Consider the following 72,089-nt stretch of genomic DNA (forward strand, 5'->3'; position numbering starts at 1 on the left):
GTGTGCAATCCTTCTGGCAAAGCCTACTCAAGTGTGGGCCCCTCACAGGGTCACTAGTCATATCATGAAACCTACTCCAGTGTGGGCTCTTTTCTGCACAGGTCCCTGTCAGGAACCTATTCCAGCATGGGCTTCCCATGGGTTCACAGCCAAGTCTTGGGCATCCACCTGTTCTGGTGTTGGTCTCTTCCATGGGCTGCAGGTGGATCTCAGCACCCCCGTGGACCTTCGTGGGCTGCAGGAAGACAGCCTGCTTCAGCATGGTTCTCACCATGGGCTGCAGAGGAATCTCAGACTTGGAGCACCTCCTTCCCTTCCTTTTCCACTGACCTTGGTGTTAACAGGGTGTTCCTCTCCCATATACTCACTCTCCTCTTCTCTGGCTATGATTTCCGCTGTAAAATAACCTTTAATTTTTTCTTCTTAAATATTTTATCACAGAGGCGTTGCCAGCATTTCTGATTGGCCCAGCCTTGTCCAGCAGCACCTCCATCTCGGAGCTGCCTTGGACATTGGCTCTGCTGGAGATGGAGGAATCCTCCAGCAGCTTCTCACAGAAGCCACCCCTGTAGTCCCACTGCTACCAAAACCTGGCCATGCAAATCCAATACAAGCACACACAAAAGACAGATGCTATTTCAGGAGCTTCTAGGCTAAGTATTTGTGTTCTCAGAATCCATAATAAAAGACCTGAGGAGTAGCTTCTGCAGAATCAAACCATCCAGCAATTGCTGGAAGAGATCCTCATTAATGCTGAATTGTCATTCCTTGATTTCTTGTTTATACCTTTACAATTCTATATCTTTCAAGGGAGTTATTTTCTCTTAAAATACCTAAAATTGCCTGAACCCTGCAACCTGTGACTGCTTTCTTGTCTTGTGTGACTCAACTCTGCAGCTTTCCTTATGACTTTGTTATGAGTGATGGCCTAACCTTTGGGAGGGGGAAGAAGATGGTAAGTCGTTACCCAGCAGTAGTCAAGCAGACCCCATTATTTGGTGTCCACTCTGCATTTCAAATGTAATGTAATTTCCATTGCTAATCAAGACCTTCCAGGTAATTAGAACTAGTAACTCCAGAAGCTCTTTACCAGGCAGAATAGTGAATGTCTTTCAGCTGGGCATACCAGTTGTCATGCATGACTGTGCTAGTGTTCAGCGTTCTCAGAACCACATAACATCTACCAATACAAAGGCATCCACTATTCTGAATCCTTGGAGGAAAAGTGAAATAAAATGACATACATCTCGCTTGTTTCAAAATACTTATACACATTTCATCACCTTTCCTTTTGCTTTGGAGTCTTGCCAGACCAATAAATGTTTCTTTAGAGGTGAAGTTAGAGTAACAGACGTCCTTTTAAATCTTTGCCTTGTGCAAAGGGTTCTTGAGACTACAATGCTTATTAGGTCACTGCCAGTTAAAACTGTGGTCTCATGCATGAGGTGGTAGAGAAAACAACATACAGACCACACATCACAAAGGCTCCTTGTTATCGTGAAGCTGTTGATAAGAACTTCTGTAATGGAGGGACAGTGCAGCCAATCATCCTGTAGACAGACAAGTGATCCTGTCTACCTCAGGCAAATACTGGGACTGGTAGACCTTTATGAACCAGAGTTCACAAAAGGTCCACTCTCCAGTGGGCAGCAGTGGACAACAGAGCTGACATCTGTCATGTCTAGAAAAATCCTGTAAACAGATCAAGTCCTACAAAAAAAAAAAAAAAGGAAAAAAAAGCCTGCAAAATCAGGAGTTTCCTGTTTCCTCAGGCTGAGGGATAGGACTCTGTGAATCTCCTGATAGAGGGCTAAAAATGCTGAAGATGTCAGTGCGCATCCTTTAGATATGATATTGGCTAAGACATTGATAGTCCCTCATCCAGTGGGGGACACTGAGGCCTTTGTGTCTTCTGTGCTTCTTCCATTTCTAAAAAAGGGATGAATACCATCAAAACTTCCACCTAAAATGTAAAATCCTGATGAAGATTCAAGAGCCCTATATGATGGAGTGCTTTGCAAGCAAAAAAGACTCAATGATACATGATTTCATCATACCAGAATGTTTTCACAGCCAAAAATCTGTAGACAGGAAGATTGAAATATTGAAAAGTATTGAAATATTGAAAAAACAGGTAAATTCCCTGGTCTGTACTATTGCCAAAAGAGGAAGGTTATCTGGCTCTGAAGGACACATTAAGGTTTCCAGTATTAAGCAAACAAGAGAACCCTGAAGAAGACTGGAAAGATTATATATATAGTCTCTTCAGAGATTGTTTGCAGTGCTCAAAATACTTGTATACCATATAACATGTAATTAGCAATGAATAGGCAATACCCTTGTTAACAAAATTTCCATTGCTTTACAGTCATTTAGCATGAGACCAGAGTTTTCCTTTTTTACTAGAGCATTGCACTGAGGGAGTTGTCCATGTTAGTGAAAAGGGAATGTCTTCAGCTATTGACTTTTTCTTCTTCCTTACTCTTTCAAAAAAGAACATAAAAAAATATAGCTGGTTTTTTAATTCTACCACATAAGTTGGAGCAGGGATGAGAGCTCCCATAAAAGGCCAGAGCAGGCAAACTATTGGAAGTATTACAGAGCCACAGAGCACAAATTGTTACTCAGCTCAGAACTAAAGGCTTGCATAGACATGCTATGCTTTATGTTGGCAAAATCAATGAAGAGCATTGCAGAAGCCTCATAGAAAACACTGCAAAGCTAAAGCCTGAGCAGGCACAGGTTGCAGCAGAGGAGGTTTCAATTGGCTATTAGGAAAATTTCTTCACAGCAGGAGTTGTCAAGCATTTATAAGTCATGAGGATGTGGCACTCAGAGACTGGTTGAGTGGTGGACTGGGCACTGTTAGATTAACAGCGGGACTCAATGAAATTAGAAGCTCTTTCCAACCTGAATGAATCTACATGACGCACTCAAGAAATACTCCAAAAAAAGAACTACCTTGTTCTTGTTGGTGATGAGTTTCTGACAACAAAAAATGAAAAAAACAACATATGCCAGAGAAAAGAAGCTACAGACTTCCAGCATGCTTCTACAGCATCAACTGTTATTTTTTATAGCTAAATAATAATAATAAAGCAGATGCAAGAGTGGTCACATAAAGGAAATACTTATGTAATATGAAGATAGCAAAAGGTTGGTTCATGAGATTAATGCTAAAAGGATACTACATGAATCATTGTCAAAGCAGCTTGGCCCTACGCTCCTAAGAATTTTTAAAAAGCCATCTATTTTTAAAAAGGTTAAAGCAATTTTTATTCCTCTGAAATTTACATGAAGATGTTTGCGCATTTTATTTTTCCTCTACACAATGCATGTTCAATAGCAAGGAGAGGCAGGGAATTAGTATCTGCTGCTAAAATGATTATCTAGTTCCTCAAAGAAAGTCAGATGATTGGGATTTTATGTCATATTTCTACACTTACAGTAAGGATCAGTCTTTTATAGAAACAGGCATAAGAAATTTTATTGAGTGTTAGAATACAAAAATTGTCACATTAAACTGTACAAAAGGTACACTAGCACTAAATGAGGCAACTGGATCCATACAAGAGCCAACATTTAAAAATGACTCATACTACTGAAATGTACAGGTGCTGTGGTACTTTCTCATTAAGACTTTATATTCCAATAAAGAAACAAAACCAAAACCAAGAGCAGAAATTATGTTCTAGTACCTACTGCCTAAATTTAGAAGCCCTATTCCAGAACACAAATCAAAACCAACTTGCCTGACTTTCAATATCACAGAGAAAACATGTTGAACGAGGATTAAAAAATTCCCTCAATTTTTAAATTGTGAAGACATAGTACCTAGTAAACATTGCCTGATGTTGATCTGTTGGATTATAACACACAGCCCTACAGTATTTTACAGAAACTTGATCCAAATTTGACGTAGTTCTAAAGACAGTTTAGGTTAACTGACAGACCAATAACAAAAACACATTGTCAATGTTACTAACAATTATTTTTAGAAATTATTTGGACTACTTTAATTTCAGAATATTACGTTGGCCAGTGCATTAAGCAAAGGCATCATGATTTGGATTTTGACCCATGTTCATTAGGGTTAATATAAAGCCCTTGGAAATGCCATTTAATTTGCTCTCATTTAATGAGCTGACTACTGCACATGGCAAGGAACCTACAGATGCTAAAAACACAAGGTCAGTTATAGATGCAGAGATAAACAGGTATGGGGGAGTCAAGAGAGAGCATAGCCCCTAAATAAGCACATGGTTTAAAGGAACGTGGCTCTCATCAAAAGCTCATAGTTTTGCTCCATTAGATTGCTACCTTGCTTTAGATAACAAAAATGTTAAAGAGATCACAAAAGGAAAAAACTTCTAAAGAGAAGGAACTGGGATGTAGCAAAAACTAGTTTGTTACAGAAACAAAAAGTAAGTCTGTAAAGATAAGAGAAAAGAAGACAACAAAAGAAAGCATATAAACTTCCCAGCTATCAGAAGACTTTTCTAGCTGTTAAATTAGAATTCTGGAGTATAAAAAAGGAACAGAAAATCAGAAACTTAAATAATGTCATCATTATCATATCTGAAACAAAATACTCTTACCAGGTCCAGAAGATTCACACATTATGTTAAGAACAACTGAGTTTTAAACTCATTCTGCAAAAATAGCCTAGAATGAGACAATTCAGTCTGTGTTTAGATGGTCTAACTCAAGTTTTGTTATATATCCTAGGGATTCATGTTGCATTCAAATATTGTAGAATTAAGGAGCAGCTTTCTTTATTTATCAGCTGCTAAATGCCTTTAAACAACTGCAAAATTGTTTTTATCTTTGTATATTTGAATGTTTGACCGATAAAAACAACTCAAATACTTCAATGCTTTTAATAGGACATAACATCATAAACTATCCAAGATATGAATGCTGGGTTTTATTTATTTATTTTTTTAACACAAAATTATACACAGAATAGATAAAATCATACTACTTTCACATAGCATTGATCCACTTTCTTTAAAGTATTTGGACCAGAGCTGCCCATACACTAATTTTACTGTTACTTTCCTGACAAAACATCAAAATCTGTCCAACCAGCCTAACAAGAATACAGATATTTTAGACCATTTTGATGTATCTAACATGCACCAAACAAGTGCACAAGTGATTAGATATACAGCCAGAATTCATATGATTTAGAGCTATTTAGAGCTTTCTCTGGTATATATATTCAAGAAATTCAGTGAAGTTTCATCTGGGAGTATGAGCAGCTAAAGACAAAGCTTGGTTTTCAAACTACTGTGTTTCTTTTTCTAGATTATTTACAAGACTACTATCCAAGGACTAATCTTATCAAGAGAGGTTTTGATTTTTTACTCATGTAAGAGGTGTCTCTGTGCAGTTTCATAGGTAACTGAACAAGCAGGAGACAGACATTTACATTTAGTCTTGCTAGTAAAATAAGGCTGGGGGAAGGATGTGAACTGTCTGTGATGCGTGTGCCCTAAACACATAGAAATGCTATTGAAAGTACAAAGTCTGAGCAAAGCATTTAAGAAAATGCAAATATATTGTTTAATTCTTAAATGTATTTGTCTCAACAAAACAAAGAATTATTTTCTTCCACTTAAAATCAGTTTCAGTGCTAAACACAGGTAAGTACCCATCCCTTTAGAAGGCCCCATACGAGAGCTTCAGAAATGCAACATTTTTATCTTCATCTTTCTAGTGATTAGACACTTTCAGCCTTCTTTTTATAACTGTCTAGGATGCTGGTCAAGTTTGACAATAGATCTTCAGGCATGAATTCTTCATCGTCCCTGTATATTCTCGCCTTCTGTTCATCAAGGTATTTCTAGAAAAGAGGTACAGAAAGCTTTATTAGCTCTGTCATGGTCTGTATTTTACTGATTCTGCTAAAGCATTTTAAGCAGTCATTGCACAGGTTAACTGATTTCAGTTAAACACTTTCCTGAAAGACATCTCTCAGAAGCAGGTTTAACCTGACAGGATGTTACTGCTGAAACTTAACAATCAATTCTGATTATTTACACCAAAGGTTTTGTCAGAAAATTTAACTAGAATCTGCAGACTTAGTAGCAGCTAAATAACTGATACTTCCTTAGAAAGAGTAAGCTCTAATTTGCAAGTGTTTAACTGCAAATGTCTCTAGAGAGATTTAATTCTGAATATCAAATTTTAGCTTACCACTATAGATTCTATATGAGTAGCAACTGTTTCTATAAGACGACTCAAGTTAGCATCAATTTTTCGCTTCTCTTCTGTTGTTGTTTGCAAAACAACTTGATATCTAAAAGGTAAAGATACTCAGATGGTCATGTCCATAATTAGAGAATTCCTGACATTTAAAACAATCACTTCAAGTCTGACTTATCATCACATTTAGCCATACTTTTTTTTCCATTAGTATTAATTTGAACCAAGTTACAATATATTAATGCTCAACTTAAAGAAAAACCCTTACGCGGAAAACAGGAGTTCTGATACAGCAGACAAATATTTTAGCAAAATACTGTTGAGGAGAAACATCTTTCAGTTGTTAACTTGTGAAATTAACACACTGAGATGGATACCTGCTGAAACAACTTTGTTACATTCAAGAAAATATTTTTGTCCTTAAAAACCAGGCAGACATGGAAGTTAGGAGCCTTACTGTCTTTGGTGATCATGCAATTCATTTGTAGCTTCACTGAGCCCATCATAGACACCACTCTCAAGTAACTGTTTATGCTTCTTTAATGATTCCAGTTCATTTGCACATTTCTTGTCCTCTTCTTCTATCTCCTGTTGTCATAAGGAAGGAGAAGAAAAAAAAAAGGCCTCTCTCAGGTATAATTTGGATCTTTTTTTCTTTCTACTTACCTGATTATATCCTAATACTGGAATTCAAAATTCACGCAAATAGTTCCAAGTTCAGAACTGAAAAAAACCCCAAGGATATCCCTCCCAAACCTAAAGTTTCAGCTGTTTTCTGTATCATCCCCATCCCAGAATAAGCCTAACCATCTCTTTATTCCTTTAACCACACTTAAAGGCCTGTGTTGCAGCTACATTCCCTTCAGAGTTAAAGCTCAAAAACTGTTGTTTAGGTTGTCTAAATAGCTTAGAAATGGCACATCATGAACAACTGTTTCTAGGTTAAAAAATACAACCACACTTGAGTAAGAAAATGGCTTTTCTTTTTTGTCTGAAAGAGAGTACTATTCCAAAGAATCATCTCTTCTAGGAGAATGACACTGTTGATGCTATACAGTCCACAAAACCAAACAAAATTCTGACGTCAACTCAACATGCAATTTTGGTAGATTACTGAAACATCATCCTTCAAAAATAATTTTAATACTTAAGACTTACAAACAGCATTTTAAAAATTAGGAGAGGAATTACATGACTAAGTGTCTGGTGGCAAGTGTGTATTTTATGAGCTTAACTTTAGGGAAAAGTATATGCAAGAGCACAGATCAAAAGCTAAATGTCATGTGGTTTTGAAAAATATAAACTAAATTAATTGCCTTTATATACCTATATATAGACCTGCCTCAGCAGGTATTAGCAGTGAAATAGCCCTGTTTCATGGCTATAGCACAGGAGTTTGGATTTACAGGAGCATGTATGGTAAACATTGGCGTAGTTCAAAGAACATTTTTCTGCAGGGCACCACGGCCCCACTAAAGCAGTGTTGTCAGAGAAATTGGGAGGTACCAAAATAGCCACTCAGTTGTTAACAGAGAGGGTTATGTTTTGTTGCTGAACTGCAAGTGGGGAAAAGAATAGAGACTGCTCCTGTGCTGGCAAAGGAAGCTAAAGTAAGTAACAGTCTGAGATCATTAAAACAATTTAACATGCTTTTGGTCAATGTTTTCCTTAGTTTTTACACAAGCTGATTAAACATGTTTACTAAAAACTGTAAATGTATTTATTATATACAAATTGATTAGACAAGACAGGTTCTGTTAATCCTAAAATTTCCTTCAAGCATGTGCCCAGAGACATCCTGAGGTCAGATGATTGTTGCTGCTTTTATTACTGGATGCAGGAATTTATTATTTACAGGATCTGCTACAATATGATGCCAGATTCTCTTACAAGAAAGTGAAAATTGATTCAGTTAAGGTGGCAGTCAAATCACTTTTCTGAAAAGAATGAAAAAGTCCTCTAAGAGGGAAGGAAGAAGGCAAAGGCAGAAGCCCAAACAAAAACGCAAACCAAAAATTTATCTATAAATACAAAAATTAAGAATAAGGGTATCATTAAGGGTAAGTTGTCATCAAGGTGTAAGAAGTTCTACCTTAAGCTTCTGCTGGTAAAGATCATCCAGCTTTTCAGCTTCTTCTGTCAGCATTTTTACACTGCGTTTCTTGTCCTCTAGCATTACAGTCACCTAGGATGAAAACATAACCAAGGAAGTATGGTTCAAAAAGAATTGCAATGTATAAATCCATGCCATCACAAACCACACCTGGTTAAACAGGTTAAACAATTAAACTAGGCTAGGCTGGGATGGCATTATCTTTCTTCATAGCAGCCTATGTTATGCTTTGTTTTGGATAAGGGGCTAAAACAGTATTGGTAACACACCAAAGTTTTGGCTACTGCTGAATAGTGCTAGCACAGCATTCCAAGGCTTTCTATGCTTCCCAGGGCCTCTCACTGAGTAGGGCAGGGACAGGCAAAAGGCTGGGAAGGTGCATAGCAAGGCCAGCTGGCCAAGAGGACATTCCATACCACATAACACCATGCTCAGGTAGAAGAACTAGGAAATAAAATTCTCCTTCTTTCAATCTGTCCCAAATCCAATAGTACTAAAAATCTTCCTGATGACAATTTGTCGGTGATGGTAAGCCACACAATCAACTGGAATGGGCAACTTAGAAACAAATACTTCCAATGGTTATGGTCAAATATATGTAAGCTACATAAACTTTAATTCAGGGAATACATGATATTTCAACCAACAAAGACCTCAGTTCTTAGAAAAACTTTTAGGTTCCATTACAATAAAAGCAGTTTTCTCACAGTTTCTCCCCCTCTACTTGTCCTCAGAAAAACCCCAAGTAATTCAAGAAACCAATCCAACACATCACACTTTAACTATGCAAAAAGTTGAATGAAAGAGGCAAATAAGGTTTTAGGGTTGGTATCTTAGTGTTAATCTTCATTAACTAACTCACCTGTTCCAAAGTATCTTCCAGAGTAATTTTCCGTTGAGTGCCTTTACTAATTTCCTCCTCAGTCTCGTTGATGATCTCCATGAGGGGAGCCTGTAATACGTATACAAGAAGATCGAACAAATGCAATTTGCTAATTTGAACCAAGATGCACCCCAGTACACCCTTTTATTCTTTTAGGCTACTGTATTCTCCAATACCAAATCTCTTTAAAATACTACAATGTCATTATGGTGACTCATCACACAAGCTTTTCAATGACATTTCATTGTGAGATTGAGAGACCTTCCCAGCATTCCCAAAGAAACACATTTTTTTTTGTGAGTGGTATCTAAAGCCTTCAGTGTTGATTCTACTTACCTTGATCTGAGTTCTGTATTTGACTAGGCAATTCGGTCCTGAATCAGGATTAAACTGAATCTTAAAGTCGTGGCCTTTGGAATTCTCAGCACTTACTGGAATTAATTTCAGCTTTCGAGCCAGTTTATGATACTCTGCCAGTTGCATTTCAATCTGCTCAGAGGAGAAAAGGGCACAAATCATAGAAGAGATACAAGTGAAAAGCTGTGCAAGAAGTATTCATATAGTATTTTAAACAAGTTCCTGAGTTGCTCTCTATAGCCATAATTCCTTGCTACCCACAGTATTCAAGAGCTGTATGCAGTGCCAGTACAGCAGTTTGCTGCATTAGGTACTGTTTTCTGATTCTTTCAGAGTTTGCACACTGAGGTTTCTTAGTGTCTATGGCTGAGAACACTGAATGGTTTCACCTGTGGTTTTCCATATTCATCTGCCATAATTTTTCCTGCCTCAGGTTTCTGAGAATTAGCTGATAGGGAACTAAAAACGTGCTGGAAAATAATACTAAACAAATGATTAGTCATAAGGTCAATATGCCTTCTCTCATTAGTTTTGACAGGAAATGCTACACAGCCACACATCCTAACAACAAACTAACTTGAGCATGCCTTTAAACAAAGCTTATTAAATGCTTTAATTTCTAATTAATCTAATTAATTAAATGCAAACATTAAAGAACCCAGGGTTTTTTTTTTTTCCAGTTTTATATGCTTCATACTTGCACCTGAGGATTTAAGTTGATAAAAGTGCTTGATAAAGGGTGACCCTACCAAACATATTTGAAATTTTTTCTTTAGTTCTCCAGTTGGCAAAGCAGAAGCTTTTAAATCCCATCACTTACAGGACTATATCTTTTCATTCTGTTTGAAGGGATTGAACTTGGCCCTTGAAAGATGTTACAACTGCTACACAAAGAACTAATCAGGCCCTAAATGCATGCAAAGCTATTGATTCAAATTCACTAGTTTTGCCTTACTTCCTTGCTCTGAAATATTAACATTAGCCTGTAATTTCTTGTGTTATCAAAGCAATGGCATGCTAATGTTATCAAAGCTCTTAATGCTACAGCAGTGACAGCTTACCATGCTTCATATTCTAGACACATCTCTTACGATGCAGGAAAAAAGTACACTTCCATTAAGTGCAAAACAGAAAAAGGGAAAAAAGCGCAACATTTTTCAGGATACTGTAAACAGAGACCATTCTTGTCAGTTTTGCCTGGTTAGATACATGTATGGTGGTGTTAGATTATTTAGGAAAGAAGTTATCAAGACTCCAATTTTAAGCTTGCATGATGAAAACTGGCAGCCACCTCCGAGTGTTGTGGGGTTTTCACATACCGCGTCTCTATTCCTAGCATATTTTATCTCTTCATTCCACATCTGATCTCGTTCTGCTTGCAGCTCCTTATTCAGCTTATTAATGGTTTGCTGCAGCTCATTTCTCTCGTGATTTATTCTCTCAATGTCCGCAGCTGAGTACTTCTGGTTATCTAAGATGTGCTGGAGCCGGGCATTCTCCTGCTTCATGGCTTCTACTTCTACTCCTAAGTACATAAAACATTTGTGAAATGGACATAAAATACCAGCCTATATACATAAGCCTCACCTCTGTATTGTATGAGTAAATGACAGTTATTACATAACATTACCATTTCATTACTCCAGTGTACAGAGAACTATTAGCCAAAAATTTTTTATTAGCAATCCATTCTGGAAAGTTTATTTGTAGCATCATGCTACTCCAAGTACCTTGCTCTGCTCTCAAGCTAAGAACTACAATTATTTGAAGACTATTTCTAGCTTCACTGTCCTGACTGTGATCAAGTCCTCCTTACCTGCTGTCTCAACTTCATCATTAATACTTTCCAGGTTTTGATCAAGGATGGATATATGAGATTTCATATTAGCCAAATAAGCCTGGAATTTCTGTACGTCTGCTTGAAGAGACAATTTCACATTTCGTAGTGTTACTCTACGATCCTAGGAAATGGGTGAAAAGAACAACCACTCTTAGATAAATATAAAATAATGACTTCACTTTCCAGATAAGACAGTAGAGTAATTGATCAATATCAATAGCACAAATATAAAACTAAAGAACTTTAATAATTTTTTATCCCTGTGACAGCTAAGTCCAGTCAAGACACCTTTAAAATAACAGCAACGAAGGCTGAAAAGATTCTTGCATTTCAGCATTATGTCTCTCATTTGCATCAGACAGTGCTTTAGACAATTCTTACTACAGGTAGTCCACAACTTAACTCTAGTAGTACATGGAGGGCAGATGAAACAGGGGCATAGAAAGCCAGGAATAAACTCAGCACATTTTGCACAGTTGGCAGGAATTTCAATTTGCCACCTGCACAGCCACTAACCCATTTTTAAACTCAGGCTGTATTAAAAGCAGAATCCAGCTTTTCAAGCAAAGTATTTTCCATAAAATATATTTGTTACCACTGAATCCCATGCCTCATATTTGAATACCAACACACTTGAAAAAAATAATGTTGAAATTTATATTAAAAAATTTGGTTCAAGTATTTTATTGATATTTCAGTCAATATAAGACCTTATTACCTGTAAATACCTGCACATTATCAAACAGTTACTGAAGATTCCACAGAAAAAAGCCTTGTTCTCTAATAGTATAGAGTCTGTAAAATTCTGGCCTAATTAAAATCTCAAAGCACTGAAATTTTTCCATTTGTTATGTATCATAAGTATCTTCATTCAGAAATGGTCGATATTATAAAATTCAACTCCACCATAAAAACAGACACAATTTACTAACCGGCTCACTTTCCTTTTCTTTTTCTAGTCTTGCAATCTCTTCTTGAAGTCTTTTGTTCTCAGCTTCTAAACTTTCCATCTGGAATGGATCTATATTAAATAAATCCTCTGTGGGAGAGCAGAAGAGACAGTGGAGTTACAAATTTATCTCAATATCACTACCTATTTTGAGTATCTGAACTTGAGCTTCAGCACAGTAAATACCCATTATCCGGATAATTATTTTACACTAAAAAAATAACTAAAAACAACCAAGAAACTTACCAGAAAAACCTTTCATTAAAATGTAACCAGGCAAAAACCCCAGAACAAACAAGAAGAGAAATGGGTTTCTCAGTCCTCATGTCAGAAAGAGTTCTCATGTCAAAGTCACTCCCAAGAGGTAAGGGTTTCCAAACTCTCATACAGCCCACACCACAGCAGAGTATACAAGTCAGGACTACCTTGTGAAGCTAGAACAAATCAAACTTACTTAACAACCCCTTTCTTATCCATATACTTCCTTGCTTCTTGAGGCATCTTTTCCCTAACTTAATTTGGCTTTGCCAAAAAATGGGATGATTATTTTTTCCCAATATCCGGTAACAGTGTGGTATCTTGTTTCCTCTCCAACTGATGGCTCCAGTTTGCAAACAAAGGGCCCTTAGTCTGGCTTCTCATAGGAGAGCAAAGAAAGTAAGAAATGTTTTTCTTCCTTTTCTCACATTGCATTTGTATTTCTGCAGGTGGTGAAATGAGTGAGTCAAAAAAACCTAATAATTTTCTACCTCCCTGAAGATAAACACAGGTGCATGCTGAATCACATACAGAACCCTCACAACAGAGTTTGGAACTCTTGCAGACTGCTTTCAGATCTTTCAAAAGTTGAACTTTCTTGTCAGCTGTGCATCCTCTGAAAATATTTTTCTTTTTTTAAATTATTAACTTTTCCAGACAGAAACAAGAGCCATCTGCATAGATGGAGTTCACATCTGAAGAATCGTATACTGGTTTTCTGTGACAAAGACATTAAAAAAACCAGGTGACACAGCTACAGCTGATAGCAGATCATGACCTATCCATCCATACTGCTAAAAATACACATAAAAAAGAGAGCATTAAGTTGAAGTAACTGAAACATACTTAGGTGTTTCAGACTCCCTTAGATCACTTTCACTCGTAAAATGAACAAACTGATGCTAGGAGAAAAGAAACCAGTAACACAATTGAATACTTAAAATTTGAAAACTTACTTAATTTTGACTGCACTTCAGCATCCAACTCTTCAAAGGTATCTCTCCCTTTCATGAAAAGATCATAGCACTTCACACAGTAGTCCATGAAAAGCTGAAAACAATTTAAAAATCTTTCATTTCAACAATTCCAAGACCTGTAAAATATCTGGATAGTCTAAAGCTACTCAATCAGTGGAATTAAACAGACATCAAAGATATCTTTAAAGCTTCGATTGTACTTTTGTAAAATTAAACTTTTTTCCTCCCTTTGAACATAGAATGTCAACAGATTATATATTCAGGCAGAAGGAGACAACTATAATTCACACAAAGAAAGGTCTGGAAATAATGTATTTTTAACAAAGATATTAAATAAGATTGTAGGTAGAATATTTAAGAATTGTTCATCTTGATGCATATGATTCTCTCAGGCTAGTTTATGGAAACTGCAGGTCTGTTTAACAGACCTTTTCTATAATTATGATCATTAAAATTCAGATCTGCAGATCTCAAAGTACTCTTGTCTAGAATTAAAGAAAGGTTACCCAAAAAGAGTTTGCTAGACACTAAGTCACAGATGCTTCAGAAGCAATTACACCAGTATTGTGAATTTTGTATCTATCTATCTATCTATATATATATGCCTAAGTGCCAATGTAGAAGAATGTATTTAGTTTAAAAGCATTGTTACTTGCCAACCATCATGTTGTAACCTTAGTCCAAAATTATGATTTTTACTTGATTTTTGCAATTTTTAATTAAATGTTTTAGCTTATAATGCAACCCTCTCCAAACACCTGCTGTGATTTAACACTGAGTTAAATCTGAGTAGTACTAATAATCCATGATAAATTAAAAAGAAAGCAAGCTGTTGGATTAAGAGCTCAAATTATACTGCCACCCTATTTTGTGGCTCAGAAATAAAACTTTACAACCAATTTTTACATAGTAAATTGGCACAAGTCACTATATTTAGAATTAAGTCACTTTCTTTACACTGCACTGCAATTAACCTCAGAAGTCTTGAGTGCTAAAGGAAAATATATCAGAAACTCTACTTCAACAATAAACAGCATAATGATGCCCTTTCTCTACAAAGGAGAACAGTATATACTTGTAGAATAAGGTGAATATAAAATAAAGAGAATATTTTGTTTAATACCCAGTCTACACCAATAGACTGATCATCATACCTGCTCAGGAAATAGTTGATCAGGTTTTTAATACAATGCTACTCTACCTCCTAGAAAGCATTGTGAATATAAAAGGGAACAGAATCTATAAATACATGACCCAGCAATCTAAACTGTAATTAAATTGTGTTGTTACAGCAAATGGCAAAATCCAGTTAAGCAATTCTGATACTAATTTCCTTTTTATGGTACCTTATTATGTACAATTCCATCATCTGTCTCTCCTCCCCAGCTCTGTCTGTCATCGAACGATGGTGCATTTTCCCTGATCGCATTGTACAGCTGAAAAACAGAGATGCACACAACAAAGAGCAAATATGACGACATCCATTAGTTTCCATGTTGGTTTTCATGAAAAGAAGCAGAGTAACACTGGATTAGGATTTCAGCAAGCAGATTGGAATGAACCTGTGTTGAGTTGACTAAACACACAGGTAAAGAGGCATGAACTAGACAGTCAACACTGCCAAATTGTCTCGTGTCTTTTGAGCAGAAAAGGACAGGGTTTTCCTGGGTGCTCAATTCAGCAGTGGTCAACTTCTGTCACAGATGCCAAATTTTGCTCAGCCCTGAGTTGGCAGCAACAACTGTTAGGACTACTAAAAAACCCAAACAAACCAAACAAAACCAAAATTAAATAAAAAGCACCCCACTCAAACTGAAAACTTGCCACTCTGTGTCGCTGACCGACACGAAAGAACACAAGCACACCACCGCTTTCAAGTGAAGGGAAAAAAGGGAAGTTTTATTCTCTGACTCCACTATTTATAGTTTTACAAGAGTGACAGTGGATTGGAAGGTGACAGTGACACCTCTGCAATGCCACAGGTCAAACCAACAGTCCATCAACTCTCTCCTCCTCCATAAAGGAATGAAAAACAATGAGTTATTTACAGAAAGTGTGTGGGAAAGTTCACTACAAGAATGTCAACATCAGAAGGCTTAGAAAATCTTAAAAAACCAGGGCGACAACTCTGTATCAGAATCACAGGACATTTGAATAATTTCAATTGAAAATTCCATCCTTAGATTTCAAATTTAGGAGAGAATGGCAGATGTCACAACATTTGCACTGGAGATACACGTTCCATTCAGTGATTATACTCATTAATTTCTCACATTTATTGTATGTACAGATCAGCATTTTGCCACCTTCTCTTATACATTAATTTATCCAGTGCATACATGTAAAGAAAAAACCCTATCATAATATAACATGAAAAGCTCACTTTAAAAGTTACCAAAACATTAGGCCAAGGGTCAGCTCCCAGATGACAGCTAAGAACATATATGTTTACATATATGTTGAACAAAGAGATTTGTAGAAAATATGTACTAAATCTGTATTGAAACTAACATTCCAGCCTGGAAAGTAAAAATATTTATCTTAAGACAAACATTACCTTGACACAATCAATTAACCAACACAAAGCTGCCACAATCTGAGGCCAGGTGTGTGGTGCTCCCACAGTGTACATGGAGCTTTTTGACAGAGCAAAGGGGTACCTGTATGGCCAAAGAGGATACATTTTTAATAGCTGTGGCAGACAGCAATGAAAACAAACCAGCACATTTTGAAAACAAAGCAGCATATTTTTCTATGTAGATGAAAGCACAGAAGGAAGAGCAAACTCAATTCTACTGTACTCCAAATGAAATTAGTTGAGTTCTTATAGTACGATTTTATTCAATTATCATGGGTTTCTCATTTTGCAACTCATAGAATAACATGGCTTGAAAGGGACCTGTAAGGATCTACAAATCCAACTCCCTGCTCCTCATAGGACTGCCTACAACTAAACCATATGATCAAGAGTGTCATCCAGATGCTCCTTGAAATCCCAAAACTTCAAGTGACTTGTCAGAATTAGTCATTTTATCCAGAATTACACCCTTGGTGCAGCAGAGTGTAATCCTTTTCAACATTTTAAGCTATATCAGCAGTTTCAAATGTTATAGATTAAAACAAAGCTTTATTAAAATGCTGAGAAGTGTACAAAAGATTTGCACCTACATTTAAGGAGCCCTGGCACTCTGACACCATCATGGGTATACATTCCCTTTTTTTTTTTAATGAGACTGAAAATTCAAGTTATCAAGAGGCAGAGGATTTTCTTTCCAAGACAGTGTTGGGGCATTAATGATTTCAAACACTGAACAAATTCAGCAATAAACCACTCAGCTGCTTAGTGTTTTTCTCCCCTCAACAGTAATTTTGTTATTTCCACATTCTGCTTTGAAAGCAGAATGAGAAAAATTGCAGGAAAACATATTTTAAACTAAATTAAATTTGTTTAAACTAAAATTAAATTGTCTTGATCCAAAATTCTGGAAATTTTAGTTCCTAGATTCTAACAAAATGAACAGAAAGGTCTGTAAAAGAAAATTGTGCCTTGTCCTCCAAAGTTCTATACAAATAATCAAATTTTACATGACAAAGCAAGATTCCCAGAGCTTATAGTTCTGTAAATTCAAATATAAAATGTATAGCAGATGCTGAAAATCAGAGAGTAAACCTAGAGTTAAACAAAAGTGAAACAAAACAATCACAACATTGCACTTTTAGAGTCTCATCTGAATAAATAAACCTATCCATTCCCCCCAACTATCAATGCAGAATTCTTAGCTTTTAAATTTCTAGCCATAGCATATCTATTCAGTCCAGGAGACTAACAATAATCATCTTACCCAAGGTCTTTAAAAACTTTGGGAATTTCCTCTTCAAATTTTGAGTCAGGCAGTTCATAAGAAGGGCAGAGGAATTTGTAGATAAAGGTGAAGATCTTTAAAAAGTCCTTAACTGATGGAGATTGTAGTGATTTCATGGAAACATTGTGGGCATAAGCATTCTCAACAAGGAACTGTGCAAAAGAAACACGGAATACCAGTCACTAAATAAAATTTATAGTTGAAACCAAGGGAAATAACCATTTTGACTAGCACATTTTACACCTCATAACATACATGCAGAACAAGTTAATATGTTACCTCACAAAGCTTTTTGATACATTGTTGGATGAATGTCTTGTCATGAAGGGGCCTGGGATCCTTTATCTTTTCTGTCCCAAACACACCGAACTGGCTGCTGCGTGACCCTCCAGCCCCACTCGCTCTAGGGACAGACAATAAATACAGGTATTGTCACAATACATAGAAAGAAGAACTCTCTTCATGTTTAAGTCATAACGGCTAGCTTTATGTTTTCTTTGCATTTGTTATACAAAATGATACTTGAAGTTTTCTCTTTCTTTAAGGTCATTGGCAAAACATCATCGTTTTCTCTTTCTTTAAGGTCATTGGCAAAACATCATCAACCTGGAAGTCACAATGCCATAAGTACAACAAAGATTACTGCATCCTAGATGAATACTTTCTTCATTTTATTGAAATAAATAAACTTTTAGAGAGCAGAAAAATACCCCAAAGATGAAAAAAAATAATGTTGGTGACTGTAAATAAACTCTAAAAATATTTAAGGAATATTTAAAAGGAATAACCCCTGCAACAATGGGGTACTATCAAGAAGATACCCATAACACAGGAAGTCATGAGCTAAGTAGAAAGATTATAGAGTTTTGGAAAGTTTGTATCTTAGAGAGAGGAAAGTAATGCAGAGTATGCTTCAGATGTCATTCTTGCTTAAACAAGAAAATGTATTGAGATACTCTTAAGGTCTGCAGTGCGCATCATTCCCAAAAGAAAAAAAAAATAAAGCTCCCAAAGCAATTCCTGCTCCACAGCATTATTGTTTAGTGATCAAGGACTGGAGGAAGGCAGACCTGAAGGTCTGCTTGCCTCAGATCCATTATTCCCTGTAGTGAAAATCTGTCAAGAAAGAAAAATACCAAAATTAGAGGACCATTTTTGTTTTAATGTACAGTGCAGACAACAAAAGCTATCCATACCTGTTCCCAAAACAGCTGACTTTTCTTTCTGAAGCTCCAGATGTAGGTTTGCTCATGCTCAGCTTCCCAAAGGTGCTTCTGTCCTTCCTGAGGAGCAGAAAAAGATTCAAGTGACTACTTCTACCAATTCATACAAGAGCTATAGTAAATAGCTCCTATAGTACTTGTATTATAGTACAAGAAAGACTGTAAATAAAATCTACAATATTTAAGGAATATTTAAAAGGAATAGACCCCAGCATAGACCATACATAGCTCATACTAGAGTGATACAAACACTCATATATTCCTAAGCATCTTCATCCCCCAAACATCTTAGAAAGGTTAACTGATGCATCCAGTTATCTCCTCAGAAACATGTAACAAAGTGTTACTATTTGAAACATGACACAAGTACACAGAAAGGTTAAAGCAAGTATTTTTGAAAAACTGGAGCACATGTGCAAACACCCTTGGTTGTAGGGAGCTTTCTTCTCACTGTCTTATTTTTTTCCCCTCAGTTGCTACTCACACTCAAACACACTATGATAAATCTCTTCAGAATTAGTTTTATATACTTATCTTTAGCAACATGACCAGCCAGACTTACATCTGAGGTGTCTGAAGACCCATCTTGTTGGTGTCCTGCACTCTCAGTGCCATCATAGATTGTCGACTGCTGCTTCCAGCAGTACTTGAGCTTCGCCTCATTGTGACTGCTGTAAACCACAATCCCTCAGTATTCCAGCAATATCAGAAAATCCAGGATCTAAGGGTATTTTCTTTTCTAAATGCCACAATGATTTTCCAAAGACTCAGAATAAACAAGTAGACCTGAACATTGGACCAAAAAAAAAAAAAAAAAAAAAAAAAAAATTGTGTTAGGCTCCACAAATATATAAGAGCAGCCATAGCCCTTTAAATCAACCATTTTATTGATAAAAAGTGTTAGTGTTTCTTCCAAACCTACTGTTTTGCCTTTCTTTATATTTGGTCATTTCAGACCTACAGGTCCCAAAAGCAAAAGAGCTTGAGAAATTTTTAATTTCAGTCCACACTACCATGAGTACACAAGTACTGCTTACAGCACTTTGCTGTACATCAGCTCCTGAGCTTCTAGCTCTGAGCCCACCCATTCCTCTGCAACTGATCTCCCAGTATTATAGCACAATAACTGGAAAACCTATTCTGAGATAATATTATGGCTCTCTTCAGAATATGCATGCAGAATATAAATCAAACTGGAATATTAAGACCATTATCCCCACATTAAGGGGATTAAGGGGAATTTGAAGTAAACAGAACTGACAAAACATTAAGTCACAAAAATTGCCTGCTTCTGCCCTCTACAGAGGTTCTACTTTATTTGTGGGATGGGCTTAAATGACTGAATTATAACTAATAAAAATTCCCTCTCCCTACAGATGTTACCAAAACACATTAATATAAACTGTTGCTTCATTTTGCTTCCAGTTCCACTGCTCACAAACCACAACAGAAGTTTAGCTCAAGCTCAATTCATAGGGCAGCATTTCTCACTGTGTCTGGGGAAGAATCTGCATTATTCCATTACTTTAACTGGGACCAACCACAGAGAGAATGAATATTCACAATCATAGCAAGCAATTAGCTTCTAGAATAACAGAATCAATTAGGTTGGAAAAGACCTGCAAGATCATCAAGTCCAACTTATGACCAAACACCACCTTGTAAGCTAGACCATGGCACTAAGTGCCACATCCAGCCTTTCCTTAAACAGCTCCTGGGACACTGACTCCACCACCATGCTGGGCAGGTGTGGTGGTTGTTTGAGCAAGCTTAACACACTCATTCACGACAGCAGTCTATTCCAGTGTATAATCGCCTTCTCTGTGGAGGAATTCCTCCAATTGTCCCACCAAAGCCTGGTGCAGTTTGACACCGTGTCCTCTCACTTATTGCCCGGGAGAAGAGGCCGACCCCCACCTGGCTACAGCCTGCTTTCTCTGGAACCACTCAGGTAGTTCCAGAGTGATGAGACTCCTTAGAGCCTCCTTTTCTCCAGGCTAAACACCCTCAGCTCCCACAGCCGCTCCTTACGGGACTTGTGCTCCAGACCCTTCCCCAGCTCCGGTGCCCTTCTCTGGACACGCTCCAGGCCCTCAATGAATTGCGGGCCCAGAAGTGGCCGCAGCGCTGGAGGTGCGGCCTCATCAGTGCCGCGTACAGGGCTCTGTCACTGCCCTGGTCCTGCTGGCCACACTGCTGCTGACAAAAGGTAGGACTCTGAAAGAGCAGAGATTTAAGAGCAGATTGCCAGAGCCAACATGCCAGCAAGAAAAAACCAAGAAAGCGTAGAGCGCGGCAAAGCTGGGCGCAGCTCCACCCGCTCGCCGTGAGAGCGCGTCTAAACCGTACCGAAGGCGACCGAGGGGCCTCAGCGGCGAGCCCGCAGCCCGGGAGTCACCGCCGCCGCACGGACACTTGTCCCAGTGGGTGAAGCCGTGAGGGTGTTGGTGTTGGTGCTGCTGCCGCTGTCCCCCGCTCCCCGCCCTGCCGTTACCGCCAGTGCCGTCGCCGCCGCCTCCTCGCAATTTCAAATCCGCCCGCCCGGACGTGGCCCAGGCGTCACACGGAACTGCGTCACGGCGGGGCCGCGGGCCGGGCAGCGCCGCGGGCGGGGACCAGGGGCGGGGGAAACGGAGCGGAGGAGGAGCGGGGGAAACAGAGCGGAGGAGGAGCGGGGGAAACAGAGAGGAGGAGGAGCGGGGGAAACAGAGCGGAGGAGGAGCGGGGGAAACAGAGAGGAGGAGGAGCGGGGGAAACAGTGAGGAGGAGGAGCGGGGGAAACAGAGAGGAGGAGGCTCCACCCCCGGAAAGGCTCGGGGAAGGGCCATGGCCGTACGGCGACGTGGATGTGCCCACGGTTAGTGTCTGACAGGCGCTGCCGGGCCACGGCGAGCCCCGGGTTTTTCTCCGGCCGCCGAGAGTTTTCCTAGGGAAGAGCCCGAGCTCTCGGTCCCTGTGAGCCCGCGGGGATGGGAGTCGGCGCCCGGCCTCAGCAGCGCTGGGGCCGCGGCTGCCCCTGCCCTTGTGCCTGTGTTACTGCTCCCGGGTGCTGTCATAGTGATATATGTGTCTATATGTATATGTATGTATATTTGTGTGTGTGTGTAGATACAGTGTATGCACGTATATATAACTATAGTGTGTATATGTGCATATATGTGTGTGTTTATGTGTATGAAAAATGCATATTTTATGATTGGCTTTTCGCAAATATTAAAATGAATATTATATGTGTTATGTTAGAAAGTGATGCTGTATTAATTTTCTTGAGTAGTGTGTTAAATGTAGTTTTAGGTTATAACAAAATGTTAAAATAGAAACTATGCTGTGTAAGATATTTTTTTAAAGAAAGGACTCGCAGCGAGATAGCAAGCCACAGGACACCTAAATCTTTCAGAGAAAGTTTCTCCTGATAAGAGAGCAATAAATTCTCTAACTTCTTCCCTCCTCACTCAGCCATAAAGATGCCAGTTAGGGTTGAGAGGAAGAAGCTGACACTGACCAGACAGAATCCTGTGTTTGAATGGAATTTATTTGTCATGTATGAGGTGTATGAATATGCAACAGGTTATTGTTTTTAGGGGTTAATCCTTCATTAATGGCTGTCCTTTTTTAGGCTTATGCTGCCCAGAAAAAGGTACCCGGACATCCGTAACTCTTTGTTTCTATTGTCTCATATTGTCCTAATCCAAATTGTCCAAATAATTATTACTCTAATTATATTGCTATTTTTATAACCATTTTTATTACTATTAAACTTTAAAAATTTTAAAAGCAAGTGATTGGCATTTTTCACATGTGTGAATATATATAGCATATGTGTGTATATATAGCATGTGCATATAAATAGTATATATGTAATCTACATAGCGTGTGTGTAACATATATAGTAAAGTCATGTAGTGTAAATGCATGTATAGGTGGTGTATATGCAGTGTGTAGATATACACACATACCACATAGTGTTAGACTTAATTGGTGGGTCATAGGGCTGTTTTCTGACTTGTTAAAAAGAGTAAGTGCATGCTGTATAAAAGTATAAAAAAGTTGTGTAAAATTTAGCTGCTATAAAAATATAGTGGTATAGGGATGAACATAATGGGGAAAGCAGCTGAAGTCAGGAGTTTCAACAGTGTGCCCTGTGTGGGCATGGAAATGTCTGTGAGAAGGCAGGTGCTAATTTATTAAACAGGACATATTATTATTAATATTATTATTAAGATAATTCTGTAAAGAATTCTTATAAAAATTCCCACAGGAGGAGGTTGCTCCAGGAAGGGCAAATGGTTGATGAAGGCCGTGGTTTCAGGGAGCTGATTTTTCGTCCTGAAAAGGGGACTTACGATGTCCATCGTACATCGTCTGGCAGTGGGATGGCTTGTGGATCATCTCTCTTTCATCAACCAGTGTGGCTATGAGATCTGTGACTCCTTTGCACAGCCTGGTGGTGTCACTCCCAATACTTCTGCCACATCTACTGAAGACTGTCACAGTATTTCTGCTTTTGCTACCACCCCTTCATCAAGCAACGGTCCTTCTTACTGTCCTGGAAATGCCATAGAAACAGAAGGTAAAAGAGCAAAAATGAGATATGTGTTTCGGGAGGAGTTCTTTGATGTTTCTAAGCCCCATATAGCTGCAGCTCCTGAGGAGCAGCTGTGTCAGGGATGCCCTGAGGTGAGTCTGACAGAAATAAAGGCCAGCAGCAGCAGAGAGGAACACCAAGAAGGAGCAAAGAGTGACACTGGAGATTCTCTTGCCACTGCTAGGAAGGTATGTTATCTGTAACACAGTAAATTACAGTAATCCCTTGATAAATAATGTGCTGCTAATATGGTTTTGCATACCCAAGTCTTTTTAGGTAGTGTAGAAGAGTGGGAAGTTTTGAGAATATTCCTGTGTCCCTCATGTCAGTAATGTGCATTCTGTGTCTCATAAGCAGTGGATTGCTCCAGAAATCTCCTGACACTGGTTGTGGTCAGGTACACAGTCTGAAGCTGTGGTAGCTGTTGAGATTGTGCAGATTAGCAAGCTGGGAAGGACGGTATGAATTTACTTTCAGTGTTGTTTAGTACTGTTCCATATGGACAAAAGAAAATAAGTCACTTGTCTAAGCCAATAAATGTAATCATGAAGACATAGTTAATTTTTTTCTCTAATTGGTAAACTGCCCTTGGCAGCTGAAATTAGTATGGGCCCAAAGGAGGCATAAGCACAAACTGTGCACTAGGTGCCTTCAGATCCTAGTGCCATGAATAATTTAAAACAGCTTTAAGCCTATGTACCTTGTGAAAGCCTGCAGCAGGTTAGGTATTTTCAGATCTTTTTGCTTATTTGACTTGTACTTGTGATAGAAAAACAGGAAACTTTCTTTTGCTTTTAGAGTTCATTTGTAATTCAGGTATGTTTGGTGTCTTTTTCCCTTTGATTTCATTGTGGAATGATATGGATTTTGTTGTTGGTTTTTGCTAATTCTGCAGAAACGTAAAAGGAAATGTGTGTTCAACCAAGGTGAACTGGATGCTTTGGAATACCATTCTAAGGTAAGTTGGAAAAATGTATATTTTGCAAGTACCTGCTACTTGACTTTGGGCGTGTGCCGAGTGAAGGGCATGGTTGCCAACAAATTCTGGTTTGGTAGCTTGTTCCACTGGTGAAAAGAAGGAAAGGGAAAGGACTGGTCAATCTCTCCAGTCCTCATTTGAATTTGTGTTTACAGCATGGATCTTTTATGTGGATACATGTGAAGTTGCATCTGAGACATTAGAAAGACCTGGAAGCTGCATTCACAAAGTAACTTGGGCTGTTACAGACAACTGAACATTGTGTTGTGATGAGTTGAAGATTAGGAATTGGCTGATTTGAAATTGGCAGTGTAACCTGTTCTGAAGATGAGTTTTCAGTGTTTCAGGACACTGTGCTGGAGTTACTCAACACTTTGTGACCAAATGTGCTTCAAAATATCTTATTCTGCAATTGAAAAAAAAAATCATCTTTCTCTAACATTTTATATTGTCCTACTAAAACATTATGAATGAATTTGAATTCAAGTCTGTATGCTTATGTCAGTTGTGTACTGGTCAAGATACAACTGAATTACACTGAAACATAGTAGTGAATTGTAGAAATGCAATCTGTAGGTAATGTTTGATGTATTCTTACTGCTTTTCCAAATAGTAATGTGAACCTGAACTAGGAGCTACACTTGTTTTCTTTCCTTTCACAAAGGTTTAATCATATTGGGCTTTTTGCTGAAATCTTTTCTGCTTGAACTACATTTAGATGACTACGCTTTTTTCTTTTATATGGCAACAATCTTGTAGTAAATATGTCCGTGTGTAAACTTGCTGATACAGTGTAGAGGTCCTGTGATTATTTTTGTGAATAAGCTGTAAAATCATTCAACAATAGAAATAAGGAAAGAAATTAAAAAAAGAAGTTTGATGCCTTGGAGGTTTGTGTAACTTTGGTGATATTTGGTGAATATGTGGAAAATACAGAGTTTAGAAAAATTAGTGACTCCAGTTAGCCTCTTGTATCATTCACAGATTAGAAAGTATTGGGTTTTTACTAAATTTGTGTTATTAAAGGTTATACCTCTGCAAGTTAAGCCAGATTGTTTTGACACTTATTTATATCTGTAGACTCATCAAAAATAAACCCAAACAACTGCAATTTTTTGTTTTTGCAAGTGAATCTATGAATTTCAGCTGTTGAATCCGTTTATGAATTTCAGCCAGTGTCAACATAGGGAACAGTACAAAATATGCTAAACTCCTTCAGCAGCCATTTGTTAAATCTCCTGCTTTGATTGCTTCATATTCAAGACTTTGTCCATCTGTAAATTAACACATTCATGTAAGAAGGTATAATTTCTGAAGATGTGTTTATTAATTCTGTTGAAGCAATATGAGCTTTTCTTATCACAAACCTAGGTACTAAAAATTTATAACTCTGTACTGTCTGATATCTAGAGGTGGCGCTATTAAATTATAAAAAAAAAAAAATCTTTCTTCCCCTTCCACTAATCTGGGAATTGTAATAAAGTGCATTTTGTAAAGCCCTCTTGTAATCCTGAAGATTCTGTAATCAGAAGCTTTTGAAACCACAGTATAATGGCTTTTTACAGGGGCTTTAATAAAGCCCCTGTAACTGACAGTAGACAAATGGATAAACCCACCTCACTGACAATCAAAACTCATAAAGGCTCCATGATTTGGAATAAAATGGGTCTCTAAATTTTGTGAAGCAGAGGTGCTGACTCCCCAGTAGGTAAATGACAGTGTAAATACATCCAAGACTTGTGTCATCCTGGACTGACTAACAGGCTATTTGAGATGTTTGCCACTTAGAAAAGTTGCAAAAATTGAGTTCTGATACTTTAATTTGATTTACTGATGGTACTTCTGTATGACTGTAAAATGCATAAACTGTTGTTTTATGAAGTGAATTGAAATGTGGAAAATGACTGATTTTTAGATCCCAGTATACATTTTAATTAAAAAGATGTTCATGGGCACAGTAACTTGAAATTAAATTAGAATTTTAAATTAAACTTCAGATAATTACTTTGAAATTTGTGTTTGGTTGAAACAATGATATTCCACATCTGTTGTCTGAGATGTTTTATTCAGTAGTTTCTTGCTCTTTCTTTCTCCAGCATTCTAATTATTGTAACTTTACCAAAACATGAAAACCAACAACAGCGTGGTGTCCTGGTTTTGGTTGGGATAGAGTTAGTTTTCTGTTTGGTAGCTGGACAGCTAATGCAGAGTTGATGGAGTTGGGAGTGCTGCAAATGAAAAATAAACCTAAGACTTCTAAAAAGCCCCAGAGTCAACATATTGAATGCTAAAGCTAGGTCTGTTGCCCAAATGTCTGCACCCAGGTGCAGCTGCTTTGTCCTTTCCAGCCTGGTCAGGATAGATCGGAAAACATCAAATATTCTCATTTTGGGTTTAGCATGAGGGTAATGTTGACAGCAACAATTGAAACATTAGCGTGTTAAGCTGTGCTTACCCTGAGTCAAGGAGTTTTCAGTTTCCTGTGCTCTGCCAATGAGCAGGTGCACAAAGGAAGCTGGGAGGGAACACAGCCAGGACAGGTGCCCTGAACTGGCCAGAGGGATATTCCATAGGATATAGGATATCATGCTCACTAAACAATAGGTGTTGGCCAGGAGCCATGGATTTGCTACTGAGGGATGGGCTGGACATCAGTCAGTAGGTGTTCTTACTGAGCATCACTTGTGTCTTTTGGGCCTTACTTCTGTCTCACTCCCACTTTTCAATAATAAAAATAATGATAATAATTTTTTAATTTCAGTTTTTAAACTGATCTTACAGTAGCCTATGAGGTTTGCTTCTTTTCCTTGGATTCTTCTCCCCACCAGGGACTGGGAGGCATGTGGTGTGAGCGAATGGCTGTGTGGTACTTGGTTGCCAGCTGGGGTTAGACCAAGATGCCTTATTATAATACCTTTGTAGCTTTTGAGCCAATGATCTCAGTTATTGGCAAGGATCCTTTTCCCCACCTGCAGATTGAAAATGTTTTGATTTCAGTTGCATTCCCTGGTCAAACAGACACTTGAAAGATCTTTTCTTTTTTTCTTTTTTTTTTTTTTTGTTTGTTTTTTTTTGTTTGTTTGTTTTTTTTGGTTTTTTTTTTTTTTTTTGTCACCATACAGGTCAGGAAGCTCATTTGGGAAGGGACTTTGGATTTAGTCCAAGAGGGACTCAAAAGTGGTTTTCTTCACTGTATGACTGCAAAACTCAGTTGCAGGAAGAGTAATGTTCCTCAGCACATTGTCTGTGGGTTGGCTGAACTATGTGAAATGGCAAAGCAGTTTCCAGCTGTGAATGAAAGTGACCATCAAGCTGTATGTGTGCTAGAGGAGGAAACCTCCAGTGCAGAGCAGGACCTGCTTTCGTGTATTGTGGAAAACAGCTCAAACTGTGCAAAGAGAATTGTGTTAATGGGGCAGAAATACTTGGTGCCACCAAGAAGCAGTTTCCTCTTATCTGATATTTCATGTTTACAGCCCCTGCTGAACTGTAAGTATCTTTAGGTGTTTTTCTCCTGCCCAAGAAGGGCAGTTAATATCAAGATGACTCAATGAACAGATTTTAGCTACAGCATTTCACTCATAGCAAATGCTGCTGCAGGCTTTCAAGGTGATATTTCTAACTTTGTGCAAATAGATAAGGACTTCCAAAGGAATGTTGAGTGGCTAGGAAATCATGTTATGAGGGGATTATTTGTCTCCAGGAGGCTCCTTTAAAAGTCTCAGCCAAAATACAGGAGTTTGTGAGCGTGTTCTGGGCCTCTGTCAGCGTAGAAGTCACAGAAACACATTGAATTGAGACTAGCTGTGCTGCTGTGTCCCTGTCCCACCACATAAGCCTTTAGCATAGGTAGGTCCATGCTGCTGCTGAAGTGGTGGTCTGCTGTCTTGATTTTTAGCTAGATTAATCCATGGGGGAGGGATGAGATAGTGCACCATAAAGCTAATGTTCACTTACAGACTCATCCTGTTCAGTGGCAGGGTCTTTTTAGATTGGAATAAACAGGTCGTGGAACAAAACCCAGTATCCCCCAGGGAGGGTAACAGTTTGAGAGGCTGTTGCACCCAGCTGGAGGGCAACACCACTTTAGCAAGACCACCAGTAGCAAGCATGACTTGACTTTTCAGCTGCTGTGTTTCACAGCTGAGGGTATTGGCTTATGTAAAAATCAGTGACAGGGAAATGAGGGGATTTTGGAATAATCAAGTTCTCTGTAAAAGTAGATCAAAAGCTATCCAAGGCACTATCCCCAGCCTTAAGCTGACAGCATGCATCAGTCTTCAGTGCCATTCCATTAGTTTTCTAATTGACCTTCATTATTATTACTATTATTTTTATCACTATCAATCATAGCTAGGATTTATCAGAGTCTTACAGGAAAGATGTTGCCTGTGAGCAAGAGCTGGGCATTAGTGCTCTTCCCTCTAATCAGTAATTTTAGGTTTTTTTTTAATTGCACATGAGAAGAGAGGAAGCATATGTAACTTAGATGCTATGATTTTTTAATTTTGCTTTTTATTGAGAAGATATTCAGGAGGTAGAATCTTACTATCTAAATAATAATTTTGCATTTGAAGTCCAAAATCTAGCTAGGAAGCTGTTTTCATCTGTAGGAAAGAAAGAAGATTATTATCATTCTGCTACCACTCTCCACAGTGGAGCATATAAGATTCTCCAAGGAGTTACAGAGCAGTCCAAGAAATCTGAGCAAATGCTTTTGAAATAAACAACAGTGAATGTTAACATAATGCTGTGACTGTAGACTTTTTTCCTGAGTAAATCTGCTGTCCATTTTAATTATTATTTTTCATCTTTCCTTTCACCTGCCAAAAGAGAAGTAATTCTTGCTGGTCAGTCCACTGTGAGGATAACACCTCCAGTGTTAAATGAATAATGTGTAGCAATCACATTTCATGAACATCAGATACTAAGCTGTTGTTCTTGCTGTCAGACTAAATGAAAGAACAAAAATGTTCTCTGGAGTATTAAAATTGGAGAGTTCTGTTTTTTCATGGATGTGTTCTGTATCTTTTATCCTCCAGCTAAAGTAAACTCAACTTCTCCCATTAAAACTCTATTGGTTCTTTTACTCTTCACTGATTCCCATTTCATACACTATGTCTAGCTATCTGTCTCTCTTTACCTCCAGTAGTGCAAAACAGTTTTCTAGAGCTGGCTTGAAGCTCTGCTTGTCTCTGTTGGCCTGATAAAAGATCAAACAGGACAGAAATCTTGCATTCAGGGCTGTAGCTTTTCACTCAGCTGGGTGCCTTATTGCATAGCTTCTGTTGGGAAACTTTGAAAAAATTTTATTTTTGAGACTTGCACTCTGCTATCCTTTCTTTCCCTGAAAGTCCTAAAGATACTTGAAATTTCTTAGAGGGATCTGACACAGACCACATAGAAGTCTTTTCCTTAGGTAATCAGCCAAAAAATATTGAATTTTCTGGATGTGATTATCTGAATTAAAACAAGCATGTCAAAAGTCTTTTAACTTCTTATTTGAAAAGAACAGAAGAAATTTGCAGTTTTGCTATATATCTGTTTTAACTCATAGATATTTTTTAAAGCTACTTTACTCATTTTTCTTTTTTTTTTTAATTTCACTTGCCAGACAAGAAAAAATATGATGTAATTGTGATTGATCCACCATGGGAGAACAAGTCTGTTAAAAGGAGTAACAGGTATGTTTTATAGTAAAATCAAACAAACTTTGTCATTGTAGCTTACGAAGGGTAATTTATATTTTGATATATTGATCCAATCCAGGACCAGTATAACTGTGAGACTGTAGCTCAAACTTGTAAATATTTTCACACATGCTTACCTTCAAATCTATGGACTGCCTTAGGTGTTTCACTGAAATATGTTGGATATTTGGCATACAAGATATTTGCAAGAGTAGATCTTGAATTATCTAGCTGGTGAGAGAATGTTAGCTCTTTACAAAGAAAGTATGGATTCAGCTGTTCTGTACAGCCCAGATCATGCACATATTAGTTTGTAATTAGTAAGGTTACTTCAGTGGACATAAAGCTAGATAAATATGTAAGTATTTCCAGGACTGAAATATTGCTCACAAGTTTGAGTGCATTTTTATTTAATTTGAAGTGTAGCTTAAGCTTCAGTCTGATGTTTAGAAGAACATGATAATGCAGCAGTGAAATCATCTAGTGCAATAGGAGCTCTGAGTACTGTAGTTTATGAACTTACTAACTTAAATTTTTATGGGCTTCCTCCACTGCTGAGTAACATCATGTTTATGCTAGTGGAGTCCTCTTGATTACCGTAGAATTGTATCTCTTTGAAAGAAGGGTAGACAGGAAATATGGTCTTACAACTTTTCTAGAATAAAGTTTGCCATGGCTTTTGATCTTGTTATGAAGACATAAAATTTGAATATGTAGAGACTGATGTGTAGGCTGTCCTTTGAAAGCCCTTCAGAAACCTCTCTAAACTCTCATTCAAATGAGACTTTTCTCATTCAGAAGTGTCTTTCTTGAGTATATAAGGTACTCAGAGAATAATTGTAGTTATGAGCATAAGTTAGTCACCAAGATCCTTTCTCCCTTATGAAATAAAGGCAAAAAGTGGAGGAGCTATCACTGCTCATCATTATCTTGTTGGCAGCTAATAATTGTGAAGCATTTCTCATCTAGGTGAATATTTTCTCCTCTAGACAGTCCAGGAGGTATTTGGATTTTATCCTTGTTCACTGTTTCTCACTGTAGCATTGTGTAGGGTTGTGGCTACCCACATGGTGGCTGCCAATTTTCATTAGGCAGCGTGCCAATATTTTTGGTGCTGCAATGTGTAGGTTCCACAAGCTGCAGTTTATTGATAGCGTAGAATTGCATCATGAAAAAAATTGGTAGAACAGGACAGGATCTGGAAAGCATCCTGGATTCACCAATGTAGCATTCAGTTAGCTCAGAAAAGTGAAGAAGGGTTTTGAATAACCTAGAAAACTTCTACCATGGCTGATAATTAAAAAAAATGAACAACTTGTGAAAATAATTGGAGAAGTTGTTATCTCTAATGACCTCTTCTCTTGCCATTCAAATTAGTGTGACTCACTTGTCATTTTCATTCAGAAGAGAGTTTATTATGAGAAATTACATTGCCTAAGAAGCTGTTCACTAAATAGCTTTGTTCTGGCACAAAGATGAGAATATTGAGTTACATCTGATAGTTCTTAAATGAAAAGAAACATGGGCTCCTAAACTTAAGAGTCACAACTAATAGTGCTTTATTTCAAGGCATAGTGGAAGTACATAGTTCAAGGTTCTGCTCAGCAAAACTTATGTTCATACACTAATGATTTTATATCAAATCTCTCAGAATTGTCCACTGGGTGTCAGTCTTGAACTATTTTTATGACTTAGATTGTCAAGAGATAATTCTTGAAGTGACTGGTCTGTGTAATTTTTTTATCAATTTGTTTTGCTTTGAAAGTTTTATGGTAGGTATATGCTAATTTGCTTTCTCACTTTATTGACATAGGTACAGCTCCTTGTCTTCATGGCAAATCAAGCAGATTCCTGTACCAGCACTAGCTGCTCCAAATTGTCTTGTAGTCACGTGGGTGACTAACAGACAGAAGCACTTACGTTTTGTTAAGGATGAACTTTATCCTCACTGGTCAGTGAAAACACTTGCTGAGTGGCACTGGGTAAAAGTAAGTTCTTAATTTATTTTGTTGCTTTCTTGGAGACTGAGAAGACTTGCACTATGACACTTTGTGTTCTTCTCATTTGTCTATTTACTTCCCATTTACTTTGGTATTTGAAAGCTGTGATATCATCAATATCCTCCTTTTTTTAAAGGAAAAGGTCCTGGGAAAATATGGGATATTAAAATTTTCTACTGTATATTTTTAACTCTCTTGTGTCAGATTACTACAGCTGGAGAATTTGTGTTGCCTTTGGATTCTTTGCACAAAAAACCCTATGAAGTTCTCATATTGGGGAGAGTTCAAGGAAATGTAAAGGAAGCCTTAAGGTATGTCAGGATATTTATGGTAAATGTCTTTTTTTTTTCAGCTGCTAGGATTCCCTTTGTATGTATCAATAACTCATAATGCAATATAATGTCCCAAAATCTCTTGGCTGATTGTGAACCTAAAGATAGCCTTATTAGCTTTGGAGTAAGGGAGTGCCTTAGTGAGACTAAAGAATGGAACCCCCCTCTGTTCCTGCATCTGCTGTCTTGGGAAACTCTTAGACAAAAGCCTTGTGGGCAGGGCTTCCTTTGCTGACAGGTTGTCTTGGACCACGAGTCCTTGGCACAGGCTGATGCCATTTTGGGGATGCTGCTGTTGTTCCATACATTATGACATAAAAGACTGCATTGTTTGTTCTCAGTGGCTTTGCATGGCTGTTGTAAACCATGTTTTGTCCAAAGCCTCAATGATTTCATAATCTGTTGTTTTATGTATTATGTCTGAGCAACATTTAATTTCCCTTGGACTTTGAAGTTTGTGAATGAACATACTGTCTGTTATCTCCCATCTGAAATAACTCTGCAATAGCTGTGGCATCACATTGGGTAACATTCATTCTCATGTTTCTTTTCTTTTCTGATTTGTATGACAGGAAATCTGAAGGTGTTCTTCCAATTCCAGAGCATCAGTTAATTGTCAGTATACCCTGCAGTCTGCATTCACATAAACCTCCTCTTGCTGGTATGTTTTGGTTTTCATGCCTAATGTTTCTGTAGTACAGTGGTCTTGGATGCCTCATTATGGGATGTACCTAGAAATGCCTTAATTTCCCGTTTGTCAAGCAATTTTACTCAACAGAACTTGTGGTTCCTCTAAAAGTATTCTGATGCACCTCAGCCCTAGTCCCAGAAAATTAATGTGAAAACCAGAACTTCAGGTAGTGCTGTGTGAACATTTTGGGTAGACATAGAAAAAATGTTGCCTTTTTCAAAATTTGTCTTTTAAATGCTGCAAAAACAGTTTTACGGGTACTTCAGATATGAAGTCGTGACAAATGACCTAAAGTACCTTGTGTGGGAGAGAACTTTGGGAATACATAAAATAGGAAAGCAGAAATCCCTTTCTTTATTATGTCATCCTGAAATAAATGTTTACATATCCGCATGAATTGACTATATGCCTACAGTGCAATTATGCCTTTAAATCCAAAGACTTAACTATTTTAAGACTGCTAAGAAGAGGCAAAAAATAAGGTATGCCTTGCTTGTTTCTGAGGAGTTATATTTCGCTCACTGAAGTTGTATTTCACTTACTGAAATTGATGCAGTAATTCCAGCCAGCCAGTTAGTGTGGGTATAAATTAAACTTTTTAGAGTTAGTACAAAGAATTGTTCTGGAGCACTTGGACTAATTTAGTCAATAGGAAGTGGTACTTCTTTCATCATTACAGCACCTTAGAACTTTACGAGGCTGCGGTAAGAAATGTATTTAAAATCTCACGCAAAATCAATGTAATCCTCCACCAAAGGGAAGCTTGCAATGAGTCTGCAAATATTCCAGGTGCTTTGTATTCACATCAGAAAGGCAGGTAGAAGAAATGTTTAATGCTCTTGGAGAGGAGAGGTGTCCCACTTTGCTTCACTGATATGCTTTCCTTTTTCTCTTCCCAAGGGGTAGAACTACTTTTGATCTGAGCAATTGTTGTACCTCCAGGGATGTTCTAACATCTGTGTTTGGGGGCTTGCATTTATTAAATTACCACATTTATATATATATACATACACACCTATTAAAAAGCTAGTAGAAAGGACATACTTTGGTTAGCTAAAAATAGAAGAAAAAAGTGTCATCCTGAAGCCACATCTTCAAGAATTAGGGCTACAGCAGGGTGTATATGTGTTGATTTAAGCTAATGAACAGTGGGGTGGTTATTTATGAGGCTGTCACCTAGGGTCTCTTTAGCAAGCCAGTATTTACCAGCAAACTTGGACACAAACAGGAGACTTGTGAGGCATCCAAGCGTGCAAACCAGCAGTTTGGATGTATTATGGAAAATTTTAGTGCAACAATGGTCCTCGGAGCAATTATTTTATAGGGCAGATCTAGAAACCATATTGGAGAATACGTTATAAATTATAACCCTGAGTGGAATTTGAAGGAAACTGTCCTTCCTCATTTCTCGTGTGTATTCCTTGAGTCTTCAGTTGAGTAATGGGATTTGGTAACATTGTGCAGCATTTGTATTTCTCTTTGAAAAAATGAACTTGCTTGGAGCAATATGAATGGTTTAAAAAGTTTTTGTGAAAATCCACATGTACCCTAAAGGTTTTTTGTCAGGTCTATGCACAATATGGTTATGTAATGAAAAGGTAGACAGTAAAGCAAAAGCCGATTGCTGATGCTTTAACTTCTGTGCTGTACAAGGTGTTGCTTTCATGACCAGGCAGTAATCTCAAGCAGCCAGTAGAGAGCAGCTGAGCTACATCCTAGAGGGGTTCAGAAGAAATTTGAACAGAAGCAGAGATTTGGCAAGGGGGGAGAAGGACACTTGATGAGTCACACACATTCTTTATGCTTTGTTTTAGTAGTAACAAAGCCAAAAATATTAGTATTTACTGATGCTGTCTGGCACTTTGTTTCTTATTACAACAATAAAGGTTGTATGTTGGTACATATGTAGCCACTTAATGACTGATTATAAGAGTTTATCTCTCTGAGGGAAAAGAAAGATGTAAATTAAAGTAAGCCATCAAAAAGAGATGTTTGTGTTCCTACAGTGCATTTAACCATGAAATTGCAACTGTAGGGGTTTTTGGTGATGCATGTGCTGTGTTCAATGCTTAGAGCTCTAATATGTCATTGTAAATGTACTTAAGCTGCCTTATGCAAATGTGTTAAAATCAAATTTTATTACTCCAGGTTTTGATTCAAATAACAGCAGGTTTTCTTCCTAATTCAATTCAATGGTGCTCTTAGAGAGCACAAAAGATACTCTGTTACAGATATGTATGAAGTTCTACATAACTTCACATCACCTTTTTTCCTTTTCCTGTATTATAGATTTTTCTTGTTATAGCCATTGCTCTTCCAGTTTTTAAGTATATGCATTTATTGTCAGAAAATAATGCTGTTGTGTTGGAGTTTGCCTAAAAGCAGTGGAATTAATTCTTGGCTATGTTCTAACCAATTTGCATATGTTCAGCAGAACTGTGCAATGAGGAGTCATGGGAGGTCCCTCCTCCTGTAGCAATGATGGTTTATTAGGCCATGTTATAAAGGTTTGGTTGGAACTAAAAAAAGTAAATGCCTTTTGTTTCCTTATAGGCCTTGTGAGCCCTTGCTGTAAGACTAATTGATTGTTGCATCAGCATCTAGGTTTAACTTGAAGTTCAGGAAAGACAGAGTGCTGTAATGCCATCTTTGAGCTGGATTTCAGATCATTTTCTGGTCCAGGGTTTAGACAAATTGGTCAATAAGGACCTCTATGTCGCAAACTCTTTTGAAGGGTTATTTTAAACTGAAATAACTTGTGCTTTGTGCTTTGCACGGCTCACTGATCAGGCAGTGAAAAAGCAGACGCTTATTTTCACTTTATATATCCAATTTATCAATGCAGAACTTGCTTTTTAGGCAGTGGAAGTTCAAAAAATGTTGCTTGTTTCAAAGATAATTCTTTAGCTTATTTAAACATTTTTCTGAGCATGCATCTTCAATATGTGTCTGGGATTAGGAGTGTGCAGGTGTGTCAAGTCTCCTGCCTGGCCACTGGATTGTGCTTTGGAATGAAATGGGTTTTCTGGAGCTGTTGTGTCTGCCAGCTGCCTTTGTGCTCACTTCATGTGTCCTAGGGCATTAGGTGCTCAAGTACCTGAGTTGCTGTCTTGGTGTTTGTGACACCTGCAAATGATAAAGAACAGGCTGTTTATAATCTATTTAACCTGTTTCCTGTCGGTGATATCTGTAAGTGGATAGAAGTAATTGTGTTCTGGGTTTTGTTTTTCATTCTATTCTTGTGGTAGAAAAACTCAATACTTAATTTTTCTACTGATGGAACTCCTCTAAGCTGTTTTCAGAGGAAAAACCCCAAGGGTTTGCTTGAGGGCTGCAGATCTGATCCATGTGTGTTAAGATAGCCTACTGGTGATACAAAGGTCTAACAAAGAAGACATAATTTGGAACTTGAGCACTGATTTTTCCTATTTGACGGAAACCAATGTAATGAGATTTTAAGCCAACAAAATTCAGCTCTTTTGATATGGTAATTTCGTTGCAGTGCAAGTTACTGCCTGATGTGATTATGTAAATGCCTACAACCTAGCAATGAAGAATCATACTATAATGTGATCTCAAATTATATGTAATATGTCTGGTTTTTTAAAAAGCCCTCCAAGTTTAAAAAGATGCTGTCTCTGCCAGAAGGAGAGAGGGAGATTCCTGCGACTTCCTTTTTAAATTCTAGAACCAAATTGATAGAAAGACTGGCACACTTTTCCTGCTTCTGTTGAACTGAGTGGTTTCTTGGCTACCCCTTTTTTGCTTTCTGGTGAACCAGTCTTTGAGATTGGTTGATGTGTGCTTTTCAAATTTGTTCTTTTAGGCATGAAAGTTTTTGGTGACTATTGAAGCTGCTTTGGATTACAGAACCTAATGCTATGATGATTATTTTTAACTTATGAATTTTAAGATCTACCACCTCTCTGGGCAATCTGTTCAGTGTTTCAGCACCCTCATGGTAAACAATTGTTTCTTATATCTAGTCTCAATTGATCCTATTTTAGTTTAAAACCTTTATCCCCTGTCCTATTGCTGCAGGCCCTGTTAAAATAAGCTTGTTGCCTTCTTTCTCATAGATCCTATTTAAGCATTGAAAATCCACAATAAGGTCTCCCTGGAGCCTTCTCATCTTCAAGATGAACACCCCCAACTCTCAGCTTGTCGTCCTAGGGGAGGTGCTTTGGCCCTCTGATCAAATTGTCAGCAAATTATGCCCAAGAAATTCTTATCTTAATGGAGCTGTGAAAAGAACAATACATTTTACCACTTTTTTTATTATGATGTGTTTGCAAAATGATATTAAGCAACTACTCATAAGTGGTGTCTTAATTAGATGAACACCCACGACACCAAACTGTGTGTGAGTTTTCTGTCAGAATGTACATCTTCCTCTAAACTTCCCAGACTCTTCTCTGTAAATGCTAGATTTGTTTAAACATTTAATCTTGCCTCTAAAAGAAGCAGGTTTTTGGAATAAGATTCCTTCTGGTAGCAGTATTTTTTAGATTAAAAGCTGCCTTGATGATAGCCCATCTGAGACATTCTTGTGACATTTGTTAAAGATTGGGAGAAGGCTAATAGATTTTTACACCATGCCAAAATACAAAAAAGCCTGGAAACACCCATTAAAAATATTTACAGAAAAGTTTTTAATACAGTGGAGCTTTGGAAGAGGTGATCATGTAGACAGGAAATGCATCTTGGGTTGGCTAACACTAGAAAGTGAAGCGGGTGTTCATCTTTCTGCAACAGGAGCAATCCATGGCCTTACCAGCTGGAGTCTCACATAGGGCATCTGTGACTGGCAAACTTGATGCAAAAAGTCAGTACTTGGATTGCACCAAAAAAAAGAAGAAAAACCATTTCCTCTCATACTTTGGTGTATGTTGACTGGATGTGTTTTTGCTTTATGCAGTGATCATATCTGAAGAGACTGAGTGAAGCAGCAAAATGTTGGCCTAATGAGCTCTATTTTTAAGTGGCAGATATGCAGAAATCACTAGCAGATCTGATCTAAAAATGACCAAAGTATTCTTTGGAAAGGGTCATGTTTCCATAATTTTTCTTCTTTTATCTTCAGCAGCAAAACACAAAACTTAACATGCAGTTTTTAGTATAGGTAAGTTTTTCAGTCTTTCTGCCTTCTCTGTGTTGGCTGCTCCTTAACCCTTTGCTTTTCTCATGTTTTTGTAGCCATTTCATTAAACGTAGTTAAGGAGTTCCTCGAACCAGCCACAGACTAAATGGTTCTATATGACAAGTAACACATTTAACAACAAACCCTTTACAATAATACTTTTCAAGCAAAATGCAAGATCTTTTTCTATCTCCAGAATACCAGTGATCAGTGACACAGTTGATGTTAATGACAGACGTCTTTTAGGCAGCAAAAATCCCTAACTATAAAAGAAATACGAGATTTATATTACTGAATAGCAGTAACAGTTATAGAAATATCTCTTCAGGTGCCAGGTTGATATTGGGGAAAAAAATAGTTCCTGCATTTTTATAGCCCTTTTAGTGCTGTACTTATTTAACTGGTATTACTTTTAACAGTTGTCATTACAAAAACACTTTTATCCCCTTTAAGGTAGAGAGGAAAAGAGAGTGTGCTCCTAATTAAGGAAAGGGTTTATGTATTTATTTATTTATATATATAAGTATTGCCCCCATGTTATTGGAGCTAAGTGAGGCTTTAGGAGGTGTTTGGTTGATATTAGTAAAAAAATTCAGGACTCATTTATGTAGAGGCTGAAATAAATCCTCCTTCCCTTTATCTAAATGAAAACCAATAAATCAAGGCTATTGAAGGCCTTGACAGTATTTTTCAGAATCTCAAGGGCATTTATTTAAGATTACTTTCTCACTATAAATAGTACAGCTGTTTGATGAAACCTCTGAAATTAATTTGCTGTCTCACCCTTTTTTAATGAAACATTCATTTTTTTCATCTGCCAACATCACAGGGGAGGTTTTACTTTTTTACTATTGTTATTTGTACCATTGTCATTGTTGTTGTCTTTTTTTTTTCTCTTGCACAGCAGTTCTGGCAGAGTTTATCAAGCCAGATGTGGAATGCTTGGAGTTGTTTGCTCGCAATCTACAGCCTGGTTGGACCAGCTGGGGAAATGAGGTCTTGAAGTTTCAGCACATTGATTATTTCACTCTTCTGGAGAATGAAAACTGAACTGGGTCTTAAACATCTATACCTTCTGAAATTCCACATCATCCCAGGGGCCTCTTGAACTTAGTCTTATTACTGATGGTGTGCCTAAAGGTAACAGAAATAAAACTAATTGCATTTTAGTTAGAATTCTTTAAGTGACAATATATCTGTTTAATGCTATCTCCCCTCTGTGCAAGGTGGTCCCTTATTTTGATGATCTGAACATATTTAGATACTTTTGTTACCAAAAACCAGTGAAGATAAAACCCCTTAACAGCAGTGTAGCTTTAAGAAGCAGGCATTCTTTATTTGGTCAGGTGCATGAGGGAGTATCTTCTCTGAAATATTTGTATGCTGATTACAGAGAAAGCTCCTGTTTATATTCTGTATTTTACATACATATTCATTGACATTGATGATATTAATGTCCCCAAAATCATTAACACAGTCTCCCTTCCCTTTGTATACATGTTCTTCTGTACCAGGGGTTTCTTTGGTGGTTCCTGGTGGTCAGCCACCCCAAAATCATATTTGACCATCCAGTGAACTGGTAAAAAGTTGGCATAACTGGGGCTAGTTACTCTGCAGTTTTCCTTCTTGGTCAATGTTTAACATGACCCTAGAGAATAAGTATTTTGTGGTTCTATAGGCTTGTGGTTTTTGAAGAATAATCATATTAACCCATCAGGTTAATATGGTGGGTTAAAACAATAATTTTTCATCTGCCAACAATGTTAGAGTGTAAGTTCATCCCTGTTCTTTTTCAAACCTCAAGCAAAGAAAGATATTTTAAAGTATTTTCACTGCAGCTATCAAATCTGAGCTGATAGCACACTGCTGCTGCTGTACTGTAGCTTGTGCTATTTTTAAAGAATTATAATAAAGAATTGTATTGTTTTTCAAGAGTCAATGGAAGTAAACAATTATGAATGATGCATGTTTTCTTAAAGTTTTTTTTGCAAAACAATAGATTTTGAACTAATATAGTTATGAAGGCAGTGTATCTTCCTACTCTCTCTGCCTTAGAGAAAATAAAAGGAACAGTGCTTATATTTACTGGCATATGAATTCTTGACTGACCATATTCTATATAAAATGTTACTTCTAAAACAATTGATAATTCTGTCTTTGTGTATATGGTGTTAACTTTTTGTCTACATTTTAAATGATCAGCCTCAACATCTTAAAAATTCTGAAGTTTTAACAGATTGTATGTATTTTTTAAAAGACTCTTTCCTTATGTTCTGGAACATTATAAAGCCATGCTTGTGAGCTGTATTTTTCAGCTAACAAAAAAATGATCCCTTTAAAAAATATTAAACAATTGTACACTTTGTGTATCATTTGTTGTTCTTAAATTTACTTTGAAAAATATAAAGAAAATGTAATGAGGCCTCTGCCACTTACTCATTTATAGCAGTTGAGGCGGAGGTGCTGGACAAATTGATTTTCCTGATGGCAGGTTCCTGAGTTCTGACTGTTTGTAATGGAGAACAAAATACATTGCCTAACTTCTTTAACCTTCATTTCCCTTTTGGTAGCCTGGTGAGCTATGAAGATTTATTTAAATTTAACTTCAAAATGTTAGTATTTCTTGATAATTTTATAATAAAGATGAAAATGAAAACTTGTGTCTTATTTCCAGTTTCTATGTTACTGTTCAATTCCATGTTTTGCCTATTGGAGCAGTGGAGTTAATAAAACTAGGAAAATGCTTTTTTTCTCCCTCCCCCCACAGTTAAACATATACTCAAGTATAAGTAACAGTGGAAGTAGTTTCTCAGGGAAATGTTTCTTGCTGCATGTTTTTATTTAGTTTGTCTTTTAAACTGTCAGTATGTGTTGTCATTACACTGCAAGGGTTCCATATTGCTACAGTTTCATAGCTCCTTGATGTTTCTTGTAGGCAGCTCCTCTAGGCACTGACTCCTCCTTGCCCTCACAGTGGCCAACTGACTCCAGTTCCCACCAATGCACTCTTTTATAACACTCTTCTTATTGGCTACAGGTGTGGCCTGTTAACATCAGGCCTGTTCCCAATCTCTAATAATTGGCTCAGCTGCAACTCTTTAGGGGGTAAGATTACTTTCTACACTACCTTTATTTACTTATGTTCTATCCCCCTACAAGTATGTAAGCAATCTTACCTACAGCTACAAGGGATAGACGATTCTTTATTTGCTTTTAGTTTTAGAAGACATTCCCTACCTGGAACTTCTGCTTTCCCAGTCAGAATTCCCCTGCCCTCCCAAGATGCTCTCATCCAGTAGTAAATGATGTATGGGACTTAAGCATGTAATAAATGATAACTGCTGCACTTATCTTGTTTACCCCTTGTACTCTGCAAAACAGCACAAGAAATGACAATGTGGTCTGTTCCACATCCGCTGCTATGAACAATTCCATTATCTTTTTAATTCCAACTAAAAAAGATAGATGAACAATCTTAGGGATCAAGAAACCACCTTTCTCCTTCGAGCTAAGCAGCAGAACCCTTCTAAGGTAATAACCTTCTTTAGGCTGTTTAAGAATTGATTTGTCTTTTCTGTGGAGTCCTTTGCAAACAGTGGCTTTCTAGAATCCTAGAATAATTAGGATTGGAAAAGACCTCTAAGATCAAGCCCAGCTGTTAACCTGCCATCACTGTATTCACCACTAAACAGGTGAACTTCCAGCACCTGGGAATCCAGCCTCCTAAGTATGGCTTGTATGTAGAGGACTTGTGCAGGCAGGTTCTAAGCTTCTCAGATTTAGTCAAAAGTTTAAGATTGGAACTTGTCATATCTGATCCTGTCCTAAATAGTTACAAAATTATGCCTTGGACACCTGTTTGCTGCTTTTCCACTGCTCTGGCCATGAATAAAACCTTGTGAATATGACAGAAGTGATGTTCCACATCTGCAGCCAACCTGAAACCATAGCCTTTTCTCAGGAGGAGAAAACTTGGAGGAGAAAACTTGCTAACTTGGAAACCCCATGGTGGTATTAGCAGTTGATAGTTTGAGGTGATAGGGTCATCTTTTAAACATAATTATTTGCCTGTTATGCTGAATTCATAATTTAAATAGCCCCTTACACTTTTGTAGCTCTCCAAGACCCCAGCTGTTCCTGACCAGCCATCAGATTGTTCAGTGTCTGTCAAAAGATTCTTCTGAGGCAGAATCTGCGTATCAGTGATAAGTGAAACCAGCGAATATAACAGGACAATTTAAGATCTGGTTTCCTTTTATGTTATAAATCTCAATTGCTCAGAGGGTACAATGCTCTGTGTTGTGTCAAGTCCTGTATAAAAAAGCAAACTTGCTCTGAAGAGTTTACAAAGCTGGTAAGAAATGAAAAAAAAAGGGAGAAGATAAGGATGGAGGAATACAAGATGGTAATGAGATATTAAAGGTGTATTTAATAAGTATCAGCTTAGGTATTATGCACATCTTCAGTGTTCCTAAGGAATTGTAAGGTTGTTTCCCCCATTTTAAATGGGATTTTCTTTAGTATTCTTGCATCACACATTCAAATAAAAAATTGGTGGAGTGTGTATTTTACTTACAACATTAACAAATTAAAAGGGTTTTTTAAGCTCTAAATTCTTCTTGTGACAACAAGTGACAACTGTGATTACTGAAGAATTTTCAGAAAGTATGTTGTTTGGTACATCTGTTGTTGTTTTAGCAGGACAATGGTAAAAGCTTCTTTGGCTAGGTATTCTCTACTATTTAAAGCCTTTTAACACTATGTCTTATTGCAAAAAAACTCAGTAGCATTACAAAAAGAAGTAATTTTAAGCTTTTTCTATACGTAGAGTACATCAAGTGTCATAATCAAACTTTTATGAATCTTCAGGTTTGAGTGTGATTTTGAAATGTCAAATTAGCATATGACCTTTACTTGTATTTTTAAACTTCTGTGAAGTAAAAAGAATTACTTCAGTAAGATATGTTTTTGGAATAATGATTGCTAGGCATGTACTCCTGTGGAAACAGCAAAACTTCTTTTGCAAGATTAAACATTAGTAAAGACGTGAGATAAGTGAGGAGGTCGTACCTCTTCATAGCATTCAGCTTGGATAGGTGTCAGCAGCAGCAAAGGGTTGACTTTTAAAAATAGATTTCCAAATTACATAAACAACTATAAATTGCAGGAGATAATGCTACTCTGCCTTGATAATTGCATTCATTAGCCTCAACACACCAATAAAGACTTGCCTACTGCTTATTTTGGATTGGACATAAGAGGAGGAGAATGGAAGGTGGCTGGAGAATAGCCAAGGGACACAAGCTATGTTCCAGTTGCTGAAAGAAGTCATGTGGTGTCCCAGCTGGCAGGTTTTTTCATAGAATAGTTTGATTTGGAAAGGACCTTTACAGGTCATGTAGTTCAACTTCCCTGCAATGAGCAGGGACATCTTTGTCCAGATCAGGTTGCCGAGAGCCCTATACCCAGCCCCTACCTGACCTTCAATATTTCCATGACTGGGTCTGCCAGTTTTTTGTGGAGAGAATTGTGTATGTGCATGTGTGTGTGCAGGCAAAGCTGACCTGTTGGAGTAGTGTGAATCACTAGTACGCAGTGCTTTGAATAACAGTGATATGTGCATTGCTAGAGATTTAATATCACCATATTTTTACTTGTCAGTGTCCTAAGGTTACCAGTTTGTGGGGAAAAGGTACTATTTATTTGATTAGAGATGTCCCAATACCATGCATGGTTTGAAAGCTTGCTTGGGGGCTGTTTAATGGATATATTTTTGCTTTGTAATCTTCTGGAAGCATAACATTGTCACTGATAAGTGAACAGCATAGCAGCTGCCCAGGTGTGTTCCCATGACCCTGGCTACATCTCAGAAGCATGGGAAGCCTGCAGGGGGTTGGGCAGGTGCATGGTTCTGTGGGTTCTTTGGCAGCTTCAATATGCCTTAACATCACTAAAATGACATCAGAGCTGTTCTAATGGGGCTGGGTCACTTTGCTGGGCCTAGCTTTGAGGACTTTCCTTCCTGGCATAAAGGAGTTGAGGTTATCACCTTCTTGTCAGGGTTGTTCTTCAAGTAGACTGAAAATTTTCTAAAGAAAGTTGCTTTTTACTTGCAAACATTTTTTATTCAACCTGCTGAACTCTTGATGTGCTGTAGAGGCTGGGCTTTCAGCTCTGGGTCTGAGCCTGCCACATGGGGTTAGAGAGTTATGGGCCATGCTCTGAGGGCTGACATTCAAAATGCCTCTGGTCTCAAGGCATCCAGGCATTCTTGGAAGTACTCTGACTGCCAAACTGCAGGCAGAGCTCTGTAGTGGTCCTCCCTTCTGGCTTTTTGGCTTTTTAGCTACCTGTCTTATGAAAAGGAGGGCTGGGAGGCACTGTTGACACTGGGTCTTGACACTGCAATCACAATGCTTTCTTAAGAAATGTGTCATCTTTCGTATTTTCCCTGTGATGAGAAAAATCTGAAATTTCCATTACTTGTTTCCGACCATTTTTATATTTCAGTTAGTAGTTTGCATTTACTCACAACAAAGTAAGTCTGACTTTCCATAAGCTCTGTTTTTTGCTGCTTAGTTCTTCCTTCCTCCTTCTCTATTTCTCAACTGGTTTTCTTCAATCTAATATTCATTTACACATTAGTAACTTTATTTTGTTAAATATTTTTTACTGGAGGTGCCTTTAGGTTTCTTTTAACTGTCAGGAAGGCTTGTCTGTAAAATTGCATGGTTTGAATTTATTTTTTTGTTACCTGTTTCCACAAACATCTGTAGATAACAGAGTGTGGCATGGGATTGGAAACATGAACCCCGTGTGGTATGGGATTGGAAACATGAACGCCACATCTGGTGATTAGGGGGGAATGAGGGGCTACTTAGTAAACGTAAGCTGGAGGATGGGAAGTCGTGGCAATAGCAAAATTGGCTGCTGCCACAAGAACATAAAAATGTGCAAGCCACATGAGAGAAAGGTGTGGTTTCTCTGTTGTGTTGCCTAACTTGTAAGTAAAAAAGGACAACAGTACCATAGCAGGAGTACTATCCACAAGGGAATTTTTATTTATCAGTTCTCTGGTGCTACCTATTTGATAACAAAACAAAAAAGTAAGGCCTCATTTGATGACCTTTATGGAAATGATAGCCCTGACAGAATTCAGGAGACTTTTTCAGATCAGCTAGGGAGATAGTATTCATGGTTAAAATACTGTAGTAGCAGCAATCCCCACTGGGGAATGATTAGGATTGACTCCATGGTTGCAGAGGGCTGATCAATCACTTCATTCTTGCTACACTCTCCTGTACTATATGAAAAACCCATTGTCTGTTCCAGACAGTCTGATACAGCTTTGACCTCATTGGTCATCAATCAAAACACCATCACCAGAGTCCAATTAAGAAATCACTCTTTGGTAAACAATCTCCGTAACACATTCCACATGTGCACAACAAGAGGCGCAGCAAGTAGACATAAGAATTGTTTTCTCTGAGCCTTTCCACAGCTTCCCAGGAAAATCCTAGGAGAGAATTATGTCTCTCTCTGTTCACAGGATATGTGATTACTGCAAAATACTACTACTAAAATACTGTGAAGGCAAATATTTGAGTAAGATTTTTCCCTGCTATTGTTCAATATGCAGTGGCATGTCTTCCTTTTTCCCATGTCAGTAAGTAAATTGTGTTAAAGTAAAATAGCAGTATTGCTTATGACTGTTTTGATATCAGGCACCCATATTCAGTTTTCCTTTTCTTGTGTAAAACCCAAACAATAACTTCTGCTGAGGGAGAAGGGGGTCATACATTCTCATTTTGTCTGTAATATTGCTTACATTTGCCTCAGACTGTGGAGCCTACAGTCCTTTAAGCACCTGGGATTGGTGGAATAGTCACTTTGGGGTATCTTAGATCTCTTTTTACCCTTCTGTGTCCTTCCTTAAAGGGTACTTCTGTAACAAACAGTTTTGATATGAGAAAATAAAAGAGGCCTGTAAAGAGGAGAAAACAAAGTGGAAAACTATGCCCAAAAGGCAGTGGAATAATGAAGATTGTACACTTCACAGCTAGTGCCATGGGAGTGCTCATGGTTCTCTAAAGCATCACTGTGGACAAGCTCATACCCATGTTTGAGACTTTATTGTAAAGATCTGTAAAGATCCATTTCTTTGCCTTTTTGGAGATGGAGACATTTTTCAACACAGGAGGGTGGGTGCAGTCCCCTGGCCAGCATTTTTAGCACAGCAGACGTTGCACACTGCTGGTTACAGGTCAGCTGCAGAATTGTACAAAAATCTGAACTTCATTTGTGGCCTTTTTTTCAGCATAAAATATGGCTACGCACTGACTACTATGTAGAAAATGAAATGCATTCAAGGTGTTTTGCGGAGAAAAGAAGAAACCTCACAACTTCGTAAAAGTTGTAAAGCCCGGTATGTTTATTTACGATGCGCGCCGGACGCAAGTCCCCCAACAAGGCATGCGTACCTCTGAAGACCTCGGGTCTTCTTTTATCCCCCTCCCAAATGCATATGCATACAGTTTCACAATAAGTTCATACATATTCATTCCGTGTGACATTTAGCACCAGTTCTTCTTTATCAAAGGAATGTCTAAGTCGGGGGCAAATCGACCTTGTGGTCTTTTCTGTTTTTCTTTCTCTGTCTCCTTGCTGTCTCGGCATGTGAGCTTTTCCTTCAGCTTTGGCCTCACAGACTTTTCACCTTTCTTAGACACTTCACCTAATTCAGAATGGATCTTTACTCTGTCTCGTTCCCCCCTTTCCTAGGAAATAAGTAAATTCTTTTACTTAATGAAAACCTTCACAACAGTAAGTGTCTTTTAGTGCTTCACCATGTACGTTTGACAAAGATGTTAGTACAGCTACTCGTAGCATTCTCCAGTTCCAAATTAACAATATAATAGATAATCCTAAGATTATCCCAACTAATATTAGTAAAACTACAATGGAGTGGCACAACTTATTAAAGATTCCATTTGCAGTTGGTGACCACCCAAAGATCACATCCCACCAGTGATGATCCATATTTTGTTTCATTCTTTGTAGGACTCTGGTTATCTCCTTTGTATCATGTTGGACAGTAATCAAGGTTTTTTCTGCTTCCTTGGATTCCTTTCAAGCCTTCCAATAGGTCTTGGTGCTTAATTAATTGTTTTACCAATGTAAGGTTCATCCCACTAGGGGTAGGTGGTAGTCTGTGATACAGTGTGTAATTGGCTTAAATCAGCTGGTGGGATGTTACTGGTACCAAATATGAAAAACTACACTTAATAATCTTAACAAAATTACAAATACAGAGATTAGAATGGTTTCTACTAGACAGAATAACATCATTGCTATCAATTTGTACAGCAGCACAAGCAGTTCTCAAGCATACCCCCTTTTCCAGTATATACGAGCCCAATTTTCTGGTCAGTGACTGGATGAATTTCGAAGTGACAAATACTCTGCTCAGTGTCCAAACACACATCCTGAGCATTAATAGTATTGCTTTCACAAATGAATCCCATCTGTTCTCTAGCAGTGCAGGATTCTAAGTTTACTGTCTGCCACTTCCCATTCATCTTTCGTGCCCACACTCTATGTTCTGAAGGATAGAGTATTGTTTTTTCATGGTTTGATCCTAGAGCAACGATGGGATGGATAACATAAACAGTGGCATTATGTATGGTAAACACAAAGGCAGTTGCCACATTAGAAACAGGATCATAGGTGAAATTCACCATAGTCCACCAGGATTGAAACTTCCTTTCAAAATCAATTGCATTGTCCCACACAATTTCTTGAATTTCAGCGGGAAAATTACTTTCACCCCTTTCCCATATGATCAGAGCTGCTGTTGCTTGTATCCATAACTGTGCTTGTATACAACTGAAAGCTAAAGACACATTATCTTGAACTATACTAAGTGCTTCTACTATCAACTTGTGGTCTTGGTTCCCGGCCTTTTCATACTTCCTTACTTTGGCAGTACTTTTGAAATCTGTCACTGGCTAGTTCCTAATGCCAATAGAGATTACTATAAAGGCTGCTTCAATTTTATTAGGCTACCTGCTGCAGTGGCCAGTCTATTCATCAGTATTTCTGAATCAATTCCATTTAAAACTCCTAGTCTTGTCCTTAATATGCCAGTTAGATGTTTGTTATGGGGAACAGGAACTGCTTTCTGTCCATGACCATCCCTGCCAGAGGGATGTGCTGGGCTCACACTGCAAATTCAGACACACTTCACAAGTGTATCTGACAGAGGTTTAGGTCATATTTGAGGCAGATGTTTGTTCTGAAATGTAGAGACCTCAGGGAATCTCCTTCCCCCTCCAAAGCACCTGATTTCCCAGATGTGTGGCAAGCAGGAATGTCTCTCCTGGCCTACAAAACCTCACCCACCTTGCCCCTAGCTTCAGGTCCAAGCCTCAAGTAAACAATGAAGGGGAAGTCTGAGAGAAGAGCCTAAATTCATTGCAGTGCCTCAGAAGAAACTGGGATCAGGTTTCTGCTACTTGAAACACTCAGCACAAAAGTGATGCTCAAAATCCTACAGCCTGCTGCTGAGCTCTGAGGCGGGGGGTCTCTCTACCTCTTTTAAGCAGAATCCAACTGCCTCAGACTGGGACAATCGCTGATCCAAATCTCAGTAGGAAAAGGGATAGCTATAAATAAAGAAAATCACCTTCCTTGCTTGGGTTAATTTACCACCTGCAGTTCAGCACCCTTTACCAGCCATTGCCTGGGTGTTCAGCCAACCAGCTTAGAAAATGACTTAAGGAAACTGATTTCTTGGTGTTCCTGGTTTTAGGCACCAGGAGAGCTGGCTCCTTCCTTTCTTGTTCTGCTCCTGAGATATGCCTGTTTTTGTAACCATGTTGTCCAGCCCTCAAAGGAAGTTTTTTAGGAAGGAGGAGCAGGCTGGTTGGATTTTTGAGATGTTAATTTGCATTATCAACTCCACACATTTGAGAGACCATTCTGGATTGAATAATAGCTGTTGTTCAGTCACATTCAAGTTTGGAGTTTGGGTAGAGTCTGAACTAGTATGGGGTGTATAAGGCCCTGCTGTGGTAAAAAGTGCAGTGTCCACTTTGAATTCAAATGAAAGTCTGATAGCAACTCGAGCTCAAAGGCAGGTCACTTCTACAGGCTGTATCAAGGTGAAATTACACCAACAGTCTGATTCACTTAGGTTATCACAGACTTCCTGGTGTTCATGTACACCAGGAGAGGTTCAGACACTAATTACATCTGGTCTTTCATAAGCTACCCTATTGATGACCTGGCACCCTACTTTGATTTCTTCTCCTCTGATTCCTTGAAGAGTCCACAGTTCCTGTTCTTGCCATTCTTGCCCCTCACATACCTGATTCTCCTGGATTACTACAGTAGATATGTTTAAATCTTTTATCTCAGAAGGTTTTCCTATGGATCCAGTATAGTGATTAAATGCCAGGGACCAAGGCCATTTAGCATTACTTTGAACAGAGGTACTCTCAAGTTCTGAAACCTCAGTTATGATTACACACAATACAATTCTACAAACTAAAATATGAGCTACTCCCGACCGCAATATACTCATTTTGCCCGAGTAAGTTTTAATCTCAGTTCATTGTCTCCTGGCGTCACTCCTTAAGGGGTTTCTGGGCCTTCTTCACCTGAGAGTGATGGATCTAGGCATTCTGCTCCTTGATTTTGATTGCAGTGAAGGTGGTGAGAAGTACTCGCCGTGGTCTGTCCCACTGTGGTTCCGAAGTCTTCTCTGTAAGAGACTTAACATATATATCATCCCCAGGCTATCTAACTCCCTGCTCCGAGTTCCAGTCACGTGTTTCTCAATTACTCTGAGCTGTTTGCTTAATGCCACCATGTAGGTGGACATTCTGGACATTCCCTTTGTATTCTATATGGTCTTCTATAAGGCATTCCAAAAGGACTCAGCATTCCTTTAGCTCAGGGTTTAGTTTGAATTTGCAATAGTGCTAGTGGAAGAGCTTGGGCTAGGGTAGATTAACTTCTTGCCTCAGTCTTATTCATTCTCTCCACCTGGCTGCTTGATTGGGGGTGGTATGGGGTGTGAAGTGTTCCTAATCTATGCCCAGATGGCTACTAATCTGTTGCACTATTTTGGAAATGAAATGTGATTCTTTATCTGAGGATATCGTGGCTGGAACTCTGAAGCATGGTATTATTTCTTGTAAAAATAATCTGGTCACCTCTTGAGCTTTGACAGTTCTGGTGGGGAAATGTTTCTGGCCACCCTGAAAATGTATCTATCAATACCAGTAAATACTGATACCCCCCTTTCCTTGGGAGTTCTGAAAAGTTAATTTGACACTGCTGTACAGGCCTATGGCCTCTCCCAGTTTGACCGAGTTTTGGCCGGGGGGTATTTTGGGGTTAGTCTGGAGGCAAGGATCACATTGTTGGCTTACCTGAGTGATAGTGGCATATAAATTCCTGACAACGATACAACGATTGTTTCAATCAGATGTGTGTTCTAGAAAGCCTGTGGAAATTACTGCTTCAAGGTCAACACTTCATTTCAATGCACTCTGTATCACTCGCAGCCTTGGTCATTTTGAGAAAGGAGCCACACTCTATAAAAGGCTTTTTAGTAGTTAGGCCCTAGTGTGTTTTCTAGTGCCCTTCCTTCACTAGTAACCATGAAAATGGGAAGGGATTACTAGCTCTCTTTCAATGGTAGCCCACCCCTTGCAGTTGTACGTCTCTTTTGGTTAGTATTATTGTATTATGGCTTACCTTCGAGGAAAATCTGTACCTCACCCTTTGCTGCTTTCTTTGCCTCTCCATCTGCCAGCCCATTTCTTTCCTCCAATTTTAAGCTCACTCTCTAGTGTGCCTTAATATGCCTTTTCAGGTAGCTGAACTGCTTCCAGCAGCTGGATTGTCTCTTCTTTCCCTGTGAGGTCAGCAGTCCCCTCTCTTTCCAGATGGCTCCATGTGCATGTATGACTCCAAATGCATTCCACTGGAGATCTCTGTTCAATAAGAGCATAGAGGGGTCTGGCGAGCAGTCCACAATTATAAACCCACAGCTGGCACTACCCTATCATGTCTAAGAGGGTTCGGAGTTCTTTCGTTGTCTGGGGTTTCAGGGTTTGGCATACGGCTTCTTTGCTTTAAAGTCTGCTGCTCTGCACTCACTTCTTACTCCAGATAGATTACCTTCTGTTTCACTACCTGTGCCTTTTTCTTTGAGACTCTGCGTCCTTGGAGTCCTAGGAAATTCAAAAGGCTTACCATCCAGGCTTTTCTTGCTTCCCTCATCCGAGTGGCTACTAGAAGATCGTCCACGTACTGCAACAGCCTCCTTTCCTCTTGTGGAACTTCCCGGGACTCTGGGTCTTTGCAAGCTGTTCTCCAATCGGAGTGGGGAATCTTGAAACCTTCAGGCACATGGACTATGTGAGCTTGAGTTTGAATGCAAAAATTTTCTGGCTGGCTTCATGGATAGGGAGGCAAAAGAAGGCATCTCTTAGGCCTAAAACAGTGAACCAGGTTAGCTCAGGTGTTAAACAAGTTAGTAAGGTATATGGATTTGCTACCACAGGGTATAAATTCTGTGTTATCTTATTGACAGCCCTTAGTCCAGTACTATCAATTATTGGGCTGATTCCTTCCTTATCTTCCTTTTGAGGGTACTACTCAGTTCTCACTAGTTGTGTTCTTTCCTTAAGCTTGATGCTCATGGGGGAGCATCTTTTAGTCTCCCTGGTACAGCAGAGGCCCATACCCTTGAAAACATTTATTTACTTATTCTAATATCTCCTTACTAATGTCTTTCTTAATTTCAGTGTCTGTTAATGTTAAGCCTAACATCTTTATATCATTTGCCTCCAGAGTAACCTTTCTCATTTGAGAATGTTTAGCAAATTGAGTGAATTGTACAAAAGCTTTTAGGTACACATAGTACACATATTACTTTAAAGGTTTGCACAAGTATGCCTTCTCAGACTGGCCAGTTGTTCATTCCCCACACTACAACATAAACATTCTCCACAGGTACTAAAGCTTTATTAAAACTGAATATATGACCCTTGTGTTGACAAAAATTCTTCCCTTTTGGGGAGGTCATCTCTACCCTTCCTCCCTTACCTTGGGAGGAGCCTTTAGCAAATCATATGTACTCATTTTGTGAACTGTGATTGCTTTGCATTTCAGCATGATAATCCTTGCCTGATTTCATACGTTGCTATCTTATGCTGCATGCTGAACAGCATGTTTGATTTGCTTTCTCTTTGCCTTGTTTTCCTTTTTCAAGGGCCAAGACCAGAGGGTGGTCTGATCTTACAGTCTCTTTGCCATTCTGGGTGATTTCTTAAAACAAAAAGACATTTTAGCATACAAAAACTCTATCCCATTTATCCTCCTATTTTAAAACAGTACTAACAGCAATGAAGTATTATAAATCTTTTTATTTTCTGAGCTGCTCCTACTGGCAGCCTTCTCCCAGTGAGCCCCTCCCAAAAGGGGCTAATTTAGGAACCTCTTTGCTCTGGTCAGTTCTCATTATTTATTTCTCCTTGCCCTATCTCGCTTCCACTCAAACATTTTTACTACTTCACAGAAACTACTTCACAGTAGTTTCTCAATTTTCCTCCTATACACACAGCTCCAGGTGGCAGGTATCAGATGTGGTTCCCACACACAAGTTCTAAGACCTTAGGTTCTGAATCCGCTTGACCAGAAACCTCTAATTTACATGTGCCCTGACACTTATTAGAACAGCAAAACCAGTGTTTCTCATAAACACCGCACTGCAATAATAACTGCACATCCAGCTTTTGCTCACAGGCCATTCCCGTGTTTCCTGGGGAGACGGGGCAGCCAGAGCTGTCCCTGTGCCCAGGGGACAGCCACTGTCACCTCACACAGCATGCTAATCAAAAACGTGACATAGACACTATATTCTGATCAAACAAAATATCAGTCTTTTCTTGCACAATCTAATTAAGCCATGTGTCTACTTACACTTGTTTTACTGCTTTGCAAAAAGGCTGTGCTAGTCACAGACGAAACTCTGATATGCCCACAGACACAAACACTCGCACCCGCACCCCCCCTTTATCTCAAATTCGCTAGAGCCAAGGCTTGAATTGCTGTGAAGGGGGGGGGAATTCTTGGCATTCCTTTAACTGTATCGTAATTAAGCAAAATTACCGTACTATAGTTCTCCTATGTAAAATGCCACTCTTGTTGCAACAAAATCTTAAAATCTCCACAAACACTACTATACAATCTGAGAATCAAATTACCACAATGCAGCGGAAGAAAATCACCACACAAAACCACTGGAAAAGGGCATATCTCTCAAAGTGCTCGCTTTTCTCAACACAACACAGCATACCATAATTCAGCATTTACTCACATCAATTTTCTTGGACACAATTAAAATAACAGCATACAGTCTAGAGATCAAAATCAAACATCCAAGGCAAAGGAACTCTCTGAGCTCGTACTCACGGTTAAAATGTACCAGATCTATACAAATCACTACATATAACACGATAAATACCATCACTGACATTCTTCCACTCCCTTCTCTGCGGGGCACTTCTGTCCCTGCCCCCGCAGCCTGCTGCAGCCGGGGCCTCAGGCCTCACTCAGCTGCTTCAAACACGGGTAGTACTGACCCCCCCGCACTGTAGATTTATTCTGTTTTATACACCATACACTTACACACTTGCACGATTAGAAACACAGTGCACCGACCACACAATGCACACATTAACCATACAGCAACACAGTGTCCGGACATCACACACACATACAAACAAAACACACAGGGGCTCAACAGTTCTGCTCTATCAGAACTATGAACCCCCAACACACATACACGGGTTCACCCGGCTCACCCCTAGAGCCTCTAGCGGTTTTCTCTATCAGAACTATGAACCCCCAACACACATACACGGGTTCACCCGGCTCACCCCTAGAGCCTCTAGCGGTTCTGCTCTATCAGAACTATGAACCCCCAACACACATACACGGGTTCACCCGGCTCACCCCCAGAACCGCTTGCGGTCTGCTCTATCAGAACGATGAACCCCGTCTCTAATACAGCTGCTCTATCAGCTGAACCCAGATGTCTCTGGGTGGTTTACTCCCTTGCTCTCCTTTCCCTCCCCCGGGGCCCCTCAGTACATACCGTATCTTCCTCCGCAGGCCAGCAGGTCCTTGTCTGTCCTCACAGGTGGCAAGTTGAGACGAGCAGAGCCCCAACAGGAAAAAATCCTAGGGCGCGCCTTGGAGGTCCGTCTATCCCCCCTGCTCCTGCAGGGACAGAGAACTCCTGCCTGGCTCGCCATAATGTTTTGTGGAGAAAAGAAGAAACCTCACAACTTCGTAAAAGTTGTAAAGCCCGGTATGTTTATTTACGATGCGCGCCGGACGCAAGTCCCCCAACAAGGCATGCGTACCTCTGAAGACCTCGGGTCTTCTTTCATCCCCCTCCCAAATGCATATGCATACAGTTTCACAATAAGTTCATACATATTCATTCCGTGTGACATTTAGCACCAGTTCTTCTTTATCAAAGGAATGTCTAAGTCGGGGGCAAATCGACCTTGTGGTCTTTTCTGTTTTTCTTTCTCTGTCTCCTTGCTGTCTCGGCATGTGAGCTTTTCCTTCAGCTTTGGCCTCACAGACTTTTCACCTTTCTTAGACACTTCACCTAATTCAGAATGGATCTTTACTCTGTCTCAAAGGTAAAACCAGCACAAAGCTAGAGATGAGTTAGAAATTTAAGAATAGCTAATGATGTAATAGGCTAAAAATATCTGCATCGTGGGTCATGATTTTACGGGATCGTTAACTGAAGTTTGTCGCAAAATTTTACCAGTTTATTTAATAGCACTGTCTTGTAACAGCTTTATGCCATTAATTCAGGAGACAGCTAATTGGAAATATTCTTATGGCACTTTTACTGCCCTCAAACTATTGCATGTGTGTCTTAAACGATTTGCATCTTCCATTACTCTGCACTCCAAAAATTAGGCTGAGTTCAGAAAGAATGTGTCCTTTTCTGAGGTTCATGGTTCATCTGTTGGTTCATATAACTTCAAAAAGATAGTTATGACATAAGAATTACATTTTTCCACATCAAAGTGACCCAGTCAAAACTTCAGCTGAAAATTTTTATGAGGCCTACAGCCTAATTTTTTAAAGTACCCAAGAGAGTTTAGATGACAAGGAGCTATTTTTGACCAAGTAAACTGGCCAGCAAATTTATCAGGATTTCTAAATTTCTAATAAAGTCAAGGGAGTGTAGAACATAAGAGGAGTCTAAATATTATTAGAATTTTCACTGCATGATGCAACTTCCAGAGATTTATTATTTTTTTGGTCCTGTGCTCTTCAAGGTTAATTGTGATAAACCTCAAAGTAAAAAATGCCACAGGAATCAACAATGTTAACATTACCTCTAGCATTATAGGAGGAAACTTTCTGGTATTACAGTGCTGAAAGGCCTCATTTGCAGAGGCTGGCAACTGTCTTACACAACAATTTCATTTAGTTGATACAATCATGGCTTTGTATAGTCATTTACATAATGACATTATAGGTCTGTAAGAGAAATAGGATTATATTATCCCATAACAAAGTTACTGAGGTTTTGATATAATATGAAGACTCTACTTTTACATATGAGTTTCATGAGAACACTCTTTAAAGGAAATTATTTGCCTACTATCACACTGCTCTTTTTGAGGTCTTAAGTAGCCCTGCAAAGCCTAGGCATTTTCCCAAGTGTCTGCTGGTGATAGGTGGCCATTTCACTCCAAATCACTGTGGTAACAAACTCTTCTTTCACATGAGTAGTTTGCCTTTTCCTCTGTGTATATATAGAAGGTGAAGCACAACAAAGTTGTGGCTTTGTCACACAAGTTTCTTTACAGGAGGATTTGCTGAATGTACACAGTGTGTGCAAAAGAGGATGATCTTTTATAAATCCAGAAAGGAATGATGGGCAGTGAATAGTGATTGAGCAGTGGGATGGCTCCTTTGCAAGGGGGATGGATGTGCTTTTTTGTAGTTTATCTTTCCATAGTGGTGAGTGCTCTGATTGGAAAGGTTGCATCAATAACAGGAGATTCACTTAAAATGAAGATGTTGCCTCAGAGTTTTTAATTCTCAGTCATAAATCTTTGCCAGAAATCTAAATAGCTCTCTCAGCTTTCCAGATCTCTTCATTATACAAAACCTCTTTGATGATAGTACTAGCAAAAGCAAGAGAAAATAAATCCAAATGCATTTGCAGAGTTGACTCCCTTTGCAGCCCAAAGATGTGAGATTATATCTGTTATCTTCATAATTTTTTACTGTCTAGCCATTTATGAAATGCTTACCCACTGAAGATGTAATAATTTTCACTTAAAATCTTGGTACTAGATATTTAGTTTGAGACCAGCTGTGACACTTAAGTATTTCCTGCTTTGATGAACCAGATGATGAAATAATCTAATTAGTCTCCTTATGAGAAGCAGTCAGAAGTATGATAGCTTTCCTATTTAAGAAACAATATAAAGGCAAGACGGTAAAATCTGGCAGGGCATCTGTAACATGAATGCTTTATTATGAAGAAACGAAGGCTTCATACAGATTTGATTACAGAGGATTACTTATCTTCCTTTGCAACAGCCAGGGATTAGCAAGCAGTCCTTATCCTTCTGCATATTCTACATGTCTGTTTGTGAGAGAAGGGGTATATGAATAAGATTTAGGGATACAACTATTTAGTTTTTCTCTCAGTGGGTACTATAGGTGATAATTTCATATTTGCTAGACCTTTATTCTTTCTTCCATTTCTTCATAGCAGCAGCGCACATGATGGTCCTCAACTGGAATGAACTTGTGAATTTTTTTGGAAGCTGATGAAATGCTGCTACATTACACAAACAAAGCCTTTGCCTGACAGCTTCTGGTGTCCACTTTTCTCATCACTGATCATCCCTTCTGTGAATTTCTCAGCTTATTCAGACTAGAAAACAACAGATAGCTCCCTATAAGTCAGGCGTAGTATTTTCTAAACCATCTGTGACTATTTTTTGACTCATTTTTTCCATGTAATCCCAACATTTTTACTCACTGCATCAGATGTAGCTCCTTCCATGTCTTACAGGGGTACCAAACCAGACTATAATTGCCAGCTACATGTGATTTTAATTAATGCTTTACCTTGAAGGAACTGAGCTGCTGGTAGCAGCTGAGTGTGTATGAGTTCCTCATGTTGTGAGCATTGCAGCCGCGTGTTATAATCCACATCCAAAACCCAGCTCCTTTAGAAATGAACTACAGCTGCTCCTGATATCTAACATTGTAAACTTCTTTTGTGTCTTTTATTGACCCTTAGAAACATCACAGACCACAATTTTAGAAATATTGAGCTAAGTAACTAACAATTCTTGCTTCTAGGTCACAGGGTGTGCTGGAGTTGGGTAACACTGTCACCTGCAGACATTCCCTTTTTTTCTGATTGTTCTAGTAGAGCCCACTCATGTTGAGATATAAATCTCTTTAGATTGAAAAAGGCACATAATTCAGGAGCTTTCTAAAAGCAGCCAGAGCATTTATCTATTTCAGTTACAAGTATTCCATCTTTCTGTAGCAAAGCTCTATGTCTGGGGAGAGCTTAATATCAGATACAGTTTTCCCACTGGATGGGGATCTTTAATGTATCACTTGTGAGTAGTAACTCTCTTTGCTGACATTTACAGTTGCTGTTGATATTTCTTACTTCTTAATGTTTCCAGACACTGAGCCTTCCAGGAGGGCCTAAGCCGACTCAGGCTGGGGTGCATTTGCCTCCTCTGGGAAGCTGTTGTACAGTTTTGAATATCTCAGCTATTCATAAAAAGGCAATGTGACTTTGCTAGCCCTCCAGAGTACATCTGTCTCAATGACTCACCGCAGAGATGCTGAAAACAAATATACTTGCCAGTCCTGAAAGCAGTGCTTGGCTTGTTGGCTTTTTCATGCACTTGGAAGAACACAGCCAAACTTTCTCAGGAAGGGCTTTGGGCAGACAGGTCAAGATGGCAGAGGCACCCAGCCAGGATGGCAGCTCAATGGGATCGAGAGCTGGACTGCTGCATCATCTGGTTCATTAGAGGATGAGGCACTTAATTGTCACAGCTGGTGTCATAGTGAATCTCTGGCACCTTGGAGAAGAATGAGAATTACTGAGTATGACGACCAACATGGGCTCTAGGAAGAGATGACTGGTAGCATGCAATGAAGAAGCTTTTATGAGGATGTGCAAGATAAGAGTAAGTCTACATAAAGTTGGAATTCCAAAGTAATGGGTCAGTATAAAGCTTAGGATTCCAGGTGAAAGCTTGTAATGCATGCCAAGCTTGTATTAAAAAGGTAGCCTCTTTTAACCTTTAAAATATTTAATGAACTTTTCACTTGAAAATTTGACCTGTGATGAAGATTCTCTTTAGTTTGAGAGGTCTGAGTTAATTTCTGAGTTATTTTCTCTTCCCAGTTTTTGTTTGCAGTGTGCTTAGCTGAGCATGATGCAAAATACTTAGCCATGTATAATGTAAAAAATCAGAAAGGCAGCTCAGGCCTTCAGCTGTTGTCTTTAAAGAACCATCACTTACATGCTTACTACCTACTAAGAGGCTGAGAGTCATGTGTGCTAAGTCTCTTATCTGGCTCATTTACTCCATCTTTGGGAGCATGATTGTAGGTGGAGAATGAAAATGGAGAGTTCAGAACCAGATGAGAAAAAGCAGTGGTGATTTCAAAGCACTGAAATTAAGGCTAATATCTCAAATATTGTCATGGTCGCTTGTCTTACCTGGCATGTTCTTAAACTCCTTTGCTGTGACAGAGGTGGCCGTTAACTGAAGAAAAGCAGCAAATACTGCGAACCACTGATGGTGGCACTAGAGCCCCATCCCTGTGTTCTCCTCCCCTGAAAGCTAATAAAGAACATCAAAAATAGATGTTATCAGGCCATCAAGAATTAACAACATGCAACAGATGGTAACACCTACCCTTTCCTATATACCTAATTTTAGCCCAGACTATTTACCAGCAAGTTGTGGCAAAGGTTGAGGAATCCAGCGCCGAGGAGCAGGAAGTGAGTAGAGGCAGGAGGGGCAGAGAGATTTTCTCTCACTTCTGGCCCTCTTTCAGTTTATTATTTTAATCAGTGCCTTTGCACACCACGATTACCCTCAGTGAAATGAATGAAACTGTTTCCTTCAGCCTCAAACTATCAACTAGTAAACTGCCAGTTGAAATCTATGACATACCCAAAAAAATGGGGCTATGTTTCATGGCTGAAATTGAACTGTCTTCCTGAAGGTGTTATCATGGGAAATGCAATTAGGTTATGTAGTGTGTGTGTAAGGTGGGCACATATGCTTATGGATACACATACATATTTTCACTCATCATGTTTTGTCCTTACCTCCTTGCTTTATTTGCTTTCCTTTCCTGACACTAACAACAGTGTGATTTAGGACAGTGCATTGGTGCACTTTGGATCTGTCATTCTTGTGATGGAGTAGACAGAGACCATGTTTTCACCACAGGCTAACTCAGGCTCCCACATACATTTTAGTAAAAGTCTCTCTGTCAGCAGCACACTTAAACTTTTCACCTGTACTTATGTGAGCTCTGAACAGATCTTTGCTTGCCCAGTGAGGGGCACAGTCTAAAGTCAAGGTCACTGCTGAGGGGTGGCCCAATTCAGCAATGCAGTCTGTCCAGTGCAGGGAATGGCTGAAAAGTGCTGGACAAGGAAGAAAGAGGTCAGGATTTCTCCACCTGGAATGAAGGATGCCACAGTCAGGGTGAGCAGACCCTGCACCAGATGCGTTTGATAGCAGGTGATCTAGTTTCTCCGATGGAGGAGAAGCAGGTGTCGCTGCTGGAGGTGTCCACCCCAGATGCTGCAGCCCCCCAGCAAGTGACAACTGGCATTTAGCAGCCTTATCTCTGTGCCCTGTCCTGTCACTCTTCACTGAGAGCAGACCACACCAGCTTTGCCAGAGGCTTGGCTCTCACATCCTGCGCACGAGTCACATCCTACAGTGCATGACTCCTGCCTTGATGCTGAACAAGGGGCTGACTAGATTCCCTGTACCCTTTGATGTGGATTTTCTTGCTCAATTCCTGCCAGGTCAATTGGCCACAGGCTTCAATTTACCCATGAGTCCATACTTTGAAGATGCAGGGAGGGTCTGCAGATCAGAAGAGACCTGAAAATTTGTGAAAGAGGATATAATCAACAGGAGAATTTCCCCCAAAGCACTGGCAAACTGCTCTGCCTTTGAGAGGGTCATGTATAGATTTAATTTATTTTTGTCAAATTGCCATATCACCAGCTGTGTTCCCTAGTGGGAAGTTCTATACACAAGATATTTAAAATGTTCTTCTGCTGTGGATGCTTCGTGTAAACAGCAGTTCAGTGAGAGACAAACTGCCCTGAGTTGCACAAGTGAGTAAAAATTACTTGAATCCCTGGTTCTGATCTACTGACTAACTGCTGTGAGTTTTCTGTATATTGTGCCTGGTTTGAAGTGCCTGAAAGTTATTGGGGTTTATATTTATTTTTTAACAGACTTCTCCTGGGAAGACAGCTCTGGCCTCTCTCCACTATGTTTTTCAAGAATAAAAAGCTCACAGACCTATTCATTTTTAAAGTTATATTAATGGAAAAAGGACTGTTGAATTTTTTTAAGGTTGAGTTTTCACATTTACAGTTTGAAAAATCATTCGTAAGGAATCAGTTTTCTTCATAGAACTGCTGCCAATATCACAGGTACAAGCATAAATTTGTGTATGGGATGCAAATTGCTTTATGTGAGTAGTCAAAATGTGAAATTATATTTGTATTAGTTAGGCAAAGTATAATTTGTTACCCCTGACTGAACATAGTAGCACTGGTCATTGCAAAGAATACAAGAAACCCAGTGATGCCAATGGTTCTTACATAAATGCTAACCTATGTGAGCATTTAAAAAGGACAGATGATTAATAAGATAGCATAACTTTGTATCCCAGGATTCCCATAGCTTCAATATCCCTTCAGCTTGTATTTTCAGAACACCAAGCAAAATGAGTTGCTGGGAAAATACTGCTGTTATAGCAGAGCACCTTTTTTTCTTGTAAGCTAATACAAATAGTAGAGAAGATTAATAACCCCCTAACTTTAAGGTTCTTAATTCCCATACCCCTTTACTTAGGATCTCAAGAAGTTGATAAATTCTAATAAATGCTATTAAAAAATAAAATCCAGAGAACATATGGCATTTGACTGCATAGTAAACAAAGATGCATTTTTGCCTTTATCCATCTGACTACATCATCTTTGGGCAATGAGCAGTGAGCCAGAGTCTGATTTGCTTCCTCAGCTGCCTTAAACTGCAACAGGCCTTAAAAAGAGACTTTCTAGCACTAATAGTGTTGCAATTAAACTTTCAGAGGACTCATTCAAGTTGAAAGTTTGAATATCTTGACACACAAGGGGCAAACACCCTTTCACTGAAGGACTTTTTTCTGCAGCATGGTCAGGAGCTCGTAGCAGCCTTGAGTTAATTGAATGCAGTCTGCAAGAGAAGTGCAATGTAGCATCCAGACACAATGCAATATATTCAAGTGTTTGTCCATATGTAAGTAGTTAATTGATTGTGTTGCTATGAAGCACAATTCAAGGTTATTGTATTATCTTTAGCATAAAGCTGTACAATTACAGAATCATACAATTTGCAAAATACATTTAAGGGCAAGGTAGGCTTAACTACTATGTTGGGAATGACAATGAATTATTTTTCCTTTCTTTATCTTACTGTACCCTTCACAGCTCAGGGATGTCATCTGGTGCTTGGTAAAATCCTACTTCTATTTAGATTTTCTACTGGAAGGATTGATGGTAAAAGAGATTATGTGTGGTTTCCAAGGGCATGCATTCATGTTAAATATAGTTTACATTTGGAGTCTTGATAATTGACCCATCCCAATCATTCATGTATCATGCTTTCAGCCTCTCAATAATGTGTAGATGTTATAAAAAGCATACAAAAAAATCCTATACAAGGCTTAGCCTACCTGTCCTCTCTTTCTAAACCTTTTAAGCACTTTTCCATTTGACCATGAAGTCCAGAAACTTACATAAAAGATGAAATTTTCCTGGAAATCTTTATTCTAAGGAATGGGGAAGTCCTGATGTTTCCAGAATTTTACTGAGATTGTGAAAGTTTTATTCTCTTTTTTCCTCTATCCAAACATCCATCTGGACCTTGTGAAGCTTATGTGAGGACAGATTTGAAAGCAAGATTCCATCTTATATTCCCTTTCTTTAAGTCAAAAAAACCCCCAAAAATCTTATAACAAATTGGAAGGGTTTTGCTGAGCTAGAAATATTGAATTTTTGGGTTGGATTTCCTACTTTTTCTCCTGTTCACCATCAGTGCAGCTGCACTAAATGAGGAACAACCTGGGGCAGCAGGCAGAGGGAGACAGGACCACAGATGTGAGGATACTCCACCAGCCTTTGTCACCCTTGTGGTACAGTGGTGAGGAGGAGGTGGAGGGATCAAAGAGAAGATTTTTCTGTGTTCATGAAAAAGCTAAACCTCATTAAAGGCATATAGCCAAGCACATGACACAAACTTTATTTACCCTCATTCCAGTGCAAGCACAGATATGCTTCAAAATGTCCCACTTGTGTGTGTGTGTGTGTGTGTAGCTGGCAGAAATGACATAATGTAAATTTCACAATTGTAGCTATAACTGAAAATAATGAGGTAGCTACAAATATTGTCATCCAGTACTTGGCATCTTAATCCCTTGCTGTTCAAGGCAGACAAAAATGTTTGTGAAAAGTCTCAAAAAGCCTTATTTTTAACAAATGACAGACTGAAACTAGAACATAATGGTCAGGAGCCCTTCCAGCAAATGAAATAGTATTATGTTCTTAGTATGGGTGTTAGATATGACATACTTCCCAGGAACAATTATTTGAGGGTGTTCCATTGAGGAAATAAAATTATTGTGAATTTTAAGTAGCTTTGTGAAAGGATTTTCCATGCAGAAGTATTTAGATTACCTTTCTATCTTATCTATTCATTAGGTGTGGTCTGTCTGCATAGAACAGAATGTATATATATTTATTTCTGTATATAACAGAATGAAATGCCTTCTGCATGTTTTGTTATGGAGCCTGTGTCAGCTGATCTCCTTGAGACTGCCAATGCCATGCTTTCCTCAATGCATTAAAAAAGATTATGGATTGCATGCTACTGTAGGTGTTCTTAGGTTTCTCCTTTGAATTTGATAGGAAGTTATGGGTTTTCAGTGCTGAGGCCCTAAAGCACTGTACACATGCTAAGAAATGCCTCACACCTAATGAGACAGGAAATTGAGAGGCTGAAATGGAATAACAAAGGAAGAAAAATATTGATGCTTGCATGATCCTGGAAAATGACTGTTATGTTCTATTACAGAAATTAAAATAAGTTTGGCAAGGATTTACTATTGAAGAAAAGTACACATGGGACTAAACCTAGGGTAAAAGAGCAAAACCAAAACATCATGTCAAACAAAAAGCTTTTGGAAGAGGCATCAATCAAGATACAAATTGAGTTTTAAAAGTATTTTTAATTAAAATGTTTCATTTAATATGGACAATAATACAAGAGAATTATATCTGAACTTCAAAGCAGGTTGATTACCTGTAGGAGAGCTTCTAGATGCTGGTTAAGGAGTTATGGTTTATATCATCAAAAATTAACATATCTGTAAAGACGTCTGTCTGTTAGCAGTTTTGAGAATGCATCTACAATTTTGGTGCCTAAGTATAATTTCCTCTTTTTATTTGCTGTAAAAACCAACAACCAAGGACCCGTGGAGAGTTCTCATTTTTTGAGGGTGTTCTGGTCCAAACTGTTTGACACAGCCACCTGCAGTAATTGCCTGGCCTGGCTCTTCATTAACCATTTTTTGCATGTTGTTTCCATGACAACTTCCTATATTATACTATCTCAGAAACTCAGTAGAATTCAGACATCAAGTTAAAACACCTAAACGTTTCTCTGAGTTGCATCTCTTGTTTCCTTGGCAACTTCCTCTCAAGTCACCCTAGGATATTTCAAGGCACCCAAGACAAATTTCACCACATTGATCTTTTTAATGAATTTACACTGACCTGCAGTATACACATTGTACCAAACTTAAAATATTAGATGACAGAATCTTTATTGATTTCATTCAAATGCTGCTTCTCAGCCGAAATCCAATTACTTTGCCCCAGTATGTACATTTTTCCCATTAAGTCTGCAAAAACAATGCTGTAAGGCGCTATCTATACGTATGCAGACCAATCTGAAGATTAAAAACAACTTTGCATACCAAGTGCAATGTTTCTGACAGAAACAAGGGCACGTTTTTGCTGCTCTGGAGTAATGTGTGATTATTAAAATAAATTCAATGAGAAAAGGTAAATGCAGAGGAAATCTCAAGAAGCATTGGCTTCTTTGGTACATTGCAAAGGCAGCTGTTAAAGAAACCGTAGCGCAAAAAATTCATTCCAGATGCTAAATCCTGTCCTTCAGCCCCAAAGGAAAAAACAGCTAACACTGATTCCATGCTGGTCACGAAAGTTAGTGGCTCAATAGGTCTTCCCTAATTCTGCACATTCCCACATTCTGCTTTTCCTATCTTGGAGCAGTGTAAGAGGCGGAAAAAAACAAGATGAGTCTTGTATCTTGATTCCAGTCTCTTCCTCCAAAGTCCCTTAAGGAAAGAATGGGCAGTTCTGAGCAAATATTTAACTGTAAATGTTTACAGTGGATAAACAGCATTTTCATCTCCCACTTTTCTCCTTTCACATTGATTGGTCCCACAGCCTAAGGAAGTGAAACCAAGATCTGTCATATATGAATGGAAAAGTGGAAACCAGATCAGACCCTGAAAATTAATCTCTGGAGAAAAGAAAGGACGGAAAATCTAAGATCCTCACACCAGAATCTTATCTCCACGTGCATTATTGAATCCTACCACACTTGGTTTCCCTAGTGTAAACTCATATCCTATTATTTCTGAATATGGCCCACCTTCTTACACTGGTATCTGTTTTCTGCTGACCTCCACCCTGGTTTAGCATCTTCCCATTTTTCTCATAGCTTCCTTTTACCAGGTTTACTGAGTATGCTTCCCTCTAAAATAAAACCATAACCAAACACAGGCAGCACAATGGCTTCCTCACAAGGGTGCAATGGCAAGGGCCACTTCCTCCTCTGTGTTATGGAGATGAATTGGCTCAAGCAAGTGCAGTTTTCTGAGTGTCAGTCTGAATCTAAGCCTTTAATTTGAACCAGTTGACATTCCCCAGGAACGATGTCTGGGGTGGTCTCTTTTGGTGAAGACCCTTTAAGTGTTGATCCGGTGTTGCACATGTGAGATCCAAAGGAAAGGAAGAAGCAGTGGAGGACAAGGACCATATTTTTATTGCTGTGCAAATTGGTTGTCATGGTGTCAACACAACAGTATTTGTTTAAAAGAAATAGAATTTCTGCTGACAAAGAGATAAATGAAGGAAGTTTTAAGAGAGGAAAGTGAGATTTTACTGTTTTGAAGTTAAGCTCAATGCTTAGAAGCACCTGAGAGGAAATGAACTACTTTAAGCTCTCATGAAGCATAAAATAGAGAGCCTTGTATCACATTAATGCTAATTGACAGATGTGCAACTCTTGAATATAAAGATTTGAGACGTATAGTTATATGTAAAAACTAAGCAGCAATGGCTTCATTAGAGGTAACTGGAGATGATTAGTTCATACATTAAAAAAAAAAATAATAGTGAGCTGTTTGTCTGAGCCTGAGCGATCATCCATCCCTCTACTGAATGTTGGCTGCTTTCTTTCTTTTGTCTGGCAGGAAGTGATCCTTTGAAGACATAACGACTTGTCTAATTTTCTGCATGTTAGAAGTCTCATTAAGTATAATAAATTATTAATTCCAAAGAGATTATGGTGGAGAGAATTTGTTGGATCAGAGCTACAAGTGTTAAACCCTTCTGCAAAAACACCAGTTTACTGGGACCTCAGCCTAGATAGCATGGTAGATTTGGGTAGGATAAATAATAGCATTTATAAGGACCAAATTATATGATATGCGTGTGATTTCAGGCAAACCTAAAGTGCTGGGCAATTTGAATGCTATTAAACTTCCTTCTCTCTTGAGAAAAATGATATATTTTTTAAAGAAGAATTGCACATACTCTTTTCAAATTTCAAATGCAATTCATAGTGTTTTGTAGATGGCCTGCACTGCCAAGACTTGCAGTTATGCAGAATGCACTTTAATTAAGATTTTAATGGATGTCTTATGTCAACATTTATGGTTGTATTATGCTGTTTTAGCTTAGTGGTAAAATACTGATATTAAATTTTTAGTAGAAACTGTTGTTTGAAAGTATTTTTTGTTCTTGCTTTTCTCAGACTAATTGTTCTTTGATGCACAAATATTTCAACTTTATTTAGGTGGGAGTATCAATGCAGGATAGTGTGTGATGCCTGGAAGGGATTAAGACTAAGTTCAGGAAAGACTGAAAGTCTTTCCAGTGGTTTCAGTTGGTTTTGGATCATGCTGAAGCAAACATTTTCAGATACTTCTCTTCAGTTCCATATTGACACTTGTGTAATTACTGGTTCTTAGTAAGATAAGGTATTTTCTTCATCAAAATATATGATGCCAACATGTATCATTAGAAAGAAGATTCTCTTGAATGACATCATCTATTTGTTTTGTTGCAGTCTAGCTCTGAGCAAGCAATGCAAATATATGTGTGTTTGAAATAAAGAATGTTTGTTGTACATATGGAATCAGTTTTTGAGATAATATCTTACTACACCACTACTTTCAAATCATTGACAGAACTGTGGGCATTTTTAAGAGAAGGAACAAAAGTAGAGGCTGATTTTTTTACCCTGGAGACAGCTAAAAATCCCATAAGGTTAGAGACAGTGTGTTGATCTGTACTTGTACTTCCAGTGTAAAGGAGTGTAAAATATACTGCCTTTGTCTGTTCCATTTTGTTTCATTACTGACTTAAATTCAGAGGGATTGCCAGAAACAACAAAATGCTGCCTGACACAGTGGTACCTCCTTTACAGCTGGGCATGTGGCAATGCCTGAGGGTTACATCTGCTTTGCATATGAATTTGCATGGTATATTCATGAGAGCCTAATGTGAAGGGTTAGCCTTTGTATATTTGTATGAATTATAAAGAAACTGCATAAAATATGTTTCAAAGGCTGCAGGGGGAAAGGGTATAAAATGGAAAACTGACACTTCTTGTGTCCATCTTTTTCTTCATGCATTATTTAACATGCCTTCTACTGCCAATATCCATCAGGCTGAAATTCTTCAGGAAAAACCCAAAATGCTAAAGCTTTGTTTGGAAGAAAAAGAACCTCACAAATGAGATGATATTTGTTTGGAAACTGGAAACTGAACATTTATCCACCTAGGTGAAAGCAATATCACAGTAAAACAAGATGATTTTGGTGCCAGCAGCACTCTCAAATATATGAAGGAGTTCTTGGAATCTTTTCCAGGACTGCTCATCTAGTGAAGTACAGCATTCACCCTCATTCCCTATTATTTTTTATTTCCTGAAATGAAGTGTTAACACAGTGAAGACTTTGGAGTGTAGTTTCCAAACTGTCATTAGCCTCAGGAGATCCAGGTTTTGGCTTCTCTCATGCCTGCAAAACCAGATGGACTTTCCCTCAAAAATTCTGCTGGCTGAGGATTATCCTCCTTCTCTCCCCCTTACTTTGAAAGAGGGTGGTATGAGAAGGTGTGCTGAGGAAGAAGTGGCTGTGACCATTTCACATTGTCTTCTGATAACCTGGGTCTTCTGCAGAGATTTGCTTAGAGAACTTTCTGTTTCCCTGTAGCATCTCTTGTGGTGCTCAGGATGGGCACTAGAGGTACCTCAAGGAAAGTCAATTCTTTGACCAGGAAGCTCAACGACATCCAATCACTTCAGAGAATTTCAGTTCAGAGACAAAAAATATAGACATGTCCCTTTTGTCTGGGTGGGTTTGGTTGATTGTTTTTGTGTGGTTGTAAACCAGTTCTCCAGCCCAAGCGACACCTTAGCTTGAGACCAGCACCCCCAACCCAAAGTCCACATTCCCATGAGGCCTGAGGAAACAGATATATTCATTACAGGAGAGTCCTGCTGCCAGTAGGGGTGCACATGTTATTCCTTTGGAGAAGTCTATCTGAGTCTATCTAACCTTGTCAAATATTTGCCTTTCACTTTGAAAAATTACATGGTTGTTGTCAGTCTTTTTTCTTTTTCTTTTTTTCTTTTTTCTTTTTTCTTTTTTCTTTTTTCTTTTTTCTTTTTTCTTTTTTCTTTTTTCTTTTTTCTTTTTTCTTTTTTCTTTTTTCTTTTTTCTTTTTTTCTTTTTTTTCTTTTTTTTCTTTTTTCTTTTTTCTTTCTGCAATGGGTTCAAGCTGTACCAGATCTCCTTTCCTCTGAAGAAATTTACCTCTGCCTAAACCACCCATATTGTTGCAGTGCTAAAAGTAAAGCCTCAGCAATTTAAACAGGAAAGTGTCTCATGATTTGGAAAAGACACTAAATCTATCAGGAACCAAGGGGCTTGGGTTACAGATGTGTGACCCAATAGATGGTGAAAATCCATTTTGATTCATCTACTTGTAAGGGTTTTTACATCACACTCTCAACTCAGATGTTCTTTTTTTAGAAGACAGCAAAGCTCTTTTTTAAACTAGTGATATACCATTATTGAATGAATGTGAGTTCTATTTATGTTTGACTGAAGTGCTTTTGTCATGGTCTGATCAATCCTTCCTGAGGCTCACAGAAGCCTTCCAGCTGGCTTTGCTGAACTTTGCACTGTCTTTACTGCATGACTGTGGTTAGTAAGGGAAGGCTTCAGAAGGCTTTGCTTACCTTAGATATTATTCCCCCATTTATATATCCTGAGAGTTATGAATTTCCATGACTGTAATATCATTTTTTCAAACCCTTGTGAAGATTATTATTTATTATAGGCAGGGTAATAGGACGATTTTTTATACTATAACTAGCAAAATTGCTGAAATTGAGTGCCTTATTTTTGCCAATACTTTTGACAGATACTGCTGTGCTTCCTATACTTTTTATTGCACAACATAGCAGCATGTAAAATGATGGAGAGTGTAGTCTAGTGACTCCAAATGAATATTTGCTCAGTCTGGGACTTTAATCAATGTAAAAATGTGAGGTTTTTATACTGAAAGGTTTCAGCTAACTTCTGATTTTTGTCTGTTTTTATTCTGTGATTGTATTTGGAAATTATCTATCATCTTTGAAACAATTATAACTGCATAGAAATGAAATTCTATTGCAATGGGTGGTAGCCTGGTGCTGCATGTCCCTTCCCATGTGTCTAAGAGCCCCATGTTTAACTTGCAGCAGTATTTTTTAATTTGTCTGTCTGAGGCAGATGTCGATGTGTAACTAATATCACTGAAATATACGAATGCATTTCCATAATTAGTGTCTTGTGAGGGTAGATTTGGATTTAATGCAGGATCCAAGTCTTAAGTGTCTTGCAAATTGCAATATACTGATTAATTCTGTCCTCTCAACCAGAACTTAGTTTAACAGCCACCTGTTTCCAAAATCTCCAGAAATCTACAACTGGAGTAGCCCACCGGTTAAATCAGAAAAATAAATGAAGTTTGATGTACACATTGAAATTTAACTATGCTTGTAAAAGAATATTATTGAAGCTGGGGTTGGTAAACATTTGGAAATAATTTTGAATATTTTTATTCAGGATGTATTCAGCCATTGAAATTGGCCCTCCAGGTAACCTTTCATACAGCACTAATATTATTTTAAAGTGGAAAAGCTGAATAATTAAATGACTTTAGGGCACAATATTTACCAGATGTAATCAAACAGAGTTTAAGAATGAAGAAAAATCAAAATTTACTTTTCTTTGCTTCCTGCAGTAATCACGCAAGCTTCTAAAACTGAAGTCAGAGTACACGTGCTGAGCAGGGAAAGGTTTGCTTTCATTGGCCCTCCTTAATTAAATTCTCCATGTATACCATGCTGAATCCATACTCACCCAGCAGCAGCTAACCTAGACAAGAAGAAAGTAAGAACACTGGAATTTAATAATTTCTTCTCTTTCTGTTGTGTTTGCATTTGCACAGTGCACTTACCCATTTCTTAGGGGAGAATCCAGCAGCAATTATCAGAGGCTTGCCACTTCTGAGAGAGGTATGCAGGAGAGATAAAAATGAATGTTAGTAGCCAGAGCTTGTTTGTCTTTTGCTGTAGGAATGCCAGTCAAATGCCAGTAGCCTGTAACCCTGCGATGAAGCAGCTGCCCAGCTCTCCCACCATCGCTTTTGCTGTATATTTCTTGGTTTGTTTCTGGATTGGGAATTTTTCGCACCTGATATTTCATGGGGTGAGAAGAAAGTCAGAAGAAAATTATTACAGAGATGGTGCCCTGCCAGGCAGCATGCAATTGAAATATCGATTAGGCTTGTGAGGGCTCCACTGGACCAGAAATTCTTTGATGCCCGAGTTTGCTGCTGGTGTCTGGAAGAAGTTTTATCTGCAACAGAAAACAATATTTTTAATTTCTTTTAACAAGGTGCTTGCAAATTTGAAAGGCACATCAACAAATTTTAGCCATGTCCTTGGACCGGCACTACGCGGTCTAAAGTGATGGTGCAAGAATGACCAAAATTTCAGAACTAGAAACATTAAGCACTTCCTGTTTTATTACAAGAGGTCTGAAAACAAAGTCATAGGATTGCATTTAAAAATAGTTTTCTATCTGAGTGGAGCAAAGAAGCAAGCATGTTGTGTGTAGAAAGTCTGCAGTAATTGACTCAGACCTGTGATTCTCCTTAAGCAATGACTGAGTTCACCCTACTGGGGATGGCAGAGCAGTGATTGTCTTCTTGCAGACAGATGGCCTCCCACACTTTATCTGATTGTCAGGAGAAAAAGAAGGGAAAGAATTGCAAGGGCAAATTACTATTACTTGGATATGGAGATTTTTGTGCCCTTTCATGCACTGAACTTTGTTTATTGCTACACTGTCTACAATCCTGTTGCTAACAATCACCTGTCAGAGTTTATGCATGGTCACAGCTCTCTTGGACAATGTGTCTCCTCACTCTGGGGTATGCCTTCTTCTGGTTTGCTGTCAGCCAACATTAGTACAGCCCTGAGACAAATGTGAAGAGGGGGATACTTCTTGTCTTGTGCCTACTTTTGAAAGGGACCGGGAAACTCACGGAGGAAGGCCCTCCTATCTGATTCTACTTGCAGCTCGGGATCCAGGCTTTGTCTTTGTATTACAGAGAAAAATCTCTGCAGAGTCAAGACCAGACCCCATCCTAAGCTGCTTTCCCTGATGAAAAAGGAAAAGTGCTTCAACAGCTTCTTGGATTTAAGTGGAAAATGTTACCTTTTTTTCATGTATAGTCTTAGATAAGTACATGCAGTTTTGGAGTATATATTTTAGAGTGCTGACAAAAGAGTCACTGTATTGTACTACATGAATGCAATGGCAAAGAGCTAAAGCCTATCTCCTTGTGTCAGATAGGACTGCTACTGGCTAAAAGCATTCCTGGCACTATCCTGCACCTCTCCACCCCACTGCTGAGTCCCTGAACTTTGCCTTTGACTCTTCCTCTCTGGTTCTCATACAAGTGTAAAGGAAAAAATCACAAACCTAGTTGTTCTTAGGAACGTATAGGGAATGTTCTGTTTTCAAGTAGAATATTATGCATCCCTTCCCCCACCCTCTCCCCTTATATAAGACTTTCTTTGGCTTGCATACGATCAGCCAATGGAATTTCATCCATAAGAGAAGTAATAAATCTGCCAGGAAAGCTCATTAGTTTAATTTATTATGATTAAATACAAGGATTGTTCACTTCCCTGTTTCATCAAG

The 72,089-nt window shown here is 38.5% G+C and overlaps 2 protein-coding genes across 5 annotated transcripts; one reads left to right on the plus strand and one right to left on the minus strand.

The window, feature by feature from the left end:
* Positions 1–4,912: 4,912 nt before the first annotated feature.
* Positions 4,913–21,168, minus strand: NDC80 (NDC80 kinetochore complex component). Its single transcript, XM_059474731.1, has 17 exons — positions 21,023–21,168; positions 19,236–19,459; positions 18,647–18,733; positions 17,730–17,853; positions 17,430–17,602; positions 16,145–16,247; positions 14,934–15,023; positions 13,567–13,660; positions 12,336–12,442; positions 11,380–11,524; positions 10,883–11,088; positions 9,543–9,695; positions 9,186–9,275; positions 8,303–8,395; positions 6,668–6,798; positions 6,202–6,304; positions 4,913–5,848 (listed from the first exon to the last, which is right to left on the minus strand). Exons 2-17 carry the CDS (start codon positions 19,334–19,336, stop codon positions 5,726–5,728), a joined length of 1,923 nt encoding a protein of 640 aa, XP_059330714.1. The 5' UTR covers positions 19,337–19,459; positions 21,023–21,168; the 3' UTR covers positions 4,913–5,725.
* A 295-nt stretch (positions 21,169–21,463) lies between these two features.
* Positions 21,464–40,746, plus strand: METTL4 (methyltransferase 4, N6-adenosine). 4 transcript variants are annotated; one of them, XM_059486580.1, is made up of 10 exons: positions 21,464–21,530; positions 22,932–23,446; positions 24,154–24,216; positions 27,360–27,726; positions 29,852–29,921; positions 31,741–31,915; positions 32,132–32,238; positions 32,832–32,920; positions 38,034–38,072; positions 38,995–40,746. In XM_059486580.1, exons 2-9 carry the CDS (start codon positions 23,018–23,020, stop codon positions 38,051–38,053), a joined length of 1,320 nt encoding a protein of 439 aa, XP_059342563.1. In that variant the 5' UTR covers positions 21,464–21,530; positions 22,932–23,017; the 3' UTR covers positions 38,054–38,072; positions 38,995–40,746. The 4 variants fall into 4 exon arrangements, with proteins under 4 accessions (XP_059342563.1, XP_059342537.1, XP_059342545.1 ...); XM_059486554.1 differs by lacking the exon at positions 38,034–38,072; XM_059486562.1 differs by lacking the exon at positions 38,034–38,072 and having other exon boundaries at positions 38,998–40,746.
* The last annotated feature ends 31,343 nt before the right edge of the window (positions 40,747–72,089 follow it).

The sequence above is a fragment of the Ammospiza nelsoni genome, chromosome 1 (genome assembly GCF_027579445.1).
Source record: "Ammospiza nelsoni isolate bAmmNel1 chromosome 1, bAmmNel1.pri, whole genome shotgun sequence".
Taxonomy (NCBI): Eukaryota; Metazoa; Chordata; class Aves; order Passeriformes; family Passerellidae; genus Ammospiza; species Ammospiza nelsoni.

Coding starts and splice junctions, on each gene's coding strand:
- NDC80 (XM_059474731.1), bottom strand. CDS start 19,336: ATGAGGCGAAGCTCAAGTACTGCTGGAAGCAGCAGTCGACAATCTATG. Junction 17,603..17,729: donor GTATCAAAAAGCTTTGTGAG/GTAACATATTAA, acceptor TCTTTTGCACAG/TTCCTTGTTGAGAATGCTTA. Junction 5,849..6,201: donor CTCATATAGAATCTATAGTG/GTAAGCTAAAAT, acceptor CCTCTTTTCTAG/AAATACCTTGATGAACAGAA.
- METTL4 (XM_059486554.1), top strand. CDS start 23,018: ATGTCCATCGTACATCGTCTGGCAGTGGGATGGCTTGTGGATCATCTC. Junction 24,217..27,359: donor CTTTGGAATACCATTCTAAG/GTAAGTTGGAAA, acceptor GTCACCATACAG/GTCAGGAAGCTCATTTGGGA. Junction 29,922..31,740: donor TCTGTTAAAAGGAGTAACAG/GTATGTTTTATA, acceptor TTATTGACATAG/GTACAGCTCCTTGTCTTCAT.